The sequence below is a fragment of the Azolla caroliniana genome, unplaced genomic scaffold (genome assembly GCF_043228905.1).
Source record: "Azolla caroliniana isolate FFs.n. ecotype wild unplaced genomic scaffold, voAzoCaro1.0.p SCAF_6, whole genome shotgun sequence".
Classification (NCBI taxonomy): domain Eukaryota; kingdom Viridiplantae; phylum Streptophyta; class Polypodiopsida; order Salviniales; family Salviniaceae; genus Azolla; species Azolla caroliniana.
This window is the reverse complement of record NW_028230441.1, coordinates 16,667,813-16,739,901: the sequence shown is the minus strand read 5'-3', so window position 1 is coordinate 16,739,901 and position 72,089 is coordinate 16,667,813. Positions and strand designations below refer to the sequence as shown.

Genomic DNA, 72,089 nt, shown 5'->3' with positions numbered 1-72,089 from the left:
TCGGTTTTTCGGTTCTCCGGTGCCGCTACTGGTTTGTCATTCCTTGCTACCTCCCGCCGCTCCTCTCTACGGAAGAATCCACGCCTTTGGTTCCGTCGGAAATTCCGGTTCCCTGGCCGCCTTTCTTCTCTGCGTCGCTCGTATTCCGGGGATTCGTCTCGGTCGTACCGGTCCCGGGGGTAGCTATCCCTACGGTTCTCCTCTCGGTCATAGCTGTCGCGTCTTCTATCGGGGTATCTGTCGCCACGTTCTCGTCGGTAGCGGTCGTCCCTCCGGAATCGATCCTCTTCCGGGTCCCGATTGCGCGGTTCTATGTGTCGGACCGGTGCCGCTTGTCGAGTTAACAGGTTATACTCGCATCGGTTCGTTGTGTGGGCGCGAGAATTGCATATCATGCACTGTGCACGCAGGGTGCAGTCGACGGTCGAGTGCCCCGAATTTAGGCATGTTGTGCATTGTAGGGCTTGTCGGAACCGGAGGTCCTCCTCCTTCGGAAGCGCCTGGTGTAACGCCCCCATCGGCAAGAAGGGGCTCGTCTTGTCCATTTCCAGGACCCGATCAATGACTTGGTCCATTGTGCTGGTGCTGAAATCGAGGATTCCACACATCGCTCGAAGTGGCTCTTTCAACGCAGCCAAAAAGACTGCTTTGGCCTCCTCTTCGGGTGGTGCTCTTGCTAATTGACTGTGCAAGGTCTGGAAACGAATGATAAATTGTGGGACCGTCTCGTTTTCTCCCTGCCGGGTGGTGTAGAATTGTCCGACCAATTCCCTTTGTTCCACTCGTCTATGAAACAGGCGTAAAAACTGGGTTTTCAATGCCTCGAACGTGGCGAAGCTGCCTGGTAAGTGCTTTGCGTGCCACCGGGCCGCCGGTCCTTCTAATGTCATGCCGAATTCGGCGACTTTGGATCGGTCGGCCTCGGGCTCCGTCAGTCTCTGGGACACGTGGTTGGCTTCCCATGTTTGTAGGAATGCATACACATGTGCCTCTGCGTCGGGCTCATCCCGATACTTTGGGTACGGATACGGCATCGTGTCGTCCCACTGATTCTCCTGCGCTGGTTCCTCCGAAGTCGGTATCCGCTCCTGCGGTTCCCCCGCAGGTGGTGTTGGTATCCGCTCTTGCGGTTCCTCCGCGGGTGGTGTTGATAACCGCTCCTGCGGTTCCTCCGCGGGTGGTGTTGGTATCCGCTCCTGCGGTTCCTCCGCGGGTGGTGTTGATAACCGCTCCTCCCTCCTCGGCGATTGCCGGTCACCGAACTCCAGAGTTATTTCCTCCTCTGGCTCCGATGTTGCTGAGTAATCCGACTCAAAGGGGTTGTTCTCGTGGCTGCTTTTATAACGGGATCCCACGCTTTCCCCGCTATCCGAATCCGCCTCTAATGTTGCAAATGCCACTGCGTCCCCGTCGCCGCCAGCGAGAGTCTGTAGTAGTGTCTCCGCTTCTTGGAGGTTGGTTATGCTACTGCCTTTGTCGGAAGCTTGTAGAACCTGGAACTGCAGTGCTTCTTCTGCGATTTGCCGAAGCGTTTTTGAGAATGACCGATCGCGCCGGATCTCGTCGACGGCTTGCTGCAGGGCTTCCCGTCGTCGCTGTCGTTCGGCGTGGCATCTCCCTCTTTCGGTGAGGTGGTCGTTGTTTTGTCTAGACATCCATCCCCCGGTTGTCCTCTGCACTCTGTAGGAATCGTGGTCGCCAAAATAGTGTTGTATGTATGGCTGGACTAGCCGCAACACAGGTGTCTATCCGACACTTCTCCAAAGGGGTGGTAGGGATAGGATGTTAATACACGCGTATGATAATTACACTTAAGCACAGACGAAGATAAGATCAATAAGCATAAGCAAGACTATATTAATTCTTCGTAACTTCATTACAAAACATCGGATCCTTTTATAGGCATCCGGCCAGATTACAATCGGTGCTCTTAGGCAACCGTTAACCGAAACCGAATCGGTTCGGATCCGGATCGGTTACAACTACCAGATCCGTCCCTCCTAATAATTCTATTTATCTATTTATCCGCTTCGACTCCGATTCATCTTTGCTTTCCCATTTGCCTTCTTCTGACCGGCCAACATCCTTTATTGAATTACATGACCTTTTCGTTCCTAGAATTGGCTCTTCACAATTGAGCTATATCTTTCGTTGAATTACATGACCTTCTATGTATTCTTTTGTCATGTTCTTCAATCCTTTATATATATTAATTCTAAATGATTTCCTCATGTGCACTCCTCGCATCACAACACAATCACAAATTTTACCATCTTTGCCCCTATGTCACACTCGTTTCCCCTCTAAGTCATACCCATGAGTGAAGGGAAACCTGACATTTCCCCAAATACCTTCACACGTTTACACAAATACACAGACATTTCAAGCACATACACAAAATCACTAATACAAACACAAATGATGTATATGTATAAGCATACATATAATTCAAGCCGATGGTTCCTGATTGCACTTTACATGCGCGACGTGCGCATAACTTCCTGAAAATGGTAGACATCACCTTCGCATCTTGTTAGTGTAAAGAAAACTAGGGAATATAAGGATGTCTATGTAATGTTCAATCACAATCTTTGAATAAAAAACATAGAGTGAGGAGGGGTATATCATAGAAATTGAAATGCCTATGGATTGGTGCAATTATTTGGTCATAGGGGCAAATAGTTAGCTAACCCAATATATTGAGCGGCAAGCTCAACTAGATCCAGATCGGCTGAATAAGCCTGAGCTGGATCGGTGAGCCGGTGAGCAAGTGAGTCGATGAGCTAGGGAGCCAGTTAGTCGGATCAAGCAGTAACTGGAAGCCTATTAGCAACCTAGACTACTAGGTAGTCAATGTCTCGTAGTTAGTGTCAGACACTCGTGTGAGCATTGAAGTACATTGTACCTGTGTCAGTCCTCTTAGGACTTGTATAAATAGTGTTGTTGAGCACATTGTATGTACAGAGAACTATTATTGTTTTGATAATAGATTTAAGTTTTTCTGCACTCTCTCTATCTCTCCTGCGTATTAATCTCTCTCTCTCTCTATTGCTATCTGGCTGGGTCGGTTGTCTAACGCTTCCGCACCTTCATTTTTTCACGGTATCAAAGCGCGAGGGTTGAGAACCTCTGCAGCCGACATCAGCATCTGAAGACAAACCCTAAGAGTTGGTAAGAACAAAAAGAGAAGTGATGGACAGAGGAATGGCTACCTCGCTCCCGGTGGAGAAGCTCGACAGATCCAACTATGCATCTTGGTCATACAAGATGCAACAGTACCTGCTTGGGCATGCTTACTAGAGCTATGTCGACGGAGCTAACAACACAGCACCTGATGTGGCACACAAGGACTTCCTAGTGTGGGAACAAGCGGCAAGCAGAGTGATGTACTTCTTTGCGTCCAGTGTCGGAGACCAGCTACTGAGCCATGTCTGAGATGCCAAGACGCCAAAAGAAGCTTGGGGAAACCTGAAGAAGGTTTTCGCGGCAAGCACTACGGCCCGATAGGAGTTGAGCAATGTCCGACAGAAGGACATGTCGGTAGCCGATTACACGGCCCGAATGAAAGAGATCTGTGACTCACTTGCCTCTATCAACGTCACTATAGAGGAAGATGAGATGGTGCAGATCTGTCTTGGGGGCCTAGCGTCTAAGTTCAGAGCATTCCGAATGGCGGTATGTACAAGGGAGAGTACGTCGTCATTTTTCGACTTACAGTTGATGCTCCTTGTAGAGGAGAACCATGCCGGTGTGTCAACAAGTGCACCCACCGACAGCCGGATGTTGTACACGGAGGCGGATCAGCCCCGTGGGCGTGGTGGACGAGGCGGGTCGGCTCGCAATGGTAGCGGCCAGCAAGAGCAGGACTGAAGGCACAGAGAACGTGCCGACAGCAGTTCCAGACCCTCCACAAGCAGGGGGAGTCAAGGTGGCGCCGGAGGCCGGCAAGCAAAGGCCGACACGGAATGCTGGTACTATGGTAAAAAGGGCCACAGAGAAAGCGAGTGCTGGAAGAAGCGCACCGATTCGGACAGATCCGAATCCGGCAAGGCCGGTAGAGAGAACCGACAATACTCGCACTACGCAGAAGGATCGGGAGGATCCAAAACCGGAAAAGCCGGTAAGGGCCAGCCATGGTGATGAAACACGAGGCTAAGTCGATTAAGAAGACCACTTCCAAATCGGAGGAAGTGTGGTACGTTGGTCTAGTGCGTCGAATCACATGACGAGCCACAAAGAGTGGTTCTCTTTCTTGGGAGTTGTCGAAACCAGAGACGACACTCCTCACCCAATCGTGCATGTTGGAGAAGTCCCTTTGAGCCACGTCAGACAAAGGGGGAAGTTGATGAACGTATTACACGTTGTCGTGAAGATTTTCGGCAATGGTGTGAAAATCACATAAAACGTACAAAATCGAGTATGAATCATATAAAGCAATAATAGTGAATATACTAATTCTAAGTAAGTTTAATATCTTAGTATAAAAAACGAAGATCTTGAAGAGGTGCACTTTACACGAGAAACGGACAACTAAATGTCAAGATATGAGGGTATAAAGTTTGTGAAAGGAAAAGAGAAAACTGTGAGATATCCCATGTTGAGCAGTAAGCTCAACCGGAGCCGGATCGGCTGAATAAGCCTGAGGCGGTAAGCGAGATGAATCGGTATGCCGGTGAGCAACCAAGCCGGTAAGCAGTAAGGACCGGTGAGCTTGGGAGCCGGTATGCCGGATCCAATCCGTAACCGGAAGCCTAGTATAGGTTAGACTACTAGGCAGTTATAGTCTCGTGGTACTTCTAACAGTCCCGTGTGGAGTTGTATAAATAGCATTGATGAGCGCGTTGTAGATACAGAGCACAGAGTATTCATATAATTTTGAAATATAGTGTGTTTTGCTCTCTCTTTGTCTCTCTCCCGCGTACTCTCTCTCTCTCTCTCTATGTATTGTTCTTTCTAACGCTTCCGCAAGCAATCTTTCACATGGTATCAGAGCGCATGGGTTGAGAACCTCTACTGCAGACATCTACGCTTGTGAAGGAAACCCTAACAGATCGAAAAACAAACACAAAAGGAGAAATGGACAGAGGTATGGCTACGTCGCTCCCGGTGGAGAAGCTCGACAGAACCAACTATGCATCTTGGTCATACAAGATGCACCAGTACCTGCTTGGGCATGACTACTGGAGTTATGTCGACGGAGTGAACGACTCCGCACCGGAGACGACACACAAGGACTTCCCAGTGTGGGAACAGGCGGCAAGCAGGGTGATGTACTACTTCGCGTCCAGTGTCGGTGACCAGCTGCTCAGCCATATCCGTGACGCCAAGACACCGAAGGATGCTTGGGGAAACCTGAAAAAGGTTTTCACCGCAAGCACCACTGCCCGGAAGCTGCAACTCAGACAGGAGTTGAGCAATGTTCGACAGAAGAACATGTCGGTGGCAGATTACACAGACCGGATCAAAGGGATCTGTGACTCGCTTGCCTCGATTAACGTCACCGTAGAGGAGGACGAGATGGTGCAGGTTTGTCTTGGAGGCCTGGCGTCCAAGTTCGGAGCTTTCCGAACTGTGGTTTGTACAAGGGAGAATACGCCCTCATTTTTCGACTTACAGTCGATGCTCCTTGTAGAGGAGAACCACACCAGTGCATCTACCAGTGCATCCCCAGACAGCCAAATGTTGTACACGGGAGCGGATCAGTCCCGCGGGCGTGGTGGACGAGGCAGGTCGGCACGCAATGGAGGCGGCCGGCAAGAGCAAGAATGAAGGCACAGTGAGCGTGCCGACAGCAGTTCCGGGACCTCCACAAGTAGGGGGAGTCAAGGTGGTGCCGGAGGCCGGCAAGACAAATCCACTACGGAATGCTGGTACTATGGCAAAAAGGGCCACAGGGAAAGCGAGTGCTGGAGAAAGCGTGCCAATTCGGAAAGGAAGGCCGGCAAAGCTCGCACAATGCAAACGGATCGGGAGGACCCAAGAACGGTAAGGGGCCAGCCTTGGTGATGAAGCACAAGGCAAACTCGATGAACAAGACCACCTCCAAATCGGAGGAAGTGTGGTATGTTGACTCCGGCGCATCAAACCACATGACGAGCCACTAGGAGTGGTTCTCCTTTTTGGAGAAGTCGGATCAACCGGGAGTTGTCGAAACCGGAGACGACACTCCCCACCCGATCGTGCACGTCGGAGAAGTCCCTTTGAGCCATGTCGGACAGAGGGGGAAGCTGATGAATGTATTACATGTTCCGACGATCACGAAGAACCTGGTGTCGATCGGACAGATCGTCGACCAAGGGATGCAGGTGCGGTTTACGCACCTCGGGTGCTTCATTGAGGATGAGAGCGAAGTTATTGCGCAAGGGCGCAGAGATGGGAGGATGTTTATCCTCAACACCAATGATGTCGGCACTGCACTGTTCGCCAAAGTACAGAAGGTCGAGTCGGATATCGACCTGTGGCACAAGCGGATCGGCCACGTCAACTACCGGAGGCTTCAAGACCTGCAAACGGAACAAGTCGTTTTCGGTTTGCCGAAGTTTAGTGGCCGGAGAGCCCAGATTTGTGAAGCATGCCAACTCGGGAATCAACACCGGCTTCCATTCCCCACCGAAAGAAATCGAAGCCGTAACAAGCTCGATCTTATCCATTCGGATGTGTGGGGACCGGCACAAAATGTTAGCATTGGCAGGAGTCGATATTTCGTCTCCTTCATCGACGACTACATGCGGCATACGTGGATCTACCTCATTGAGCGGAAGAGCGAAGTCTTTGAGTGTTTCCGGAGCCTCCAGAAGATGGTGGAACGGGAATCGGAGAGGAAGATCAAATGCCTTCGGTCGGATGGCGGAAAGGAGTACTTTTCCGGCCAATTCAACAGCTATCTGCAACAAAAAGGAATTCGTCAAGAATTCAGCTGTAGATACACACCGCAATAGAACAGTGTGGCCGAAAGGAAGAATCGGTTGCTGATTGACGCGGCTAGGGCAATGCTGGAGGAAAAGAGCATGCCCAAGCTCTACTAGGCGGAGGCGGTCCAAACAGTCGTTTACATCCAGAACCGGATCGGGGACAAGGTGTCAGCTCACGAGCTGTATTTTGGGCGCAAGCCGAATTTGAGACACCTCCGGATATTCGGCAGCATAGCCTATGTACATGTGTCGGATGGGAAGCGGAGAAAGCTGGATGCAAAATCGGAAAAATGCATCCTAGTCGGCTATGCTCAAGAGCAAAAGGGGTATAAGTGTTATAACCCCCGGACGAAGTAGGTTCGAGTCAGCCGAGATGTCGAGTTTGATGAATCGGCATCGTGGTATTCCTTACCGACTCCGACTTCCGATCCCGACCCGATGTCGGAGGATGGGGCTAGTGAGCCCGAACCGGCCCAGGCAGAGAAAGATGAAATTGGGACTCAAGATGGGAGTTCGGAATCGTTCCGGTTAAGCGGACCAAATGAGAGACTGGATCAGTCCAACCAGTCGGATGATGAGACGGCGAGTAGTGGAGACTCTGTCGTGCTCTCCCCGCGCAAGGAACCGAGGAGACGGTTCACACGCAAAGAGAAAGGGAAGCAGAAGATGCCGGAATTCGAGACCGGCAATGATGAGTCGGATCGGTGCGTATCTGACCTCGGCAAGGACATAGGCAGATCTTCGGGAACGAAGACCGAACCAGCCAAGAAGGGTCTCATACCGGGTAACGGTGAGTTACACCGGTCCACCCACCAGAAGGATCCCGTTAAACGGTATGGGTATAACGAGTACATGGCGCATCATTATGCGTACATGACCAAGGTTGCGGAAGTGCATGAGCCGGAGAGCTACGCAGAAGCGGCAAAGGACGCAAATTGGCGTGCCGCTATGGAGGAAGAAATGTTGGCACTGGATGCCAACGGAACTTGGGACCTGGTTGACCCTCCCCATCACTGTAAACCGATCGGATGCAAGTGGGTGTACAAGGTAAAGTACAATGTCGACGGTACAGTTAACCGGTACAAGGCCCGATTAGTGGCGAAGGAATATGCGCAGACCCACGGAATCGACTACGACGAGACCTTCGCTCCTGTAGCGAAGATGACAACAGTTCGTGTGGTACTGGCGGTTGATGCAGCAAGGGGGTGGCATCTTCATCAGATGGATGTGAAGAATGCCTTCCTTCAAGGAGATCTTGAAGAAGAAGTCATTATGACTCAGCCCCCCGGATTTCAATCAGAGGTGAACAAGTCAGCGGTATGCCGGCTGAGGAAGTCGTTGTACGGCTTGAAGCAAGCCCCCATGCTTGGAATGCTAAGGTCACGCACCGGTTGCGAAAGATGGGGTTTGTTGCCTCTAAGTCGGACTCTTCCCTGTTCATCCGTCAAGGCTCAAACGGTCCGGTATGTATCTTACTCTATGTTGATGATTTAGTCATCACCGGCCCAGGCCTTCCGGAAATCAACCGCGTCAAGTCCCAGTTGTCGAACGCATTCGATATGAAGGACTTGGGGGACCTTCATTATTTTTTGGGGATCGAGGTGATTCGCACTCCCGACGGTATATTGCTTTCTCAACGCCATTATGTGTTGAATATACAGTACAAGTTCGGCATGACGGAATGCCGACCTATCTCCACACCCCTGGACCGGAATCAAAAGATCCGTCCCAACTCTGGACCAGCCTCCAATGAGAAACGGTTCTGACAAATAGTCGGAAGCCTGATCTACTTGACCATCACCCAACCCGACATCAGCTATCTGGTCAGAGTGGTAAGCCAATTCATGCAGAAGCCGACCGTGGAGCACCTTCAGTGCGCGCAACGAATACTGAGGTATGTAAGCGGCACTAAGGACCGGGGGCTCTTATACCGACAAGGTATAACCGAAGAGCTTGTCGGCTACACGGATGCCGACTGGGCTGGCGATGCAACGGATCGTCGCTCAACTTCCAGCTTTTTGTTTTCTCTTGGGAGCGCGGCTGTTGCGTGGAGTAGCAAAAAGCAGCCAACAGTGGCTCTATCCAGCACTGAGGCTGAATACCGGGGCACGACCATTGCCACCTGCGAAGCCATTTGGCTTCGGCGACTACTGCAAGACCTGCAGATCGAAGCACCAACCCTGATCCTGATCTACTGCGATAACCTCAGCAGCATGCAGCTCGCCAAGAACCCTGTGTTCCATGCTCGCACAAAGCACATAGAAGTGCATTATCACTTCGTGCGTGAGCGGGTCCTGAGCGGTGAAGTTGAACTACGGTATGTTCACACGGATCGGCAAGTTGCCGACATCTTCACCAAGCCGCTCGGGTCAGACAAGTTGCGGCACTTTACCAAAATGCTTGGTGTTCGGTATCTCGACGTGCCGCACTTGAGGGGGAGACGCAAGGGCAAAGACACTACCAAAGCCACTACCGAAACGGGCAAAGGCAAAAAAATTGTTGAACCCGTAGGTAAGAGAAGAACCGGTAGAGGTGGAGACAAGAAGAAAAATGAAGTCGAGTCGACGAAGGAAGTCGGCACATCCGAACAAGTCGGTGAACCAGCTGAAGATGCTAAGGGAAGCACGGAGAAGGCCAAGACCCGGACGTGGTCCGATGTGGTGAGAGGCGTGAAGCCGAAAATCGAATCGGAGGATACCGATTCGGACAAGAGCTGGAACAAGTCGGAGACAACCGATTCGGATCAACAGACGGATCCGGATGAGTCGGATCAACGAGAGGCCAAGGAGACACAGACGCAACGGAAGTCGATGCCATCACAGAGGAACCGACGGATCGGCAAGCGCCGGAGTCATAGCAGCGAAGGAGCTGAGATGGGCCTATTGAGCAGACATGCTGAAGGTCGAGGCGCGCCGAACCAAAGGGGTCGCGGCAAACGGGACCGGACTAGACAAGGAGCGCGAGCAAGGCGAAGCGACGCCAGGAGAAGTCGGTTGGAAGAACCGGTTGCCACAGAGGTTGACACTATGACCCTACCTCAGGTTGACCTTGAGGGGGAGTGTTGAGCGGCAAGCTCAATCGGAGCTGGATCGGCTGAATAAGCCTGAGCCGGTAAGCGAGATGAATCGGTATGCCGGTGAGCAACCGAGCCGGTAAGCAGTAAGGACCGGTGAGCTGGGGAGCCGGTATGCCGGATCCAATCCGTAACCGGAAGCCTAATATAGGTTAGACTACTAGGCAGTTATAGTCTCGTAGTTAGTGTCAGATGCTCGTGTGAGCATTGAAGTACATCGTACTTCTAACAGTCCCGTGTGGACTTGTATAAATTGCACTGATGAGCGCGTTGTAGATACGGAGCACAGAGTATTCATATAATTTTGAAATATAGTGTGTTTTGCTCTCTCTCTCTGTCTCTCTCCCGCGTACTCTCTCTCTCTCTCTGTATTGTTCTTTCTAACGCTTCCGCAAGCAATCTTTCACATCCCACATAGGCACGACAAATACGGCTCTTATCATATATAAGGTAGAGCAAAAGCTATTATCTTTGTGTCTATGTGTGGAGCATAGAGATTTCAAGGTAACTTGAACTAAGAGTGGAGGTGGCCTAGCTACTTATTATCTTATCACCGGAGGCACACCGGCAACCGGTGATCCGACGGAGACGGAGCAAGCGAGCCGGTGGAACCGACATACGGCAGCCACCGGTAACCATGACATCAAGGAGGGCAAGTGAGGATTCGAACCTTGCACCTCCTAGTTAAGAGTCAATAGGCTTACCACTAAGCCATGACATTTAGTTGAATTTATATTTCTATCATTTTACTTTTACATATAAATTCTCATACATGAGAGCTAAAATGAGTGACATGGTTATCATGCACCACATGTAATACATGAGCGCCAAATGGCAAACGTGCATTTTATGCATGTCTTGAACCCTCAAATGCATGAGGGCATCTATAAAAGAGGGAATGAAAAAGATCAATGGGGATTTTGGGGATAAAAAAGAAAGCTTTGTACTTTAAATCAAAATTAATATTAAGAAGAAAATTCGTTATCCTTTTGATGATATACCTTGTTCTTGAAATCTAAAGTCAAGAGTTCTTAATCTCTCTCTCAATCTAAAATCAAGCGTTCTATCTTATCTCAATCTCTCTCTCTTTCAATCTATCTTAATTCCTTTCCCGCTAAAGCTTGTGCAAACTTCGAGTCCTTCTAGTCCAGAACCTTGGCGGTTCCGCCTTGCGATCCACGCCAAGTGACGGATCTTCACGACAACGTTCCGACTATCACGAAGAACCTCGTGTCAGTCGGTCAGATCATTGAACAAGGGATGCATGTGAGGTTTACGCACCTTGGGTGCTTCATCGAGGAAGAGGGTCAGATTATTGCGCAAAGGCGTAGAGATGGGAGTGTTAACTCTTAGGGCCGAACAATGGCCTAACACAGGGTGTCTACGGAAGACACTTCACCAAAGGGTGTTACGGCAACAGGATTAGACTCAACGATTAATCCGACTTAATTAAGTTGCTTAGCATGATCGTCTTTCATAATCACACGCGTAAGATATAACAATTAAGGCAGAACGGCAATTAACACACAGAGATAACAACACTAAGCTTTATTAATTAACCGTTATTCATTACATTGTATCCGGGCCTTTAAATAGGTTTCCGGTCTGTATTACAAAACGGTGTCATCCGCACCTGTTCGGGATCGGTCCGGATCCGGAACGGCATACCGATTCCGGTCCGTCCGTCCACACTCATAGCTTAATTACAACCACATTCCTACTACTTAAATAACTCCCCTTTTCCCACACTGGACTCCTTTGCCGGCCGGTAACACATGGCACGCCCGTGGGACAGTACCTTGTACGTTTAATCCCCAACCGACCCTTGCTATTCTTCGTCCAAAATATCCAGAATGCTTTGTTCGAGAGTCTCCAATGGTTCATCTGGAATTGGTTGTTGTTGTTGTTGTTGCTGCTGTGTTGATGCCTGTTGCGACGGGTCCGTTGATGGTTGCTCCTCCGTTTGTTGCTCTGACACCGGCGTCTCCGTCGTTGCTCCCTTCGTCGTAGTGGTCTCCGGTTGACTGGTCCCGGGTTGGCCCTCAACCGGTGACGGTTCCTCATCACTAAGGTTAACCGTTGCCGCTTCCCGTGCTTTTTCTTCCCAAACCGGGGACCGCTCGTAGCTTTCAAACTGGATTTGAGCGTCCAGCCTATCATCGTCTAGCTGAGCTACGAGTTGCCTGACCTGCGCCAGTTGTTCATCCGCCAGGACTTGGAAGTCGTCGGCCAGCTCGTCCCGTATGGCGGTGAAGTCCTCGGAAGTCAACGTATAACAATCATCTCCTTCCTTCCGCCGGTTTGCCACGTCTACCCATAGCAATTAGAGTTCTGCCGCGTTAGCCATGCCCGGAGGATGGACTGAATCCGGCCCGTTCCCAATTGCGATTTGCTTTCCGCCGCTTGCCGTTCCTCCTTCAGTTGCTTGATGATTTTGACGTTGTCCTCCGCCTGCTCCTTGTAATGCGTCAATTGCCTTTGATATGTGCTTTGTAATTTCTGCAATACCGTTGACGCTCTCTCCTTTTCTTCCTGCTGTTGCCTCTAGAGCTCCATCCGGACCTTCTCTGCCTCGTCCAAGCGTCTTATATTTTCCGCACGTTCGTCGGCGATCGCCGTCGCGGCCCGATCAACTTCCTGCTGGAGCTCGGCCATCCGTTCCTTATGCTCCGTTTCCAGCCGTTTGTAGTCCCGGTGCATGTGCTCAAATTCATCTGTCTTTTGCTTGAGCCGTGCGTTGATCTGTCGACGGGCCCGGTCCTCGCGGTCCTTCTGTTGGCGGAGCTCTTCCTTTAGCCGTTCAATTTCCATTTCCGCCGTCTTCCGCAGCTTGTCCTTTTCCTGCAGCACTTTGTCTTTAGCCGGTCGTACGCTTGATGGCCTTTCCGGAGGCTCTCCTCTGCCCGGCGGAGGTTCTCAGCAGTCTTCTTTAATTCAGCTTCGGCCGTTGTCTTCAATTCCCATTCACGGCTCCTTAGCGCTTCTTGTGCGGCAAGTTCATCTCTCAATTCCGCAAGCTCCTGGGCTTGCGCCGCATCTCTCGCCGGAACGGTTTCCGTTGCCTGGGTCTTATTGGTATGTATAGGTCGATCCGTTTCTTTATTCTGTACACTTACCGAAGTCACCGGTGATTGGATCTGTGTTGTCGTTAAGGCCATTTTGGCCATCTCTGTCGTGACCTGATCCAAGTCTTTTTCAAGGCACCGGATTCTGGACCGGGCCGTCTCTAGTTGTTCGGTTGTGACGAGCAATCGTTCGCTTTGCGCTCTTTCTTCCGCCTCAATATACCCCACTGCTCCGGCTATCCGTTCGCCTATCCACCAGAGCCACAGGCTACCGGTGCATTGTTGTGCTTGCACGGAGGTTTGACAGATGGGCTCACTTGTAGATGGGTGGTCCCGCCTGGTTGCGCCGAGTTGCAATTCCGTTTCTGCCCGTGGACCACCCTGTTGTCCTGGTTCCCCTTGCGCTTCTTCTTGGTTGGCCGAAGGAGGCTGCATTGACCTTTCCGGCTCTGGCGGGATGGGACTTGCCGGTGTTGCCGGTGGTGCCGGGGCTTCTGATTCCGGTGCCATGTGCACCGGTTCCGGTTCCTTCCTTGGCGTGGGAGTCTCAGTATGGGGAGCCGGTGTTCCCTCCGTCTGAGGGTCCGAACGTTTCCCGGCTACCTCAACGGTCCTTGCCGACGACCGTCGCTGGAGGTGCTCTGTAGGATCCTCCTCTATTTCCTCTTCCTAAGTCCCGGCATTGAGTTTTGCCGCCAAGGGGTCCGCTTCTCTATTCACCGATCGGCGGAGTGTAACCTTTACGGGTCGTGCCGGTGGTTCCTCCTACGCATCTGTTGGTCGCTTCCGGCTGCCGCTCTCCTTTCCCGCCTGTTCTGCGTCCGCCGCCTTCCCCTTAGTGACCTTAGAGGCCAACAGCTGTTGTCTTTTGGAAGCCGTCTTTGGGGTGTCGTCCGCCACTCTTCCTCGCTTCTTGGGCTGGACGGGCTGGACGGGTGGCACAAGCAAGGTGAGCCACTGCATTACGGCGTGCCATATCCTCCGTCCGTCTCGGCCTTCTTTGCCGTCTTTGCCTCTGACGATCTCGATCGCCGCACACAACCCATCTGCGATCAATACCGGCCAATCCACCTTGATCCCTTCATAGGTGGCGATGATCATCCCTGCCCGGTTCTGCAGCATGACAGGGGGTCTAGGGTACACATGACCGTATTCATGGAGCACACGAGCAATCTCGCGGAATAGCATATCTCCGCCGCCCTGTGTCCGGTAGCCCTTGCTGGCTAGGGAGTACTCACCAAAATACCTGATGAGTTGCTCCGGGGTTGGATTGTCAATCGTGAGTATGCCTCCCTCCGGAAGGCCTGTTAACGCTCGAATCGCCTCTGCTGTTATGACCTCTGTGTCGATTTCTTTGATCACCTTGTCGGCTTCTTTGTGTGGCGGTACTTCCATCATCATCAAGAAGCCCTCGAGCCCGTGTTGCTTTAGCCATGTCTTGGCGGCTTCCGACAACGTTTGCGGGTCCATGTCTGTGTCGAGGTCGGATTGCGGTGGTGAGGTTGGATGTTGATGAGAGTGAGATTGAGAGAGAGAGAGTTCAGAAGGCAGGGGTTCTCTGTGCGTAGGTTCTTGTCTGATGATCTTGCAGCGCCTTGGTGCTTCTGTGCTCTTGGGTTCGTGAAAGTAAAGGGTCTCCACGCGCAGTGGTTTTTCTCTGTGCATTCTGGCGCCTTTTTCGAGTGTGTGCACGTCGTGTACTAAAATAGCATTATGTCCTGTGGTGGCGCTTTAAATGCCCACTACGTACCTTTTCGCTCCTCGCTCTTTTATCCATTCATTCCTCGCTTTTGCATGATTACTTCGTTGTTTTTTTTTTTTTTTTTTTTTATTATTATTATTAGTGTGACGTTACTTGTCCGTTGGTCCTCTCGGACCCTTACCGGCCTCATTCTCCCCAGTTAACGGCTCGCCGTCTTGGTGGTTGTCATTTCCCTCACTAGTGTCGGTCCTTTGCTCAAATGGGTTCTTAGGCATCGGTCCTCTATATGGCTTCAATCGGAATTCGTTGACCCATTTGCCTAGCACTTCGTCGGCAAGTGTCCCTAACTGGTAGGACCCATTATACTCATGTGTTAGCCAATACGGTCCGGTCCATCTAAACCGTAGTTTACCCGGCATATCTTGCCCATCCGGGTCTGAAATACTAACACCGGTTTGCCGATTGCGAACATTTTTTCGTTTCCTTTCCTGTGCCGGTCGACAAATGCTTTCCGTCGCCGTTGTTCCAATTCTAAGTGCAGGATGCTTGCCAGTCGTTGTTCCTCGAGTTCACACAGCGTTGTTAACCGTATTGCCTCCGACTCCTTCTCGTTCAGCCGTTCCCGTAGCTAGATCCGTAAGCTGGGTACTTGGAATTCCACCGGCATTACCGCCTCTAGTCCGAACGCTAACCGGAACGGTGTTGTTCGGATGCTCGTTTTGTATGTCGTCTGGTATGCCCAAAGCGCGCTATGTAACTTGGTATCCCAATCCGTTCGGTTTTCGTTGATGATCTTCCGAAGGATATTCTGGAGCGTTTTGTTCGTCGATTCCGCTAAACCGTTCGCTTGCGGATAGTAAGGTGTGCTCCGTTTATGGACAACGGCATAGAATGTTGTCAGGCTTTCAACTACTTGGCCGAGAAAGTGCCCCCCTTGGTCGTTTATTAATTCGATTGGGCATCCGTAACGGCACCAGATGTATTCGTATAGAAATTTCGCCGTTGACGCAGCGGTGTTGTCTATTAATGCTTTGGCCTCCACCCATTTCGTGTAGTAATCCGTCGCTTGTTTCCAGATGGTCTCCTGCGTCTCCCATTCCTTGGCCATGCCCTTCGACCTTGTGGTCACCTGCTGCAGATCTGCCACCTCGGGGACTACCATATTTACCGCCGGTCATTTTTCATAGCTCTTCACCGGGCATTGATTACTATAATGGCCTTCCTGTTGGCAGTAGTGGCAGTAGGCTTTCCGGGTATTGCTGGATTCGGCATTGTCTGTTGTACCCGAGGCAGGTCCTGTGGTACGCGCGAGGTTTTGGGCCGGTTGGCTGCTTGAAGCTCCTTGTTTCGGATCCCGTGGGTAGCCGCCTTTTTTGAAATGTCGTTTTTTGTTATAGCTCTTCTTATTGCGGTACTCTTGACGAGGTTGCCCATTATATCTACTGTATTCCTCCCGTTGCTGACGATACCCGGGGGAGTGCTCCCGGTCGTAATGTTCGTATCGTTTATTGTACTCTTGGTACCGATCATGCCGTTCATAGTTATCCCGCCGATCGCCGTACTGGACATCCTGTGCCGGTCGGTCGCGGTCCATTTGCCACCAGCGTTCCTCTTCTTCATCCTGGCTACTGCGTGGCTCAATTTGTCGGACCGGCGGTGCTTGCCGGTTCAATAGATTATACTCGCACCTATCCGTCGTATGGCCCTTGGATTGACAGATTACACATTGCGTCCTCATAGTGCATTCTAGAGCCGAGTGTCCGGAATTCAAGCAGGTTGTGCATTGTATTTCTTGCCGAAACCGGAGGTCTTCATCGGACGGTAACGCCCGTTGGAGTGCTCCCAGTGTGAGCCAGGAGCTTGTCTTTTCCATCTCTCTCACCCGGTCAATGACCTGGTCGATGGTACTTGTGCGGAAGTCAATTACCGTGCAAACCGTGCGTAGGGGTTCCCGGAGCGCGTTTAGGAATATAGTCCGTAATTCCTCCTCCGGGGGTGCGCGGGCAAGCTGACTATGCATCCGTTGAAACCGGATGACAAACTAGGGAATGCTCTCCCCTGCTTCCTGTCAGATGGTATAAAATAAGCCTACCATTACGGTCTAGTCCACCTCCTTTTGGAAAAAATGCAAGAATTTAGCTTTTAAATCTGCAAAGGTGTTGATAGTAGACGAGTCCTGCGTCCGGCGCCATCTTGCTGCCGGTCCCTCCAATGTGACGCCAAATTCCGCTATCTTAGAGTGTTCTTCTTCATCCGGGGTCAATCGCTGGGACACATGGTTGGCTTCCCATGTCTGTTCAAAGGCGTGCACATGAGCTTCCGCGTCCGGATCATCTCTATACTTGGAGTACTGGAACGGCATGTCGTCGTCCAGTATCGGTGCGCGGGCTGGCAGTGTTGGTGCTCGTTCCGGAATTTTCTCCGGCGTCAGTGGTTTTTCCTCTTCTTTTGGTGACGGAGGCCTCTCCTCTTCGACTTCCGGTGTCGGAGGTCGCTCTTCCTCTGCTGGTTCCGGGGGTTCCAGCGTTAGCACTTCCGGTTCCGGTGTTAGTAAGGTATCCGATCCTTCGTCCTCCGGTCCGCCTGGGGTTTCGTTGCTGCTACGGTAGTTTGTGTGCACGTTGTATTCCCCTTCGAAGTCCGATTAATACGCTGAAAAGGCTTTTGCTTCGCCTTCTCCGCTTGCCAACGCCTGGAGAAGGGATTCGATTTCCCGGAGGCTGCTTAGGCTGCTGCCGTCGTCCGGGTGCGATGTTTGCTGTAACCAGAGGGAGTCCTCTGCTACTCTCCGGATTACGTTGGAAAACGAGCGATCCGCTCTAATTTCCTGCGCCGCTTGCTGGAAAGCCTCACGTCTCCTTTGTCTTTCGGCAAGGTGTCGAGTTCGATCTGTAACCAGGTCGTGCGTTGATCTAGACATCCATCTGTGCCGTCGTTCGCTGCAAAAACAGGAATCGTGGTCGCCAAAAACTATGTTAACTCTTAGGGCCGGACAATGGCCTAACACAGGGTGTCTACGGAAGACACTTCACCAAAGGGTGTTACGGCAACAGGATTAGACTCAACGATTAATCCGACTTAATTAAGTTGCTTAGCATGATCGTCTTTCATAATCACACACGTAAGATATAACAATTAAGGCAGAACGGCAATTAACACACAGAGATAACAACACTAAGCTTTATTAATTAACCGCTATTCATTACATTGTATCCGGGCCTTTAAATAGGTTTCCGGTCTGTATTACAAAACGGTGCCATCCGCACTTGTTCGGGATCGGTCCGGATCCGGAACGGCATACCGATTCCGGTCCGTCCATCCACACTCATAGCTTAATTACAACCACATTCCTACTACTTAAATAACTCCCCTTTTCCCACTCTGAACTCCTTTGTCGGCCGGTAACAGGGAGGATGTTCATCCTCGACACCAATGACGTTGGCACCGCTTTGTTCGCCAAAGGACAGAAGATTGAATCGGACATCGATCTCTGGCACAAGCAGATCGGCCACGTCAATTACCAGAGGCTTCAAGACTTGCAAACAAAACAAGTTGTTTTCAGTTTGCCAAAGTTTAGTGGCCGGAAGGCCCAAGTATGTGAAGCCTGCCAACTCGGGAAGCAACACCGGCTTCCATTCCCCACCGAACGAAACCGGAGCTACAACAAGCTCAATCTAATCCATTTGGATGTATGGGGACCGACACAGAACGTTAGTCTTGGCGGGAGTAGATACTTCGTCTCCTTCATCGATGACTATACGCGGCACACATGGATCTACCTCATTGAGCGGAAGAGCGAAGTCTTCGAGTGTTTCCGGAACCTACAAAGCTTGGTTGAACGGGAAACGGAGAGGAAGATCAAGTGCCTACGGTCGGATGGCGAGAAAGAATAATTTTCCGGCCAATTCAATAGTTATCTGCAGCAAAAAGGAATTCGGAGAGAGTTCAGCTGCAGATACACACCGGAGCAAAATGATGTGGCCAAAAGGAAGAACTGGTCGATTGTCAACGCGACAAGGGCAATGCTGGAGGAAAAGAGCATGCCCCATTTCTCCCGGGCCGAGGCAATCCGAACGGCCGTCTACATCCAAAACCGAATCGGTGACAAGGTGTCCGCGCATGAGCTGTATTTCGAGCGTAAACCGAATTTGAGACATCTTTGGATATTTGGTAGTATTGCATATGTACATGTGCCGGATGCGAAGCGGAGGAAGTTGGATGCAAAGTCAGAGAAATGCATCTTGGTCGGTTACTCGCATGAGCAAAAGGGGTATAAGTGTTATAACCCCCAGACGAAGCAGGTCCGAGTTAGCCGGGATGTTGAATTTGATGAGATGGCATCATGGTATGCCTTATCGGCTCCGACTTCCGACCCTGGCCCGATACCGAAGGATGAGGCTAGTGATCCTAAACCGGTTTAGTTAGAAGATGAAGACTTTGAGACTCTAGATGTGAGTCCGGAATCATTTCGGTTGAGCGGGCTGAACAAGCGACTGGGTCAGACAGACTAGTCGGAAGATGAACCAGTGAGTAGTGGAGACTCTGTCGTATTCCCCCGCGCAAGGAACCGAGGAGACGGTTCACGCGCAAAGAGAAGGGGAAGAAGAAGATGTTGGGATACGAAACCGGCAACGTTGAGTCGGATCGGAGCGAATCCGACTCCGGAAAGGATGAAGGCGGACCTTCGGGAGCGAAGTCCGACCTGACCAAGAAGGGCCCCAAACCGGGTAATACGAAGTTACGCCGGTCTTCCCGCCTGAAGAACCCCGTTATGCAATGAGTACATGGTGCATCATTATGCGTACATGACCAAGGTGGTGGAAGTGTGTGAGCCGGAGAGCTACGCAGAAGCAGCAAAGGACGCAAATTGGCGTGCCGCTATGAAGGAAGAAATGCGGGCACTTGATGCCAACGACACATGGGACCTAGTTGACCCTCCCCGACATTGTAAACCGATCGGATGTAAGTGGGTGTACAAGGTAAAGTACAATGCCGACAATTCGGTTAACCAGTACAAGGCCCGGTTAGTGGCGAAGGGATACGCGCAAACCCACGGAATCGACTACGACGAGACCTTTGCTCCGTTAGCGAAGATGGCGACGGTTCGTGTGGTGTTGGCGGTTGTTGCGACAAGGGGGTGGCATCTTCACTAGATGGACGTGAAGAATGCATTTCTTCAAGGCGATCTTGAAGAAGAGGTCTTTATGACCCAACCCCTCGGTTTCCAGTCGGAGATGAACAAGTCGGCGGTATGCCGGCTGAAGAAGTCACTTTATGGCCTAAAGCAAGCCCCCTGAGCTTGGAATGCGAAGATCACGCACCAGTTGCGTAAGATGGGGTTTGAGGCCTCCAAGTCCGGCTCTTCGTTGTTCATCCGGCAAGGTCCGGACGGTCCGGTTTGCATCTTGCTGTATGTTGATGATCTAGTCATCACCGGACCCGGACTCGATGAAATCAGCCGAGTCAAGTCCCAGCTGTCGAACGCATTTGAGATGAAGGACCTAGGGGACCTTCACTATTTCCTTGGGATCGAGGTGATCCGAACCCCCGACGGCATATTGCTCTCACAAAGACACTATGTGTTGAATATGTCGTACAAGTTCAGCATGATGTAATGTTGACCGATCTCCACACCCTTGGACCGGAACTAGAAGCTCCGTCCCAACTCCGGACTGGCCTACGATGAGAAGTGGTTCCGACAAATCGTCGGAAGCCTTATATATTTGACAATCACCCGACCCGACATCAGTTATCCGGTCGGCATGATCAACCAATACATGTAGAAGCCGACCATGGAGCACCTTCTGTGCGTGCATTGAATTTTGTGATATGTGAGCGGCATGAAGAACCGGGGATTGTTATACAGGCATGGTATAACCGAAGAGCTAGTCGGCTACACTGATGCCGACTGGGCCGGCGATGCATCAGATCGCCGATCCACCTCCGGTTATATGTTTTCCCTTGGTAGCGCGACTGTTGTGTGGAGCAACAAAAAGCAGCCAACAGTGGCCCTTTCGAGCACTGAGGCTGAATACCGGGGCGCTACCGTTGCCACCTGTGAAGCCATTTGGCTTCGGCGACTGCTGCAAGACCTGCGGATCGAGGTGCCGACCCCGATCCTGATCTACTACGACAACATAAGCAGCATGCAGCTCGCCAAGAACCCCGTATTCCATGCTCACACAAAGCACATAGAAGTGCACCACCACTTAGTGCGTGAGCGTGTCCTGAGCGGTGAAGTCGAACTTCAGTATGTTCATATGGATCGGCAAGTTGCCGACATCTTCACCAAACCGCTCGGATCGGACAAGTTGCAGCACTTCACCGAAATGCTTGGTGTTCAACATCTCGACGTGCCACACTTGAGGGGGAGAACAGGCAAAGGCAAAGAAACTGTCGATTGCGCCGGTGAGGGAAGAACCAACAAAGGGGGAGACAAGAAGAAGAAGGCCAAGACCCAGACATGGTCCGATGTGGTGAAGGGTCTGGAACTGGAAGACAAATCGGGAGCGACTGATTCGGACAAGAGTTGGAACGAATTGGAGATAGCCGATTCGGTTCAACAGAAGGATTCAGAAGAACTGGATCAATTCAAGGCCAAGAGGACGGGAAGGCAACGAAAGTCGACGCCAACACGAAGGAATCCGCGAATCGGCAAGCGCCGAAGTCATAGCAGCGAGGGAGCTGAATTGGGCCTATTGAGCAGACAAGCCGACCGAGGAGATCAAGGTGTGCAAAATCAGAAGGGTCACGGCAAACGGGACCAAACCAGACAAGGAGTGTGAGCAAGGCGGAGTGACGCCAGAAGGAGCCGGGTGGAAGGAATGGCTGCCATGGAGACTGACACTACGATCCGACCTCAAGTTGAGCTTGAGGGGGAGTGTTGAGCGGCAAGCTCAACCGGATCCAGATCGGCTGAATAAGCCTGAGCCGGATCGGCATCTGGAAAGATGAGCCGGATTGGTGAGTCGGTGAGCTGGGGAGCTGGTTAGCCGGATCAAGCAGTAACCGGAAGCCTAGTAGCAGCCTAGACTACTAGGTAGTTAATGTCTCGTAGTTAGTGCTAAACGCTCGTGTGAGCATTGAAGTACACTGTACCTCTGTCAGTCCTCTTAGGACTTGTATAAATAGTGTTGTTGAGCACGTTGTATGTACATAGAACTATTATTGTTTTTATAATAGATTTAAGTTGTTCTGCTCTGTCTTTGTCTCTCCTGCATATTAATCTCTCTCTCTCTCTCTCTCTCTCTCTCTCTCTCTATTGCTATCCGGCTGGGCCGGTTGTCTAACGCTTCCACACCTTTGTTTTTTCACAATAGGATCTGGTTGAGCTCATCTTGGATCTTGTGTTTTTTGAGATCCGCAAAACTTGTTCAACAATAACGTCTAGCATTGATAGAGTTGTGTAGTCCTAGAGTTTGGATCTCCACAAGATAACTACTCTTGCATATGCAAACATACAATCAATGTTGACTTCCAATTGTTTGGTTTGTCTGCATAATAGGATTTGGTGGAGACATGAATATTGATTTATCTTGTCAATCCAAATGTGAGCTTCTTGTCCGCTATCCCTTTGAGACATCCTAGGATGTGCTTAATTTCTTCTCAATGCTTCTTCCCTCGTTTTGATATGTAATGGCTGGTGAATCCTATGACATGCTAGATTTCATCGGGTCACCACCATCGTGTATATGAGTCTTCTTATTACCAATGCATGGGGCATTTTATTTCATCTACTCTCTCTCTCTTGGTAAAAGCACACAATTATATTAATTGTATGTAAAATCCACTTAGTTATAACACTTCTTAGTCTCCTCTACCTATCATATGCCTATATAGGGAGAGGGACGTCTTGTAATGCTATTAAAAAACCTGAATATGCATTTGAGGAAATGATCCCCACATGCTCTGACATCCAAAAATTCCACATGAGAATACCTTTCAGCTTCTTTATATAGGCTTTCACCCCATGTCTATTATCAAACATGAAATCATTACGCATATTCCAATTGTGCTGTAGACCCCAATAACGTAAATATTGGAACAATATCTCCATCTCATCATTTGAACCATTTTGAACATATTGAGAAAAAAACCCATTGTTGAGGTCTCAAACAACAATGAGTTAAAACTTGCCAATTGTCTGATAAGTACTTCCAAATGGTACACGCTATAGGACATATAATGAACCTATGTGTACTATCCTCCAATGGAATGGTGCAAAAGAAACAAGTGGCAGACTTTAGTCCTCGTCTCTTTAAGGCTGAACCTAATGGGAGCTCACCAATCATGACTCTCCATATGAATACCTTTGCACGAAATGGTAGATGGGAATGCCAACCACGTTGTAATTTTTTCCACCACCTTGCATCTGACTTACATACATTCCACAACTTCGCTACATTAGGAGATAGCGAAGATAATGATGCCATCGCATGATGATACAATATACTTGTAGTGACTTGTAACAAGTGTGTACCATCTTGTAACCGCCAATCCACCCAATGTGCAAAATTTGTTTTCAATGGCAAAGATCCTTGCAACAATGGTATATCTTGTAATCTCTCTCTCCCTCTCCCTCCCCCTCTCCCTCTCTCCCTATGTTTTGGAAGTGTGCTCGCTTGTTAGAAGGATGGACGTCATGAGGAGTGTGCTCACTTGTTAGAAGGATAGACATCTTGAGTGAATTGGTGCTTGTTTTGTTGCATACATATTGAAATTCTTTAGCACTGTCCTAACATATTCGATATGAGAGTTGAAGGATCCATTTTTATACATCTTTCTCTATCATCATGTCAAATATTTGTTGAGATTCCTTGAGCTCCTTGAGATTCTTTTGTGAAGTTTCTTCTCTAGCTCTGCAATCACATCATTATTCTTTCCTACAATGAGCATGCCATCCACATATAGATTGCGGTATATAGGTGACCTATTGTTATGGTACTTTTGTACATATATGGATTGGAGTTGGATCAATGGTATATAAGGAAGTGCTTTTGATAGTCAAATTTCTTGTATCACTCTTCTTAGAGCTTGCTTTAGAACCCATCGACTCTTCTTGAGTCAACACATGAGTTGTTGATCATCCTCCCCGTCACCATGAAGCTCGATGATTGACTCATGTAAATATCTTAGTATAGATCTCCATGTAAAATTTTTGCCTTTACGTCCATATGCTCTAACTCAAAGGTCTTTGGTAGATATAACTTGTAGGAGTTGCAATAGTGTTAAGAAATGAGAGGATGTCAAGATCATAGATGTCAAGGTATTTGTCTATGAAGTTTGACTTGACTTGGACCATTCTAGGTTCATCAATACATGAGGCAAATCTTACTTCTGACATGACTACTCAACCATCTGATTTATCTAGCATTTCCACCAAACCTTCATCAATGCACTCCTAATATCAGTGTATCAAAAGGAGATGATTCATCCATCGTGAACTTCTAGTTAGTGAAGTTGATTTTGTCCGACCACTCGATTGGGAGGCAACTACCAATTTTACATATTCATCATCTTGTGACAAATTTGAGTTGATCTTTCTCTCAATGGGCTTCTTAAGGTTCTTCATTCAAAACACATGACACGCGATGGGCATCTTCGACATGTGAGGGCTGCAAGGCAAGCTCTCTACAGTAGCAATGCGAGTGTGCCGATTCGTACACCAACGAGGGTCCATGCTCTGAAGAAGAGTATTAACGTATGTATTATGTTCATGCTCTGGGTTCGGACCGGACCAGACCTGATTGGATCAGATACATACATACTTACCCCCCCCACTCGAGTGAGATACATACATACTTACCCCCCCACTCGAGTCCCTCACGCACTGCAGTGCTGTGTTGTAATTTGTATCTATTGTATTGTAATTTGTATTTGGGAATCTATATGTACATACATACGTGGTACCAATAACCAAACGGAGACCGGAGAAGAGGACTCTGTTCTCTGTCTGTCTGTTCTGTCTGTCTGTGTAGGAGGAAGAGGAGGAAGGGAAAGGACGATGAAGTCCCCTGCCGCCCCTGGAATGAACTCCTCCTGAGAGCCCCGTGTGTGTGTGTGTGTGTGTGTGTGTATTTGCTTTTATGAGGGCGACATTGAAGCTCGCTACGCGAAGCGTAGGGCTTGGAATCGCACGTGAAGCAGCAGCAGGATACAAAAACTCTCCCCCTCATCTTCATCTTCATCTCCACCTCCACATCTATCTCCATTTCCATCTTCTTCCTCTTCGTTCTTCACACAGATTGACACGGCTATCTTCCTTTTGCAGTAGCATTATCAGTAACAGTAACAGTAACAGCGTAAAGAACATCAGTAACGAAGACTCGTCATCTTCATCTTCATCTTCTAGTTCTGAGGACATGAAACCAAGAGGTGTTCCTTCTTCTTCTTCTTCTTCTTCTTCTTTGCGACATGGCAAAAGGCCTGTCTCTGAGGCTAACCGCATCTCGATGGTTGAACGTTTGGAGCAATTTCGTGCTGGAAACGATCAAAGTAATTTCCTTTCTCCTTCATGCTCTCCTTTTTTGGCAATGCATCCGAAGAAACTGCATTTAATTTGTCTAAATTCATTTCTACGATGTTCTCAGTTGATTTCTTAAAAATATTTTTCGAGCTTGTTTTCTGATAAGTTTCCAGTTAAAATTTGGCTTAACTTCATTTCTACTATTATTTGAGTAAAATTGGGTTTTTTAAAAAATATTTTTTCAGCTTGTTTTCTAATAAGTTTTCAATTAAAATTCAGCTTAACTTCATTTCTACTATTATTTGAGTAAAATTTGGCGTAAACACTTTAATCCGTTTGTACTATGTGCAAAGATTTTTAAGTGCAGCAGAATGATTGAGAGCACATGTATGTATATGCAACGCAGACTATTTATGCATGACCAAAGCAAATATCTATTTTGTTCATACCAGATATTTATAGATGTTACACTGGTTACTGTACAGTGCACAAAATTCATGGCAGTGCATTCTTGAGAGCGTATTTAGTGCTACAGTCAATGCAGACTTGCATAGTACTCTGTGTAAATATTCTCTGTAAAGATACTCTTAGAGTATTACAAGATTTCTGTTATCCTACATCAGTTCTACCACATAATTGTAAATGTTTGCCTTATCCATACCCCCCCCCCCTGTTTTAAAGCATAATTGTCATAGAAAAAGAGAAAACCTAGCTTGCTTCTGCATTTCCCCTGAAGCTCAATTTGGTAAATACCAAAAACAGATCCAAGAAGATGCCCCTATGAGGGTCTTGAGCAGTATCTGCTTCCATGAGCATTCTGGGCTAAGAATGTACTTGGCTTCAAATTGCGGAGATGATTTGGATATCTGCTTCATGGGGATATGCAGATTTGATACCTCTTTTGATTAAGCAGAGCTAATATCCAATTTGGATGGCTTGGGGTTGCAGCTCCAGGCAATTATATGGGATTAATATGGCAAATGTGATCCTGCACTGAGCAGATTTTATTAACCAACTGACCCCTCGATTCTCAGTCCACTTTTGAATTCCACAGATTTTTCTGCTCTTTGTGCCTTAATGAAGGTATCTGCGATCTATTTTGATTAAGCAGAGTTAATATCCACTTCGGGTGGTTTGGGGTTTAAAGGGAGATAATAAAGATGAAAGAGAGTGCAGGACTAGAGCTGTCACCCTCCAACACCTCCTCTCAGCTCCAGAATGGCGCTCCAACATTGAGTCGATCAAAGAGTTGATCAATGGCTTGCCTTGGAAGTGGCTTAATAAATAAATCAGCCACATTTTCTTGAGTAGGACAATACGCCAAGTTGATGATTTGTGATTTCACTAATTCACGAACAAAATGGTAGTGCACTTCAATATGTTTTGTTCTACCATGAAATGCTGAGCTATGTGCCAAGGCACGAGCACTTTGGTTGTTAGTGAAAACTGCAATAGGAGAGTCTTGTTAGGTGTAAAGGCCCGTAGTTCACAAATTAGGTAATTATTTGTATATGTGAACACATTGTTCACTTGGATAGGACACCTCCTTTTGTAATGTGAACACTCCTCTTTCTTTGTAGGGTTAACTAATATAATAACCTTTTTTTCTTGTGTACCAATCAATGCGGTTGGGTACACCCAAAAATCTGTGTCTCTACTCTTTGTTTGCTGAACATTATCCCTCAATAGCTGCTCCCTGAAAATCATCCCTCTTTTCCTTTTAACTGGTATCGGAGCCAAATCTTTTTCCTCTGCTTTGCTGTTTTTTTTTAGATTCAGAATCAGCAGAAAACACAGTTATTTTTTCAATTCTTTCAGACCCTTTCCTATTGGTATTCTGCTCAATTTCTGAAGAAATCTGTCATAAATCTTGGGAGCAGTTTTCGAATTGTGGAAAGAGTGTATGCTGGGCATCTTCTTTCTGAGAGATTGTGAAGATGCTCTCGTGGAAAAGAAACCAGAGAGCATGGAAAATGATGTTTGGAACACTTTGAATAAAAAAGCCATTACATATATTAAAATGGTTGTTTCTGATGAGATTCTTGTAGATATAAAGGGCTTAACTACTGGCCATCAAGTTCGGGAGAAACTTAAGACAACTTACAAGAATACTACTCTTGTGAATCAGGTATGTTTGATGAGAAAACTTGTCAGTATGAGGCTTGATGAGTCGAAAGGTGCGACAGAGCATCTATCGTTATTCACAGGTACTCTCTCCCAACTACAAGATTCAAGATTACCAGCTTTTGATGACAAGCTCAAAGCTATCTTCCTACTTATGACTTTACTTGATTCTTGGGAAACATTAGTTGTTTCACTATCTAATAGCCCCAACTTGACCTTCGATGGTGTGCGGGGCTCTATTCTCAATGAAGAGATTAGAAGACAACCTAGCGGAGAAGGTAGTGGTTCAGCATACAATATTAGGGGGAGATATGATAACAGGAACACAAATGTAGGACAATGAAATAGAAGTAAGAGTAGAGGGAAAGGAAAGCAACAAGATATCACATGCTATCAGTGTGGCCGAAAAGGTCATAAGAAACCTATTTGTAGATATTGGAAGATGGAACTAGAAAGGAAGAAGAATGTAGGACAGAAGAAAAATAAAGACGATAAATTTAATACAACAGAGAAAGCTAATATGGCTTCAAATTTTATCATTGAAGACCTATCTGGTGAAGATGGAGATGTACTTTGTATTACAGGTGATGCCTTCATAGCTCATGTTCAAGACATGCAAATCACCAAAACAGATGTTATTGATGCTTTATTGTCAATCGATGATGGATTGACATAGACATGGATAGTAAACTCTGGGGCTTGTTTTCATGTTACTCCATGTTTGGAGTGCTTTACCACATCTGATGCAGGCAGTTATGGAAAAGTTTATCTTGGTAACAATAGTGACTGCAATATTGATGGTATTGGAACCATACACTTGTCTTTGGATAATGGTCAAGAGCTCGTGCTCAAAGATGTTAGGTATGTACCTGGCATTAAGAAAAGTTTGCTATCTGTAGGACAGATGGATTTGCATGGTTACACCACATTATTCGGTGGTGGATTGTGGAAACTAAAGAAAGGATCTATGGTTATTGTGAAAGGTTGCAAAAAGGGCGCTCTCTACAGTTTGCAATGTAAAGCTTTACCTAAAAGGTTTCTTGCTATTGCTGAATTTGACTCTTGTTTAGAGCTTTGGCTTAAGAGATTAGGACATATGAGCCAAAAGGACTTGAAGTCCTTTCTGCTCTAAAAAGATTTGATGTTAAAGGATCAAAGCTGGTTTTTTTGTAATGATTGTCTATTCGGCAAACAAGTGTGAAATTCTTATTATTCTGGTGTCTTTCGTTAACCAAATGTGCTACATTTGGTGCATTCTGGTGTATGTAGCATGTCTGTAAAATCTTTGGGTGGTGCTGCATATTTTATTTCCTTTATCGATGATTATTTTAGGAAGATTTGGGTGTACTTGATGGAAAAAAAGGGTGATGCATTTGATGCATTTAAATCTTTTCATGCATTTGTGACTACCCAAAAAGGGACAAAACTGAAATGTCTTAGAACAGATAATGGGGGTGAGTTTACATAAAATTTAAGTCCTTTTGTGACTTACATGGTATTAAAAGAGAGCTTACAGCTCCATATAACCCTTCATCAAATGCGGTGGCAGAAAGGTATAATAGGACCTTGTTTGAGCGAGTACGGTGCATGCTGTCCATAGTGAATCTCCCTCATGAATTTTGGGGAGAAGCATTAAAAATCGTGGTTCATATATGTAATTGTTCTCCCAACAAGTCCTTAATGAATGGAATCCCTGAGGAGGTTTGGTCTGGCAAACCGGCCTCATATGACCATTTACGAATTTTTGGTTATGATCCATTTGTACACATTAGAAGTGAGCTGAGAAACAAGCTCGATGCTAAGTCCACCATGGGCATTTTTATGGGCTATGGTGAGGAAGGTGAAATGGGCTATAGGATTTGGTTACCTCAGTCTAGAAAAATTGTACGTAGCTGGGATGTTGTTTTTAATGAAGAAAAATTGCTGAAAAATGCTTGTTCCTGTGTTGGGAACTCTAAGAGCGTTACATTTCAGCAATTACAGCCATCCACAAAATCTGAAACTAAACCTCATGATGCTATACCAAAGGTTGAGTATGATGATCAAGTGGTTCTCTTTGAGCCAGAAGAAGTTGGACAGCAAAGAAATGATCATGAAGGTGTTGGCCAACAAGATGAAGGTACTGAAGAACAAAATATAGATGTTGAACAACATGCTAGACATGGTTTGCAACAGCCGAAAAGTGCTGAAACTGATTTTCCTCCAAACTTAGAACCAATCCTAGAAAATATTGATCATTGGGTACGTAGGTCTAATTGTTTAAGGCGGCAAGTATATAGATATGATCCCTCTTTGCATTATGTCATGCTGTTAGATGAGGGTGAACCTCTTACTTATAAGGAGGCAATGTCATGTGAACTTAGTAGTAAGTGGGAGCTTGCAATGCAAGAAGAAATAAAATCTTTGTATGCAAATGATACTTGAGATCTTGTGTCCTTACCTAAAGGAAGGAAAGCTCTTCCAAATAAGTGGGTTTATAAGGTAAAGGGAATTGAAGGGAAACCAAAATACAAGGCAAAATTAGTTGCCAAGGGTTATGCACAGAAGGAAGGTATTGACTTCCAAGAGGTCTTCTCTCATGTTGTGAAGATGACCACACTTCACGTGCTATTTGCTCTCACTGCAATGCTTAATTTGGAGTTGTACCAAATGGATGTAAAGTACGTTTTTTTGCATGGTGATATTGATGAAGAGATTTACATGAAACAACCTGAGGGTTTTGTAGTCCCTAACAAGGAGCATTTGGTATGCAAACTAAATCGTAGCCTATATGGCCTAAAACAAGCACCACAACAGTGGTATAAGAAGTTTGATACTTTTATGCTTTCTCAAGGCTTTGATCGTAGCTATGTAGATCATTGTTATACACGAAAAAAAGTTATCGATGACAATCCCATTATACTTGTTCTATATGTGGATGATATGTTGATACCTGGGAAAAGAAAGACTAGTCTTGATGCTCTAAAAGATCAACTGAAATCGTTCTTCTCTATGAAAGATTTGGGAAATGCAGAGCATATTTTGGGCATGTGAATCAGTAGAAACAGAAAGGACAAATTGTTGTTTTTCTCACAAGAAAAGTACATTGAAAAAGTGCTTAACAGATTTAATATGGCAGAAGCAAAGCCCCTTGGAGTTCCTTTGCCTTCATATCTTAAACTTAGCAAGGCTGATTGTCCAAAGGATGAGATGGAAGTCAATGCTATGAAGGGAATTCCTTATGCATCAGCATGTGGTTCTCTAATGTATGCTATGGTAGCTACTCGTCCAGATATTGCTTATTTAGTGGGAGTTGTCAGTCGCTATATGTCTAATCCCAGCAAAACACATTGGGAGGCTGTCAAGTGTGTTTTCAGGTATCTTAAAGGTACACAGAGAAAATATTTATGCTATGGAAAGGGTGCATTAAGTTTGTAGGGATATTGTGATGCAGACATGGCAGGTCACTTGGATAGACGTAAATCTACTAGCGGGTATATATTTACAGTTGCTGGTGGAGCAGTGTCTTGGTGCTCCAAATTGCAAAAGATTGTAGCATTGAGTACTACTGAAGCTGAATATAATTCAGCCACAGAAGCTTCAAAGGAAGCTATATGGCTCAACAGACTTGCTGAAGTTCTTGGCATGTTTGTTAGTACTCCTGTGTTAGGATGTGATAGCCAGAGTGCTGTGTATCTGGTTAAGAATGCCTTGTTTCATTCGCGCACCAAACGCATTGATGTGCGGTGTCACTTTATCATACAAGTTTTGGAGGATGGTCTAGTCACATTGACCAAGATCAAAACACAGGATAATCCTGCAGATAGTAAAGCTCAACATGAGCATTGCATACAGTTAGTGGGAGTTACTTGAATGTTCACATCGGACCTTTAAGTGGGAGGTTGTTAGGTGTAAAGGCCCGTAGTTCACAAATTAGGTAATTATTCGTATATGTGAACACATTGTTCACCTAGACAAGGCACCTCCTTTTGTAATGTGAACACATAGGGTTAACTAATATAATAATATTATTTTTTTGTGTACCAATCAAGGCGGTTGGGTACACCCAAAAATCTGTGTCTCTACTCTCTGTTTGCTGAACATTATCCCTCAATAGCTGCTCCCTAAAAATCATCCCTCTTTTCCTTTTAAGTCTTGCACAACACCAATGTGACAAAATAATTGCATTAACCGTAGCAACTCACAACAAGTATCCAAGTAGGCTCGATATTTAGCTTCCGTTGATGAGGTTGAAACTGAGTTTTGCTTCTTTGATTTTCAAGAAATCAAGCCTGAACCTAACATAAAACAATAGCCAAATGTGGACCTTTTAGAATCACAATCACTTGCCCAATCAACATCTGAGTAGCCAACAAGCTCAATGCTGCCTCTAAAAGACAGACTGTAGTCGAATGTGTTGGCCAAATACCTAAGAACTTGAATAGCTGTTTGCCAATGACTTTGTCTTGGAGCACTTGATAATTGTTCGCTATAGGACAAATCAGCCTTGGTGTAAGTTAAGTGAAGAAGAGATCCAATTAACCTTTTATATTTTATATTAACCTTTTGAGTTCAGATCCATTGGACAAGAGAGTGGCTTGCTATTTGAAATTCCATAGGTCTCAAGGAGCTGCCTGAGATACTTATGTTGGCTGAGGAAGATACCACCATGTGATTGATAGACTTCCATATCTATGAAGTAATGGAGAAGTCCTAGATCAGTTATTTCGAATGTGGTTTTTGAGGTCAGTGCAGAACTCGTTGATTTTAGAAGCAAGGGACCCTATAATTAGGTCATCAATATATAATACGATCAAGCATAGCAAATGATCTTGGGAAAAGACATAGAGATTGTTGTCAGCATAACAGTGCTAAACCCAAGAAAGAAAGATATATTAATGTCTTTTAAGAGGCCAAAATGGCCTATAAGACCAAACAAGAGGTTACATCTTCGGTGTTGTCTTGTCTTTGACAAAGAAGGTATCAATTTTGTCATGCCAAGCTTTGGGAGCTTGCTCTAAGCCATACAAGGCTTTGTGTAAGTTGTAGACCATGTTTTTCCGCTCTGAAATCTTGAAACCTGGAGACTGTTCAACATAACCGGCCTCTTTCAAGCTACCATTAAGGAAGGCTGACTTGACATCCATTTGGAAGACGGGTCATTTGTTGTGAGCAGCAAGTGCAAGCACATATCGAATAGAGTTGTACCTTGCTATTGGAGCAAAGGTTTCCTCGTAATCCACTCCTTCCACTTGTCTTTTTGCAACTAAATGTGCTTTATGCTTATCTAAAGTACCATCAGCATAGTACTTGATCTTGAAAATCCATTTCAATCCAATGACTTGTCTATGTTGAGGCCGAGGGATCAACTTCCATGTATGATCCCGCTCAATGGAATTAAGTTCAACTTCCATTGTTGCTTTCCACTTCGGAAGAACAAGAGCCCATTTTGCTGTAGTGGGTTCTTGTGATTGCACAACAATGCACAATAAAGCAAAGTTGCATGAGTGAAAAGCTTGTTGTGACCTGCGTGTTCTTTTCATGTTGGTCGGAGAACCAGATGTATACTCATGAAGTTCAGCATCAGAGATGGGAATCACAAATGGTGGCTTGAAGCCACTTGGGAAGTGGTGGAAGCTGATGTGTAGAGGGAGGGGAAACGATTGGAGTTGAGGAAGGTTTGAATTGTTGGCGGAGTTAGAGGTTGAATAGGAGTGGGAGGAGATGGGGGGCTTGAAGGTGAGACATCTTCGTCTGAAATAGGAGATTCTGGAGCAGCTGGGATTTTAACTGTGAACTTAGGTTAAAGCCTAGAGTCATCCAGCTTAGACTCCACAAAATTAACATCCCTAGAGATGACTAGGGACTTTGATTCTAAATCCCATAACCTCTAGGCTTTAGATTGTGTGCTATAACCAAGAAACTTGCATTTCTTGGTTTTGGACTCAAATTTAGTACCTTTATGATCTGCAATGTGAACATAAGCATCACAACCAAAGACTTTAAAATGAGAAATTGAGGGCTTTACACCTGTAAATGCTTCTGCAGGGGTCATTGCAGCAACTGCTTCTGTTGGGCAGCAGTTGATGATGTAGACTGCTGTGTGGACAACTTCACCCCAAAATGAGGGTGGAAGATCAGATTGAGATAGCATTGTACGAGCGATCTCTTGGACTGTCCGGTTTTTCCTTTCCACAACACCATTTTGTTGAGGAGTATTGGGTGTAGAATTGGCGAGCCATGCCTTGTTGAGAGCAGAAACGGTGGAAAGCTTGGCAGGTAAACTTTCCAACATTGTTGGACCTGATCTTTGGAACTTTCTTTGATGTCTCGTTCTTGACAAGAGCTACCCATTCTTGAAATTTGGTGAAGGCTTGAGATTTCTCTACAAGAAAATAAACCCAAACCTTACAGGAGAAATCATCAATGATAAGGATGAAGTAGCGTGCACCACCAAGAGTAGTGGTTTTTATGGGACCACAAAGATCCATGTGCACTAACTCCAAGATAGATGTTGCACTGTGAGTGGCTCGATGAGGGAAAGGCTCTTGATGTTCCTTTCCATGAAGACAAGCAACACATGGGGTATTGGGAGTTTTAAAAATAGGAAGACCCTCAAGTAGCTGTGAAGAGGAGATCTTTTGAAGAGAATCGTAGTGGAGATGACCAAACCTAGCATGCCACAATGTGGGATCTTCTTGTGCAACCATGGAGATTGTGGGAACTTTCAGGCGGTATAAACCCCCTTCTTGTATGCCACCAATTACAATTTGTAGGCTGTTGGTGTCAATGACTTCCAAAACTGAGCTATTAAAGTAGACTCCATAACCTTGCTTAGTGATTCGGTAGACCGAAAGTAAGTTGGCAGAGATGTGAGGCACATGTAGTACATCCTGAAGAACGGCAGGTTCATCATTTGAAGAAGTGTTAAGAAGCACATTACCCACACACGAAGCCTCAATGCTTGAGGCATCTCCTATGGAGATTTGGGAGGAGCTAGGCGTCACATCATGCAAAATGGATTTGTCATAAGTCATGTGTGCAGTGGCAACATTGTCTCCTAACCACTCATCAATGGTTGAGGTAGTTGGTCCAGCCAATTGTGAAGAATGTTCCTCAATACCAAGGAAAACTGTTTCTTTGGCCGAATGGGCTGAGTTTGATTTTGGCATAGGTTGACTTTCGGTAGAAGAAGATTTTTTGGCATTGTCCCTTTTCTTTTTCCAATAGTCGGGCTGAATGTGACCTTTGTAGCCGCAATAATGACAAGTGAGCTCCTTGTAGATTGAGTTGTTTGGTGGTGTTGGTTTGGGTTTGTTGGAGTTGCCATTTTGTTTCCACTTGCCTTTACTTTTTGCATGAAGAAGCGTGTCATTAGAAGTTTGAGCAGTTTTCTTCCTTGTTTTCCTGTCTTGTACCATGCCAAGAAATGTGTTCATATCCAGTGTGTTGGGAAGAAGAGAAATTGTGTCACAAAAGGCTGTGAATGATTCAGGCAACTTGATCATCGATGCACAAACTCAACTTCTGTTGACTTGCTTCCCAAGGAAACTAGCTCCTTTTGGAGAGTAACAAATTTTGTGATTTGATCCATGATGTTTGGAGTGTCATGAATCTTGAGATTTGCTAGTTGGCTTTCAATAGCTATCATTTGAGCATGAATAGCTCTATAATACCGGTATTTGATGGCTGCCGATAGTTCATTGGCTGTCTCTTCATTTGGGAAATTAGGAAATGTGGGTGAAATGTTCTTACAAAATTAGGAAATTAGGAAAAGTTCTTACAAAATTAGGAAATGTGGGTGAAATGGTTGTTTGGTAGCTAAGTGAGTCTTGTACTACCAAACAGGTACAATAAACGAGGAATATGAGGGAATATCTTGGAAAAGTGGAAGAGAGAGAAGGCATTTAAAGCATTACAGATTCTAGAGAGAGAAGAATCTAGGAAGAGAGAGAATGTAAAAGACAGATAATAAAAGTGAAAGAGAGTGCAGGTCTGGAGCTGCCACCCTCTGACACAGTTCTACTTCATTGGATCCATGTCTTGCTGCATAATTGTTTCCTATTCTGGTTTTCTGTTTGCTTCTTCAAAGCTGGCAGGCTTAGCATAGTTTGTGAAATTGGCCATGTATGTGCAATGCTTTGCCAAATCCTTGATCTGCATTCACATACCCTGGGAACTAGGCATTTCCTATGGCTTCAGCATTGCAATTGTATGTAAATGAACCAGTGCTCCATGCATGCTTTTTGCTTTAGACTGCCCTACAGACTCTTCTTGGGTTTATGTTGGGTTTATGCAGTGTTTCTGAAATATTTATTCCATACTGCTTTTTTCATCCCCTTGGATCTACTGATATAGGGTAGACTCACGCCCATCATGAAATGAGCTCTCTTACTCACTTCATACACATGGGATTGACCAAGATGGAGACAAGGGGCAAAAAGGGTTGGGTCAACTTAGCAAAAGACACAAGGTTAAGGTAAAGTCCCTAGTTCTCTTCAAGCTCTTCAATGCAGAACGAAAAAATTGGAGCAAGAGCAAAGGAAAGTGTGATGCTACACACTACCATTGTGGTAGGAATCCAAAGGGGGAAGGTTAGAGAGTTATGTGCTGCAATTTGCTGCATTCAACCTGATTCCTCGAGGCGTGTACGTCTTGGAGAATTACCATATTTACCATTATTTGATGATATCATGAATTTGTTATCATGAGAAATATAATATAGCACAAAGGTCAATGTCACATGCTGCGAGATATCTTAAGAGTATTTAGTTCTTTTTCTGTTTGAAAGTAAAGGATATCCTTCAAAAAGTTTGGTCACATGCTGGAGAGAGACTTCACACAATTTCTTTTTCATGTTTATCCTGTAGTAGGTAATTGATGATTGTTATTACCCTTTGGGCATTTATGACTTGTTAACTAAAAGTGGCAAAATCCATTAGACTTATTACTCTTTGTTTATTTATTACAGAGATTACTTTTGAACCTGGGTTGACCAATCATGAAAGAGCTGTGATTCATGAGGTTTGCAAGAAAATGGGCATGAAGTCTAAAAGTTTTGGGTATGTGCATTTATTCAAGCTACTATCAGCTGTATTCACCAACAAAAGAGAAACATATGTCAAATAAATTTCTTTCAATTGTGCGTTGTGGTAATCCCATGGAACATCATTAGCTTTCACCTCTCTTTATGTCCATTTGAGGGAAAAGATGTTGGACATAAAGGTAAAGATGGATGTTTGAGGGAGCAGCTATTGAGGGATGATGTTCAGCAAACAGGACTGTAGTAGAGATGAGATTAGTGACACACAGATTTTTGGTGTACCCAACCGCCTTGATTGGTACACAAGAAAAAAGGTTATTATATTAGTTAACCCTAAAAACAAGAGATGTGTTCGCATTAAAAAAGGAGGTGTCCTGTCCAGGTGAACAATGTGTATGCATGTACGAATAGTTACCTAATTTGTGAACTAGGGCCTTTACACCTAACAGCCTCCCACTTAAAGGTTCAATGTGAACATTCAAGTAACTCCCACTAACTGTATGCAATGCTCATGTTGAACTTTGCCAAGACTTTTAGTGAGAATACCTGCAGGATTATCCTGCCTTTTGATCCTGGTCAATGTGGCTAGACCATCCTCCAAAACTTGTTTGATAAAGTGATGTCACACATCAATGTGTTTGGTGCGCGATTGAAACATGGCATTCTTAGCCAGATACACAGCACTCTGGCTACCACATCCTAACACAGGAGTACTAACAGACATGCCAAGATCTCCAGCAAGTCTGCTGAGCCATATAGCTTCCTTTGAAGCTTCTATAGCTGAAATATATTCAGCTTCAGTAAAGTACTCAGTGCTACAATCTTTTGCAATTTGGAGCACCACGGCACTGCTCCACCAACAATTGTATATATATACTTGCTAGTGTAAGGGTTAGGACTGATGTCAATAGGGCTAAGGAATACTCAGGATTCACCCTAGTATAGGCCCTTTAGATGCAATAGTGGAGCTATGGTATAAAAGATAGATAGATAGATAGATAGAGAGAGAGCAATAGTTGGAGCTCACCTTTTGAAGTGAGATCCAAAAGTTTTTAACTTATGTTTTATATGGCCCATTTAGGGTTTGCCAAGTTCACACTGAACTTGGCCCAAAAATAACAAAAAAGGTGATGAGTGACTTTTGGCCTTTATAAATAGGCCTATATACATGTACACACTATAAGGGGGTCATTTAGGGCCTTTACCCCAACAACCTCCCACTTAAAGGCATAAATGACGCCTTTAAGCTACGTGACTCCCACCATTTGTATACATATCTGATGTTGTGCTTTGGGTAAGCACTTGGTCAGTACATCTGCAGGGTTCTGTGATGTGTGGACCTTTATCAATGTGATAAGGCCATCCTCAAGCACTTCTCGAATGAAGTGATATCGCACATCAATATGTTTTGTACGTGCATGAAACATAGCATTCTTTGCCAAACAGATGGCACTCTGGCTATCACAACCAAGAATGGGTGCCTTTTCAGGCAAACCAAACTCACTGCATAGATGTGCCAACCATATTGCTTTCTTGGAAGCCTTGGTGGCTGAGATATATTCTGCCTCAGTAGTGGACAAAGCAATAACCTTTTGCAGCCTACTACACCATGATATAGCACAACCTGCAAGTGTGAATACATAGTCACTTGTGGATTTCCGTGTATCCACATCACCTGCCATGTCAGCGTCACAGAAACCCTTCAGCTCTAATGGGCCTTTTCCATAACAGAGGCATTTATTTTTAGTCCCTTTTAAGTACCTCATAATGGACTTTACTGCATTCCAATATGCCTTAACCGGATTAGCCATGAATCGCCTTACAACTCCCATTGCATAGGCAATATCAGGTCTAGTAGCAACCATAGCATACATAAGTGAACCACAAGCTGAAGTGTAAGGTACACCTTGCATGTCACTGATTGCTTCTTGTGTCTTAGGACAATCTTCCTTAGAGACTTTATCATATGGCTGTAATGGCACTCCTAGAGGCTTTGCGTCAGCCATACAAAATCTGTCCAGCACCTTGTCAATGTATTTTTCTTGAGATAAATACAATGTGTGTTGCTCCCTTTGTCCCCTAATTCTTACTCCAAGTACATGTTCAGCTTCCCCAAGGTCTTTCATTGAAAATGCAGATTTCGGCTGCTTTTTAAGGACATCAACAGTGCTCCTTTTCTTGGCAGCAATGAGCATATCATCAACATATAGTACAAGAATGATTGGGCTGCCACTTTCATCTCTTTTAGTATACAAACAGTGATCAGCATGGGTTCTTTTGTACCCATGTTTGACCATAAAAGCGTCAAACTTTTTGTACCATTGTCTAGAAGCTTGTTTCAGCCCATACAAGCTTCTATTGAGCTTACATACCAAATGTTCGTTTCCAGGAATAACAAAGCCCTCAGGCTGTTTCATGTAAAGCTCTTCGTCAATGTCACCATGCAAAAAAGCTGTATGTACATCCATTTGGTCTAATTCCAAATCAAGTGCAGCCACTATAGCAAATAGCACTCACAAACTGGTCATTTTAACCACAGGAGAAAACACTTCTTGAAAATCTATGCCCTTTGTTTGAGCATATCCTTTTGCAACCAGCCTTGCTTTATACTTGGGTTTGTCATCAACGGTCTTGATTTTATATACCCATTTGTTAGGAATAGCTTTCCTTCATTTGGGCAGTTCAACCAAGTCCCAAGTATTATTTGAATGCAAAGCGTTAATCTCTTCTTGCATAGCAAGCTCCCACTTATTGCTTTGCTCACATGCCTTTGCCTCTTTATATGTAAGAGGTTCTCCCTTATCGGTCAACATTATGTAGTGCAACGAGGGGTCAAATCTACTCATATTTCGTCTTATACGAGTAGAACATCTCACCCAATGATCCATATTGTCAGGTAATGGATCAACATCAGGTGGCATGTCTAAATCATCATTGTTAGGCTGCTGTTCATTATTTTCAGCACCATTTTCAGCATTATTATTTGGCTGCATATTCCTTTCAGGATCCTCACCTTGCTGTCCAACATCTTCTGGCTCCAAAACCACTGGATGATCAATATTTTCAGTCCTTTGTGGTGGATCCTGATGGTCAAAACTGGGTCTAACAAGTGGCTGGTCATGCTGAAATCTAACCCTTTTATGGTCATCTTTTGAGGCACAATTGTTTTGAAGCAGCCTTGCCGCATTGAAAACAACATCTCGGCTGCGTATAACCTTCTTGAGCTGGGGTATCCAAATCCTATAACCCATTTCGCCTTCTTCACCATATCCCATGAAGAGGCCCTTAATGGACTTGGCATCAAGTTTGTTTCTCACCTCAGGCCTTATATGTACAAAAGCCTCGCAGCCAAAGACACGTAAGTGATCATATGAAGCAGGTTTGCCAGACCAAACCTCTTCAGGGATGTCACCCTTTAAAGACGTGTGAGGGGATCTATTGCATACATGTACTGCAGTTTTCAATGCCTCTCCCCAAAAGCCATGAGGGAGATTAGCGGTGGACAGCATGCATCTCACTCTCTCACAAAGCGTCATGTTATATCGTTCAGGCACACCATTAGAAGAGGGGCTGTATGGAACAGTAATCTCCCTCTTAATACCTAAAATTTCACAAAATTTCTTGAATTCAGCACTTGTATATTCACCACCATTGTCCGTATGCAAAGTACGCAAACATTTTAGTTTTTTGCTTGTTTGAGTGGTCACAAATGCATAAAAACGCTTAAATGCAGCTAAGGCTTCATCCTTAGATTTAAGCAATTGAACCCAAATTTTTCTAGAGAAATCATCAACAAATGAGATAAAATACATTGCACCCCCCATAGATTTGGTGGGCATGCTACACACATCAGAATGAACAAGATCAAGTACACAAGACTTACGAGACACACCAGAGTAAAAGGAATGCTTCACTTGCTTTCCATATTGGCATTCATTACAAAAATCAAGCTTCGTGCCTTTAACATCAAGCTTCTTTAGATTACAAAGCCTAGTGAGACCCTTTTGACTCATATGGCCAAGTCTCTTATGCCACAACTCCATATGGGAGTGAACTTCAGCCAAAGCAATAAATTTGCCCGATATAACATTTCCATGTAAGCAATAAAGTGTTCCCTTTTTTGTGCCTTTCACAATCAGCCTTGAACCTTTTGTCATTTTCCATGATCCTCTCTCAAAGAGAATGCTATAACCATGCATATCCGTTTGCCCCACAGAAAGCAAGCTCTTCTTGATCCCTGGTACATAACGGACATTATGCAAAACCAGCTCATTAGTGCCATTTGTAGAAAAACGCATAGTGCCAATACCCTCAATGGAACATGCATGATTGTTTCCAAGGTATACATGGCCATGGTTGCCTGCAGTAAAAGTAGAAAAACACTCCTTGATAGGAGTCACATGAAATGAAGCACCAGAGTCAACTATCCATGTTTGGGCTAATGCATCATTGACAGTTAGCAAAGCATCAATAAGATCATTCTTAGTGATGCACATGTCCTCTGAAGGAATATTTAGAGAGGCATCATATGCATAAGTATCATTTGTTGAAAAACTAGCACATAAAATGTCCTCAACATCTGACAGCTCCTCTATGACTACATTAGAGGCCAAATTGGCCTTCTCTTCGTCCTTTTGGGTGTCATGTGCATTAGTCTTGTCCTTTCTCTTATCTCCAGAATTCCTTTTTCTTTCAAGTTCTGCTTTGTAATAGCGGCAATCAGGTTTCTTGTCGCCTTTCCTGCCACACCGATAGCATGTTACATCATTGCTTTTAACTTTGTTGCTATTTCCCCTTTCTTGGCTTTTACTTTTGTTCCTATGTGCATAGTTATTTCTTTTATTTGTCCTACCTCTAACCATGTTGGCTGAGTTGCCACCTTCTCCACTTGCTTTTCTCTTGATCTCTTCATTGAGTATGGAGCCCCTAACACCATCAAAGGTCAAGTTGGGGCTATTAGATAATGAGACTACCAATATCTCCCATGAGTCAGGTAGTGTCATTAACAAGAAAATGGCTTTGAGCTTATCATCAAAAGGAGTCATTCCTGAGTCTTGCAGCTGTGATAAGGTACCTGTAAATAAGGACAAGTGTTCAGCTCCACTCTTGGACTCATCCAATTGCATGCCAACAAGCTTTTGCATTAGGTGTACTTGATTAACAGGTGTACTGTTTTCATATGTAGCCTTCAGCTTTGCCCATATTTCAGAAGCAGATTCCAACCCTTTGAGATCTACCAAGATCTCATCAGAAACAACCATCTTGATATATATGACAGCCTTTTTGTTTAAAATCTGCCATGCATCTTCTGACATGTTCTCTGGTTTTTCTGCTTCCAACGCCCTCTCACAATCCTTCAAAATAATAATTCCTTGCATTCTTTCGTTCCACAAGTCGAAACCTGTTCCCTCAAATCGTCGAATCTCAAAAAGATTCTTCACTTCTGAGGAGGATGACGCCATAGCTCACAATAAAGAGGTCTGAACACCTGTTCTTTGCTGTACAGCAACTGTGCAGAAGTTCAGAAACCCTAAATTCGCTCTGATACCAGTTGTAAGGGTTCGGACTGATGTCAATAGGGCTAAGGAATACTCAGGATTCACCCTAGTATAGGCCCTTTAAATGCAATAGTGGAGCTATGGTAGAAAAGATAGAGAGAGAAAGAAAGAAAGAAAGATATATTAACGTCTTTTAAGAGGCCAAAATGGCCTATAAGACCAAATAAGAGATTACATCTTAAGTGTTGTCTCGTCTTTGAGAACAAATCAAAATAAAATAAATATTACATAGTAAATATAAAAGTAAATAACATGTGAGATCCTCAAGTTAGGTATATTGTAGCTTTTTTCTTCGGAAGATCTCTAGCATAGGTCGATCCACAGAGAGAGAGAGAGAGAGAGAGAGAGAGAGAGAGAGAGAGAGAGAGAGAGAGAGTTGGAGGAGCTCACCTTTTGAAGTGAGATCCAAAAGTTTTTAACTTATGTTTTATATGGCCCATTTAGGGTTTGCCAAGTTCACATTGAACTTGGCCCAAAAATAACAAAAAAGGTGATGAGTGATTTTTGGCCTTTATAAATAGGCCTATATACATGTACCATAGTTCTAGCCATACGTCCCATTCGTGTCATACTCAAACGCCAATATTCGTATCATACTCATACATGAAAAGGCTTCGAGTATGATTGAAATCCATACGCGGTACATAGATATATACATATGGTGTACATATAGTGTGTGTGTGTGTGTGTGACATGTGTGTGTGAGAGAGAGAGAGAGAGAGAGAGAGAGAGAGAGAGAGAGAGAGAGAGAGAGAGAGAGATTTACCAAAAAAGAGAGAGAAAGAGAGAGCGTGTGTGGTCTAGAGAGAGAAGCCCTGTTTTGCATGTGTGAGGAGACAGTGGTTTGAGTGTATGCCTAGACTCTAGAGAGAGAGAGAGGAGCTATGGGGTTTGTCTGTGTGAGGGAATGTGAATATTAGATATCTAGATTTTGTAGAGATAGAAGATCTGTCAGTTCTCTTGTGAGAGAGAGAGGGTGTGTGTGTGTGTCAAACGTCACTTCTATTTGCAAAGAACGATGAATATCAGAAATAAAAAACCCCTAAAAAAAAAAAAAGCCAAACGAATATCGCGTATCATACGCGTACGTTTGCAAACGTTCGCGTACGTCCAGTAAACTGGACGTACACGAATATTAGGAACTATGACATGTACACACTATAAGGGGGTAATTTAGGGCCTTTACCCCAACAGCTAGTAGACTTGCATGTATCCAAGTCACCTGCCATGTTTGCATCACAATATCCCTGCAAACTTAATGCACCCTTCCCATAGCATAAACATTTTCTCTGTGTACCTTTAAGATACCTGAAAATACACTTGACAGCCTCCCAATGTGCTTTGCCGGGATTAGACATATAGCAACTGACAAGTCCCGCTACCTAAGCAATATCTGGACGAGTAGCTACCATAGCATACATTAGAGAACGACATGCTGATGCATAAGGTATTTCCTTCATCGCATTGCCTTCCATCTCATCCTTTGGACAATCAGCTTTGCTAAGTTTAAGATATGAAGGCAAAGGAACTCCAAGGGACTTTGCTTCTGCCATATTAAATCTGTTCAGCACGTTTCCAATGTACTTTTCTTGTGACAAAAACAACAATTTGTCCTTCCTGTTTCTACTGATTCTCATGCCCAATGTACTTTTCTTGGAAGTCAATACCTTCCTTCTATGCATAACACCCTTGGCAACTAATCTTGCCTTGTATTTTGGTTTCCATTCAATTTTCTTTACTTTATAAACCCATTTATTCAAAAGAGCTTTCCTTCCTTCAGGTAAGGAGACAAGATCCCAAGTATCATTTGCATACAAAGATTTTATTTCTTCTTGCAATGCAAGCTCCCACTTAGTGCTAAGTTCACATGACATTGCCGCCATAAAAGTAAGAGTTCACCCTCATCTGACAGCATGACATAATGCAAAGAGGGGTCATATTTATATACCTGCCTCCTTAAACGATTAGACCTATTGACCGAGTGATCAGTATTTTCTAGGATTGGTTCTAAATCTAGAGGAAAATCAGTTTCAGCACTTTCTGGCTGTTGCAAACCATGTCTAGCATGTTGTTCAGCATCTATATTTTGTTCTTCAGTACCTTCATCTTGTTGTCCAATACCTTCATGAGCATCTCTTTGCTGTCCAACTTCTTCTGGCTCAGGGATAACTGGTTGATCATCATATTCAACCTTTGCTATAACATCATGAGGTTTATTTCTAAATTTTGTGGATGGCTGTAATTGCTGAAATGTAACGCTCTTAGAGTTCCCAACACAGGAACAAGCATTTTTCAGCAATTTTTCTTCATTAAAAACAACATCCCGTCTATGTACAATTTTTCTAGACTGAGGTAACCAAATCTTATAGCCCATTTCACCTTCCTCACCATAGCCCATAAAAATGCCCATGGTGGACTTAGCATCGAGCTTGTTTCTCAGCTCACTTCTAATGTGTACAAATGGATCACAATCAAAAATTCGTAAATGGTCATATGAGGCCGGTTTGCCAGACCAAACCTCCTCGGGGATTCCATTCTTTAAGGACTTGTTGGGAGAACAATTACATATATGAACCACGGTTTTTAATGCTTCTCCCCAAAATTCATGAGGGAGATTCGCTGTGGACAGCATGCACCGTACTCACTCAAACAAGGTCCTATTATACCTTTCTGCCACCACATTTGATGAAGGGTTATATGGAGCTGTAAGCTCTCTTTTAATACCATGTAAGTCACAAAAGGACTTAAATTTTATGTAAACTCACCCCCATTATCTGTTCTAAGACATTTCAGTTTTGTCCCTTTTTGGGTAGTCACAAATGCATGAAAAGATTTAAATGCATCACCTTTTCTTTTCATCAAGTACACCGAAATCTTCCTAGAATAATCATCGGTAAAGGAAATAAAATATGCATCACCGCCCAAAGATTTTACAAGCACATTTTGCACCTTTTGACTCATCAACCCTCATACTGATAAGTTTTCTCATCAAATGCACATGATCCACACTCCCAATGGTATATTGTTATCTGGTGTACAAATTCGGCTTGACGTATTGTCGATCTGTTTCCACTCCTCTCAACAGAAACCTGAAGCTTCGTCCTAACTCGGGTGCGGCCTGCGATGAGAAACGGTTCCGACAAATCGTCGGGAGCCTCATATATCTAACGATCAGCTGACCTGATCTCAGTTATTCGTTCGGTATGATAAGTCAGTTCATGCAAAGACTGATTGTCGCGCATCTTCAGTGCGCGACTTGAATATTGTGATATGTGAGCGGCACGAAGGATCGGGAACTGTTGTACCAACACGGTATAGCCAAACAGCAAGTCGGCTATACTGATGTCGACTATGCAGGATTCCGATCTACCGCGACAATATCAGTAGTATGCAGCTGGCCAAGAACCCTGTTTTTCATGCTCTGACGAAGCACATAGAAGTGCATTATCATTTTGTGTGTGAGAGGGTCCTGAGTGGTGAAGTCGAACTCCGGTATGTTCAAACCCGGCAGGTGGCCGGCATCTTCACCACGGCGCTCGGATCGGACAATTTGCTGCACTTTTCGGAGATGCTTGGGTTACATACAACATCTCGACGTGCCTCACTTGAGGGGGAGAACAGGTAAAAAAACAGGGGAAGAGCAACAAGAGGAAGTTGAAGAAGATGCTGAATCGACTGAAGAAGTCGACTCATCCGGAAAAGCCAGAGCAAGTGGCAAAGTCAAGGACAGAGCTGACCAGAAGAAAAAGGACAAGACCAAGACATGGTCGGATGTGGTGAATTGCCTGAAGAAAGAAGATGAATTGGAGACAGCCAATTCAGACAAGGGTAGGAACGAATCGGAGACAGCCGATTCGGTCAGGTGGGTTGATTCGGATGGGTCGACCTTCATGAAGGCCAAGCGGACAGGGAGGCAGCCAAAGCCGACACCAAACCGAAGGAGTAGACGGGTCGAGGGGTGCCAATATTGCGACAACGAGGGAGTTGAGAAGGGTTTGACGAGCAGACAAGCCGATTGAGGAGGTCGAAGAGTGCGGAACTGGACGAGTCCAGGAGCGCGAGCAAGGCATGAAGACGCTAGGAGGAGCCGGAGACAAGGACTGGTGAATGTTGACACAACAGACCGACCTCAAGTTGAGCTTGAGGGGGAGTGTTGAGTGAGCAAGCTCAACACGGACCGGATCGGGTGAAGACCGATCAGCTAGGTCCGGATCAAATCGGGAACCGGATCGGTGAGCAGATCCAGGGGGAGCCGGTAGGCTGTTAGAGGCCTAAGATCCTAGATTACTAGGAAGTTATATTCGTAGGAGTTAGTGTCAGTAGCTGATTTATGAGCATTGAAGTACTTGTTAGTACTTCTCACCGTCCTTTATGGACTTGTATAAAAGTGCTCACTGAGCACATTTGTATGTACAGAGTGTTATTTTGAAATAGAGTTTTCTGTGTTTTGCTCTCTCTCTTTCTCTCCTGCGTTCTCTGTGTGTTCTCCATTGATTCTTTGTATTTTCTGTTGCTATCCGGCTGAGCCGGTTGTGTCTGTCTTAGCTTTCTGCACACTGATCTTCACATATTGTGTAGTGACGCTCAAAGCTTGCAAATACAAAAATGACAGTAGGTTTTATGGCTCAAGCATTTGTGAATGGGGATATAAAATGTCTTGGTACATAATGGGTTAAAGTAGTGGAGTAGTGGAGAGCAAAGAACAAAGTGGTAAATGTTGTAATGAAGTGGTGGTGGGTTTAGAAAGTCAAATTTAAAAAAGCTGGGATAAAGTAAATCCAGAGAGAGAGAAGCATGTAGAGAGAATATAGAAGGGAGAGATTAGTTCTGGGGCTGTCACTAACAATAGGCAATGGTTAGGTTCGAGAGTGTCCAAACCGAACCATTCAAAAATTTTGAAACCTGAACTGAACCGAGCCAAACCACGAAACTGTTAAAACCGTTACGTAAATTTTTTTAAACCGAACTGTTACGTAAAAGTCCAAACCATTAAACTGCTAAAACTGCAGTTTCGTGGTTTAATTTCGGTTTTCGACTTAGATCAAAATTCAAAATTTCAATTTTAAAAATTTAAATTTTTTCCGGAAATGTGAGAATTAAGCTTGACAATGAAAAGGTTGTTTAAAAAAACATTAAAATTTTTTAAAAACTTTTAAAAAAAATTAAAAACCAGTAAACTGTTAAAACCGAACCGAACCGGGATCGTTCACTCCCCAAACGGAACCGAACAGAACCATTTTTACTGTTAAGCCATTAAGCCGCTAAGCCGCGGTTTCGAGGTTCGGTTCGGTTCAAACCAAACTGTTGCCAATTGTTAGCTGTCACTTTCCAGTACATTTCTATATCATTTCTCATACAATTGACCTCATGAGTAGTCAAATGGTGTAAGAGATCAAGGCAAGATTGGAACATGGAAATATAGGAAGTGCTTTGGATATTGATTTAATATATGTGCTTCCAAGACCTCAAATTCTACCCTGAACTGTAGAGATGGAGTGTTAATGTATCATGATTTTTTGTAGGTTTTCTTTCTATTTCATCCTCAAAATTTCATTTTTATTTTTCTATGTTCCAGTAATCTTATAATGTAGGGACATGTAGACAGTCATGTTTGTAAAAGTATGCCATTATTCTCGATAGGAATGGAGCTTATTGTATAGTATTTTTGTGTACTATAGAAAAGGTGATGGACGTCGCATTACTGTATTCAAACATCAGGGAGAGGTGTTGAAGGATCAGAGTATTTTAGACTCTCTTGTGTTCTCAGCAGAAGCACGTGCTGCAATTCGGCAACTTTTTTATTCTTATCCTCCTACTGAAAATGAAGCATCCTGGAAATTTGATAATATCCCTGCATCTGAGGGCAGAGGTAATAAATCTCAAAAGTCCAAGCGCGCTGCCAAAAATGCATCCAAGTCTTTGATTGGAGAAGTCGATATCCAAAAGCAAGTTGAAATGCTTGCTGCACGATTTCGCAGCATGCCATCTATGCAACAGGTTCTTGATTATCTTCTCTATTAGTAGTCTACTAGAGGTTCATGATATTTATGTTTTTCCCTTACGTGTTCAGATTTCACAAGAAAGAGCTAAGCTTCCTATCGCAAAGTTTAAGGATGAAATTACAAAAACCATAGAGAAAAACCAGGTGACATGAGGAATGCAATATGGGATATTGTTTATCTTGGTTTTCCCCCAAGGTCTTAGTTTTATGTATTCTCTTTACATAGTCCTGCTGGAGATTCTAAGATGTTCTCTTTTCAGGTTGTTTTGATTGCTGGGGAGACTGGATGTGGGAAGACAACACAGGTTAATACATCTAGCAAAGATTGTGGGCTCAAAAAGTATTTAAAATGTTCATAATAGTCCCAAAAAATGCCCTGAGGAAACGGCCATTGTATTATAGACGTTTTAATTTTATGAACTTCTCTATTGTTGCACTGTATGATGATTAATGTCATAGGATTGGAAGCTTAATAACTTTCATCTTCCAAATAAGTGTCAATTTTGACTTCTAAACCCCTACATAGGTCCAAAGTCAACTTGTTGATTTGATACATCTTCAAAGTGATCTTTATTCATTTGGTGGACACAATTTTAGCTCCAAGGCCTTTACCAATGCATTCCAAGTTGATTTTCCTAAGAGGTCATTCCTACGTTACATCAACTGTAGCGCCTCATGAGAGTATCTATTATAAAGCTCATTGATATTTACACTTTTAAACTTGGCAGGCCATTTGGCCTCTTAAAGGAATGTTGTTAGACATGTAATTCGGATGAATAGTTGAGAAAGTTGTGATAGTAGAATATAGAGGACATAGTTATAAATACAAGAAAAGGGTAGTTCCTAGGTTACCTCTATGGTAGCTCCTTGTGAACATATCTAATATGAAGCTCATTGATATTTGCCCTTCTGGCACTTGTCTGATCGACCATTTTGCTTCTAAAGGGATTCTGTTAGACATTTAATTCAGATAAATCGTTGAGGACATTCTGATAATACAATATAAGAACTATTTATTGGAAATGTATTCTTAAATTTATAATTGTTATTATAGGTTCCCCAGTTTATCCTTGACCATATGTGGAGTTCAGGTAGGCCATGCAGGATATTGTGTACACAACCTCGGAGAATATCTGCTTCCTCTGGTTAGTAAAAACTAGTGTTTAAAATTGTCAACTGACATCTGTTTTGGGATCTGTGAGTTCATTTATAATGGGAAATTTTGCTAGTGGCTGAACGGATTGCATGTGAGCGTGGAGAACCCATTGGGGAGACTGTTGGCTACCAGGTGTTTTTTTAAAAATGGAGATTCTTTTGTTGGGTTTTATGGGTATGAATAGACAATTTACTAGCTGTTATGATTGTGGCATTCAGATTAAGCTAGAATCAAAAGGTGGCATGCATTCTTCTCTAATGTTCTGCACTACTGGAGTACTCTTGAGAAAGATAGTGAATGCAGATCCAAAAGATGTGATAAACTACTTGAATGCCACTCACATAATTGTGGTATGCTTTTCAATACGTTTGGTTTCTGTAGATTCCATTATGTTGAGTGTGTTTCAAGGAGTGCTTCATGTACTTCTGCTATCTAATTGCTCATCTAAATAAAAATATGGAAAAGTAAAGCATGAAAGACAGAGGAAACTTTCGGCACATATTATAATTCAGCAATCAGAAAGTAACTGTTCATCAATGAGTGACCACAAAGAACAAAAGAAATTTGAAATGGGAAACTGTTAGTTTTGGCAATTTGATTTAATCATGAAGTCCAATTTTTAGATGTCTAAGGATAAATTATCGCAATGGGACTATTTTATCATGTTAGTCAATTCCAACTTGTAGATGTCTTAAGGATAAATGATAGCTATGGAGCTCATGAATTTTTCTCATCATGCTAGTCAATTCCAAGTTTTAGATGTCTTAAGGGATGAATTATCTCAACGAGACTCTTGAAATTCCTTTATGATGCTAGATTATTCCAAGTTGTAGATGTCTAAGGATATATTATCACAACGGGACTTATAAATTTCTTGTCTAATGGATGAAATAAACTGACGGAACACATGAATTTATCTAATAATGGTAGTCAATTCCAGCCCTTAGATGTCTAAGTGATAAATTTCCACTATAGGAGTCATGAATATGTTTGATCATGGTAGTCAATTCCAATTTTTAGATGCATACGAGATAAATCATCACAAGATTACTCATGAATTTCATTTAATGGTAGTCAATTCCAGCCCTTAGATGTCTAAGTGATAAATTTTCACTACAGGAGTCATGAATATGTTTGATCATGGTAGTCAATTCCAATTTTTAGATGCGTACGAGATAAATCATCACAAGATTACTCATGAATTTCATTTATCCTGCTTGCAAATGGTAACAGCATCTGCCACATCCAATCTGAATTATGGAGGTTCATAACACCCTATAGATATATCTTGCTGTATTTAATATATATATACATATATACACCATAAAGACGTCCTCAAATGATGGTCTTTCCAGAAGTGGGTATCTTACCATGATGAAATGTTATGAACTCTTATAATTATTGATAAGGTAAGATTCAAGCAGGGTCACAACAATTGTTCAATATTCTCTTCCCTCAGATGGTCATACTACAGGAACAACATCCTCATACACAGAAATTAGGACCTTCTTTCATGTAAATTTGCGTATATTCCTTGTAAAGCAATTAGAACAACTTAGAGTAAATTTCTGGAAAACAAGGTAAAAAATCATTCAGGGAAAAGTCTAATGGAAAAACCAATGAAGTTTATTACTGTGAATATACTTTACTTCGTACCTGTTCCATGGCCCACATTGTAACTAGAACAGCTCCTTCCAGGATGAAATACATGAACGAGATCGTGATGCTGATTTCATGCTAATAGCCTTGAGGTGAGAAGCTTGTTTTCTTTGTTATATAAAATGCTGATAATTATTATTGAAAATCTGATCACATCTTGCAGGGATCTTCTTTCAAAAAAACCAGATTTGCGGCTGGTTAGTTTCTAATTGTTTTTTTCCTTTAGGTAGTTATATCTAAAGGGATTCAAATATCTGAAATTGTCAGAGATCTGTAAACAGATATTAATGAGTGCTACTCTTGATGCTGAACTATTTTCAAGCTACTTTAATAACTGTCCTGTGATCAAGGTTCCTGGGTTCACATATCCTGTAAGTTCACTAATCTCCCTCATGAGGTTTTTTCCCATTTATTAATCAGTGAATCACCATTTGTCCTTAAAACCAGGTGCAAACATTCTATTTGGAAGATGTTATTGTCGCTACAGAAGTTGGTGAAGATCCTGCACTTCTTTCTCCTGGATCTACAGAGATGGATAATAGCTCTCCTCTTAACGAAGAGGATGCAGCAGCTATGGACGAGGCAATTGGCCTAGCATGGCTAGAAGATGACTTTGAGTTATTTACAGAGATGCTATCCAGGAATATGAGTGCTAGTCTTTACAATTATCAGCAGACTTTAACGGGAACTTCAGCTTTGATGGTTTGTGCTGGAAAAGGCAAAGCTGATGAGGTTTTGTTATTGCTTTCAAGGGGTGCAGACATCAATTTGGCTTCCAATGATGGTAAAACTGCCTTGGATTGGGCTGAAGAGAATGGACAGCTGGACATCAAAGAGATACTTTTGAAATGTAGAGATAAAAAGGATGACCCAAGTTTTGGTATTAAAAAGTTGGAGTTACTTGAAAAATATCTCAGTAATATTGATCAAGAAGAGATTGACATTAATCTAATTGAGCGTCTGATACGAAAAATATGTACCAGTACTACTGCTGGTATTCCTCCAGATCCAGAGGGATCCATTCTTATATTTTTACCTGGGTGGGAAGAGATAACACGCACACGAGAGTGCTTGGAAGCATCACCATTTTTTGGTGATAGAACAAAGTTTTCTCTTTTACCTTTGCATTCTATGATCCCCTCGATAGAGCAGAAGAAAGTATTCCAGAGTCCAAAACCTGGTGTAAGAAAGATTATTCTTGCAACAAACATAGCAGAAACAGCAATCACGATAAATGATGTAGTTTTTGTTATTGATTGTGGCCGTGTTAAAGAGAAAAGTTATGACCCGTACAATAATGTCTCAACTCTCCAAACAGCATGGATTTCGAAAGCGAGTGCCAGGCAACGGGAAGGTCGGGCCGGTCGATGTCAGCCTGGTGTATGCTACCATTTATACTCCAAAACTCGAGCAAATGCATTGCCAGATTTCCAACTGCCTGAAATAAAAAGAACCACTCTTGAGGAGCTTTGTTTGCAGGTAGGATGAGATTGTTTTGTTCATATAATCTGGCAAATCACTCCAAAATACCTCAGAGCTTTTGTTTCTTTTCCCAAATTTTCGTTAATTTTGGTTATTTTCCAAAACCCTAAGTTGACCAATCATGTCTGTTCTCTCAAAAATAATATGTTCAATTCATTCCCAATTTCTCAATTCATGTGCTATTTGAGTAATTATTTAGTCAAAATTCATTCCCTTTCTCGTGTTGGGGGGTTGGTCATTGTTTAACCAAAATTTATGCGCATTTGAGGAAAGAAAGAAAAGCTCATTATTCTCTTTATTATAAATATTTGTTTTACTCAATCTTTTTGAGTCGCTTGAACTTCCTTTGATTAGGTAAAGTTACTAGATTCGAACTGCAGTATCATGAGCTTTTTAAGCAAGGCTGTTGATCCTCCAAATGAATTATCAGTTACTAATGCAATACGTCTTCTCCAAGATATTGGTGCATTGACATCTGATGAGAAGTTGACTGAGTTAGGAAAGCAGCTTGGAGCGTTGCCTGTCCATCCATCAACCAGCAAAATGCTACTGCTTGGCATCTTATTAAATTGTCTTAATCCAGCTTTGACAATTGCTTGTGCAGCAGGTTTTCGTGACCCCTTTGTTTTGCCAACAAACGCAGAGCAAAGGAAATTAGCATTTGCAGCTAAAAGAGAGTTATCTTCTGCTTATGGAGGTTACAGTGATCAATTAGCAATAGTTGCTGCATATGATCGTTGGGAAAAGGCTCAATCACGAGGAGCTGCAGAAAAGTTCTGTGCGCAAAATTTTCTTTCAATGGGGACAATGAATATGCTTTCTGCCATGCGAGAACAATTGTGGAGGGAACTTTCTATGAAAGGCTTCATTCCTCATGCTTGCAACCTGAATGCTAATGATGTAGGTATTGTTCGTGCATTGCTAGTTGCTGGATCTTATCCCATGGTTGGTATGCTGTTGCCAGCCCTCCCGACTGGGAAAAAGGCAGTTGTTCAAACTGCTCAGGGTATGAAAGTCAGGATCCATCCTCATTCTCTAAATTTCAAGCTTGTCCATGCAAGCAACCAGAAGCAAGAAGCTGTCAACAAGCCTTTGTTAGTGTTTGATGAAGTAACTCGTGGTGAAGCTTGGATGTATATTAGGAATTGCACTGTGGTGAAGCCCCATCCTCTTGTACTATTAGCCTCTGAAATGGCTGTTGCTCCCTGCAGTACAGAAGACAGTGATTCGGATGATAATGATTTATCAGGTGAGAGTAGTGATGAGGAAGATATGCCAAATGAAGCCAAGGGCGAGAAAATCATGTCAAATCCAGATAGCCCTGTATTAGTGGTGATCGATCGATGGTTAAAGTTTCAAACTTCTGCCGCAGAGGCTGCTCAGATTTTTTGCTTAAGGGAGAGACTCTCAGCAGCTATTGCATTCACGGTAGTCACTAAAGTTCTCCCAAACATTTTAGCAAGCATTCTTATTGATGTCATGATTTTTGAGCTGATGTCTAACATAGTCTAGCATTGTATTTCAGCTCAAGAACCCCGATCAATTATTGCCTCCAGTTCTTGGCAATTCGGTGTTTGTTGTTGCATGTTTGCTCTCATATGATGGGAAGGTAGACATTAATTTTCCCCAGCAGACGTCAACTACGTGGCAGGGGTCTGGTAACCATCAAGAAAGAATGACCATCACAAGGGTACAACAACATAAAATTAGTAAGGATAACGAATATAAAGGAAGTTCAAGTCGCATGAGTATTCCTGTAGGCAGATTTCAACATCATTCGGGATCACCAAAACTACCAAATTCCAGCTCAAGTTTCATCAAACGGCCACGAGAGAATAATTTTTGCTGAGAGAATGTGGTTGCCTGAAGGCGAATCATGATTATTGTTGATGGATATCCTATTGCCACTTAGAGGTATAAAATGAACTGAAATTGAATCTTGCCAATTACTTTTCTCAAACATCTCTTCGAATCTGAAATTGAGGTTGTTCAATGTAGTGGCTCAACTGGATCATGGAGCTGGATTGCCCTCATTTTTTGTCTACTCAAAAGTGTTTCTAAAATCTGTTACCCTAAGTCAAGAAAGTGACATGGAATTTTGACTTTTTCTCATTGTTACTTGAAGGTTATCTAAAGCAATAAGGCTTCATGTGATTTCACAAGAGAAACTCTACAGAGTATGCGGCACATGATTCACTCCGATACATTTGGTTATCTTGGTGTCAGTTGCAACTTCAACATATGTATTGTTGAGTTTGGAATTAATCAACATGTACATCCTTCTTATTGATTATCTGTATGATGATGCCTCATGTCTTATCATTTTTTTTTTGGTGAATAAGACTTGTATGGATTGGGAGCCAGAGAATTGTTCGTAACTTTCACTTTGTCCTGAATACTGACCAATCTGTACTATGCTTTATCTGATTCTAATGTAGCATGAGAATCTTGATGTCAATAATTTGACCATGCCCATTTTTTTCGTTGTGCATTCTTAATGAAGTATTTTGAAAAGAGCAGAGTATCTTTTGCTCATATTTATTATCATTTCTTTAGTACATCAAAGGCATAAAAATGACTCATCTGACTGAAGCAAAATAATCAAACGCAACGATGGTGATACCTCAACCAGTGATAAGTGGCTGGACATATGCTGGTCTTAGAAATTTTAGTAAATTCGTAGTTTGTCAGTGATTTCTTCTACATTCTGCATTTCTTAATTATATAAATTACAGTAAATAGTATTTGGATTGCTGTTAAATTATTGTTCAGCGTCTGTACCATTGCTTCAACTCTTCCTCTTTTGAAACCAAAACTATCCCTTCCCTAAATTATATCAATTATAGTATGTAGGTAGTAATTGAATTGCTGTTAAACTATTGTATGGTGTTCATGTATCATTGCCTCAACCCTTTCTCTTTTAAAACCAAGACCATTGCTTATTGTGTACAATAAATCACACTGATTACCTAGTCCGCATTGCTCTGGGTTTATCGACATTTCATTTCAGAAATGGTTTCTTGAACACAGATCTCTCAGTGAATTTCATTGGTACAGTCTTGGAGAGGTTTCTATAGTAGATTTCATTTTATACAACTTTGGCATTTACCACCATTAATAACACACAAAGATCAAATGTTGATGGTAGTGATGAAATACTTGTGCCTTTCAATACAGAGTTGGCATTTACTATGATTAGAAACACATAGGTTGCCTTGTGCATCTATATTTGTTGCCTTATACCAATAAACATAAACAAACAGTTATTCAAAACCCTGATATTGTTTTTTCATGCTTCATCAATATTAGTGGTTGTAGATGATTACTCTTAGATGATGCAAAAGCTTTCAGCTACTTTCATGTTTCATCAATATTAGTGGTTGTAGATGATTACTCTTAGATAATGCAAAAGCTTTCAGCTACTACATGCATCTGCATTCAAACATATTACAATAACGAACCCTCAAGGCCTTTACTACAGTAGTGCACCTTAAGACATTAGAATCTTGTTAGGCATAAATACCACAGTCAAGACCCTTAATACAATATTATACCGTAAGTAATTATGTTATTCAATCAGGCAAAATACTAACTCTACATCAACGTTTTATCGGCAACTTGTAATAGGGTAACGATTTAGTATGGAGGTGGGTTTTTTAAAAGTGGGTTTGCAAGTCTAGCTCTCAACCGTTCAAATGCTTCCCTGCATGCCACACTATGTGTTAAAAATAAGACGCAAGCAAATGCAATTGCTAACACAATCAAGTAGTAGCATTGGTAGATATACTAACTTCTTGTCATTATCTTGTGTTGAATTGATTATGTTGGTTAGATAATCAAAATATTGATTGTCGAAACATTGTGGCCTACACAAGAGAGCAATACATCAAATTTTGAGCTCCCAAGGATTTCGTTCATCACTAATTGTTTTGATAAAGGTTGCTGACCTATATTGATTAGCCACATCTCCAAATCTAGATGAGTCCCCGGCAACAGCTTTAAGTAATACGCTAGTGAGTTCCTCTAAAGGTAGCTGCAGCAATGATAGAAAAAGACAACCAAGATATTTTGATATCACTACAAACACATTACCTATCTATACTAGAAAAAAGTACACGATATTTGATATAACTAACAATGCATCGATCTTCTTAATTTGCTAGTTATCTTATGTAGAGAAAAATTATGTCGTAGGAATATCAATCAAAGTATGCCATAATTGTATCTTCCAAACTAAAAACTAAACCATCTCAATCTAAAGTTTACATCAGCAAGTTTTAGCAGTCTCAATTTGTTAAGATGAGATGAATATCATGTCAATTGACCTTTTTCACATGCTCTATGGTGTGCGAAATGATCCAACCCCTTCTTTCGTCATGTTTCTTTTAACATTTTCTGGTCTTCCTTTGTGTGAAATACTAATTTAGCATTACTAGCTGACTATGCTTTAAGTACATCACAACTATATTTGAGTTTGCTGTATACTAAATTTATAATGATCCCTGTTTCCAAAAAATGTTTCCGTGGTTACTAACATGTCAGTTGGTCTTCGGAGTTGCCAATGTATTTAAGAGATGTACAAAAATATTTGCATAGTTCTCTATCATATTCTACTTGGCTGATTAGTAAAAAAAAAATTACCCCGAAGTTTAGTTTTATACGGTCCTTTCATAAGCTTAAAAGACCTCAAATAAGCATAAAAACAAAGACACATAATTTCCTTTCAACCTTCATTCGCATGGTGGTTTAAAGCTATAAAATTGAGAGAAGCAAAGTTCAATCCTCACAATATGCTCAGTCTGGTCTTTTAGATGTCGTTCGGAAGCTAATAATCTAATCAAACACCCTTTGAAAACCTTCGGCATATGCTTATAGGACTTTGCTAGTATATCTCTATTACAAGATCGTGGTTCCCTTTAAACTATAATTTTCCAACCAATGGAGTTCTATAAATCAACACCTTTATTCTGGAACACTGATGGGGATGTGAATCTCTCTAACCTAGATTTTGCGGTGATCTGAACACTTAAGAAACTGAGCATGTTTTCTTTCACATGCATGAAATAGGTAGAAATTATGGCAGAAATAAGCATAACCACAAATGGCTTTTATTTACCTTGGTTGATTCTTGCAATTTGGCACTGTCATCATCGTCATCACATTTTTCCTGCATCCAACCTTCAGGAATCTCCCAACTCGTCTTGTTCGTTTCAGTGTTCCAATAATACGGCTGAATGAAACAAGGAGAAAAAAATAAGTAAAGATAGAGAGAGAGAAAAACAAATGATAAACAAAATATGGAGAAAAAAGTTGATGCTGGCATAGATTCTGCGGGTCAACCTTTGTAATTTTTCCTGGTACAGGAGAGTATAAATACAGAAGAACAAGGATACACCTGTGCAGATTTGGGATCAATCACTTGCTTCCAATGAGAAGAAGAAGAAGATGCTGCAGAAAGTGACGTCACGTGACAACTCCTCCCAGTGACGTGAGGACCCCTCAGAGACACAACTGCCAATGTAGGTAATCCATCGAAAGCGACAGTCACCATTGCTCTGTCTCTCTCTCTCTCTCTCTCTCTCTCTCTCTCTCTCTCTCACACACACACACACAGAGGAGCGTGTTTGTATGTTTGTTTATATTCGTCTTAAGAAGCAAACAAAGCTTTGAGAGAGTTGTGGTTTTGAGCCACATATGTATGTAAACTTAGTTTTGAGAGACAAGAGGTTTTGCTTGCGCAACCAAATGGTATAAATAGAATAGGGGTTGGGCTGGTGAGGGAATCTCGGTCACGACGGACGGTGCAGGTCATGTTTCGATAATCCTATCAAATTTGAACCATCGGATCATTATCCGAAAAAAGCACGCTGCGCCCATTTCTAACATGGCTCTGTCCTTGCATACGTTGCAGCTAACAATCATATCTAAGTAACCAAACCTTGCCCCTACGCCTATCAAGTCTGTCCTGGGTTTGTTCTTGCCTCTGTCATGTCTAACATTGTCCAATGTTTCTGACCCATCTGAATTTTTTATAACCCATCCCCCCACCCTTACAACTTGGCCGAAATTTGTAACCTGGCTAGGACATCTAACCCGGCTAACCTGACCCAATTTTGTAACTCGTCTACCTAATTCTAACATGGCTCGCCTACCTGCATCTAACCCATCCCAAATTTTTGAGAGGACTAGTATCTTCAAAGATCACAAATATTCAGTCACCAAAAACTTCAAAGATCGTGAGAGACTAATAATCCAAATTTTCAGATTGAAACGATTTTATAATTTCAACCACCAAAAATATTTTCAACCCAAAAAATTAGCAAAATATGTCACATAATCAGAGACCTAAAACCTCAAAGGTCAAGCATTTGCAAAGACCAAAAACTTCAAAGATCAAGCATTCCAAAGGACAAAAGCTCCAAATATTACATATAGTCAAATTGTCAGATTTTGAGAGACCAATAACCTAGATTTAGAGATATAAAAAGTTTAGTCATACATATTTAGAGATCAAAGTCTCCGTGTTTTAGATAAAAAGAACTTCAATCACCAAAAACTTCAAAAATCATCGAACTTAAACAAAAAGTTTGAGGTCATTGCTCTTGTCTATTGGATGGCAAAATACAACGACAAATTTTGTAGCAATCAACATTAGTCCCTTGAAGTCAATATCAAGTCATCACAATGTAAACATCAAACCTTTGTGGTCTCACATATTGGCAACCACCTCTTAGCACGACGAACAACTCTCTATTGTCTTCAGGTGTGTGTTTTGGTCTTGTTTTGGGAGTTGTCCATAAGTTTTTACGAAATTTCGAGCATGACTCCTCTTTTTTGAGGAATTTGTTGCATCCGACTTACTGAACCTCTTTCTAGCATTTTGGTTGTTGCTAGTGGCACGAAAACCCATTAACCTACAGGTTAGAGCCAACATTTGTTGCATACAATCCTCAACGTCAACAATGTTCACTGATCTACATCCTTGTTCAAATAATGATCTTGCGTCATCTAAGATTGATTTATCATATTTTGATAGTACACTTCTAATGTTTACCTTCGATATCATAAAGAACACAAAAGAAACAAGTTCTAATGAACTAGCCTTAGAATTATGAAATGACTTTTCGCATGCTCATCCTGACAACATGCCTTGCACACCCAATATCAAATAAGTCATCCATGCAACAACTTATTATTGTTAGGGCTTTATTCTAATGTAAGCAAAAGATAAGGAAATATAAGATAGGAAAATAGAGAAGAGATATGTTATTCGTGGGATTGTATGTGTATGACTGTATAAGTGATGGTACGTGGATAGATAAGTGTAAAGTCTTTGTATGAAAAATCATGTTGTAAGTGTGTGCAAGTGTGCACATGAGCAAGTGTGACTATATTAATATGTGTAAACACATGCACATTTATGTCAATGTGTGCAAAATGGAATAGTGTTGTAAAGTGGGCCTAGGTTGTTAGAAGGTTATGTAACTAACCTACAAGCCTCATTGGATGTTCTTAGATTGTGATCCTCATGTAATGTACCTATATAACCCCACCGTAGAGGACATGAATGATAACAGTATTTTTTGCCTCTCAATAATTGTGTGTGTGTGTGTGTGTGTGTCTCTCTCTCTCTCTCTCTCTCTCTCTCTCTCTCTCTCTCTCTCTTCCTCATGTTCAACCCCTTGATAGGGGGGTGGAGCCATTCCACCCATCAACAAGAGAGAAAGAAGGGTGCCAATCCACCCGACCACCCCCGATCAAAGGGATCGAGATGGACTAGAGCCTCTATCAGCGTCCCATACCACCGTCGTGGCATCGACCTGTACCTAGTACTGATGCGCTCGCTACAAGAGTTGATCACCACAAGGTCGGAGTCTCGACGTAGTCGACAATGTATCAAAATGGTAGTTAGGCCTTATATTTATGGTCAGACTCTTGCAATGAAAAGTTAGGGAAGTTAGTTTTAAGCGTATTTTCTCATTCCCATGTAGCATCTCTATAGACTTATCCATCCATTTAATTTTAAATTCTCGGAATATTTTAGAATGCAAATGTTTCGTTTTAACATTGAAAATTCTCTCTGGTACATGTGGTTTAGAAGCTAAATCTTTAGAAGTAACTAGAGTTTCAGTTGTAACTATACTATCGCCAGAACCAAGCAATTCTTTTAGACGACTTCCATGAAAAACTGGATGGATTTCGACACCATCAGGAAATACTCGAGGTGGAAAGGGCAACGATGAACGAGAAACATTTGCCAAAGTCATATTGGGTTGAAGCAGTGAATATGGCCGTTTATCTGATGAATCGTTGCACAACATCAGGAGTGCACGAAGTTGCCCCCTGTGAAAAGTTCTATGGGAAGAAACTGGAGCTATGGATATTTGGTTCAATTACATATGTACATATTCCCGACAACCTATAGCAGAAGCTCGATCTCAAGTCAAAGAAATGTATACTCGTAGGGTACTCACTCGAGCAAAAAGGGTATAACTGCTTCAACCCTTCCACCAAGAAGGTATGAGTGAGTAAGGATGTAGTATTCGACGAGTCAACATACTGGTATATAGTCGAATCATCTCCATCCGACACAATGGAAACCGAGTTCGACACAGATGTGGAGGAGGATGATCAACCGAGGTTCACATTAGAGGAAATTCTAATCTCAACCAGGTTGAGTGGACCACAAGAGCCTCCAAACGAGCAAAGCACGTCGCGACTGAGTCTGAAACAGGACAAAGGAAAGGCCAAAATGCTTGAGTACGAAGACTCAGTTGGAAATGAATCTACTCACTTATCCAATAGTGAGTTTGGTAGATTGGATGTGCCCATCATGAGGCCAACAAGAGAACCACATCGATCCACCCGAGAAAAGAACGTAGTTAGCCGATTCGGCTACAACGACTACATGGCATATCAATTAGCATTCATGATGAGGGTGTCGACAGTCCGAGAACCAGAAAACTATTCCGAAGCCCCCAACGACCCTAGATGGGTCAAAGCGATGGATGAGGAGATGTAAGCACTCTCCAAGAACGAGACATGGGATCTCGTCCCTTCATCAAACCACCAAAAGGCAATTGGATGCCGGTGGATCTTCAAGATAAAGCATAATGCCGACGGCATTTTCCATCGGTACAAGGCTTGGCTTGTGGCAAAGGGGTTTGTGCAAACGCATGGTGTCGACTATGAAGAGACTTTGGCCCGATAGGAAAGATGACTACAATTTGAACCGTGATTGCGCTTGCAACAACAAAAGGGTGGCACATCCACCAAATGGACATAAAGAACACCTTTCTACAAGGATAGTTAGACGAAGAGGTGTACATGGTACAACCACCTGGATTCGTGTCAACTACACATCCAATTGCTGTCTACCGACTCAAAAAGCCTCTCTATGGCTTGAAGCAAGCACCGCGAACATGGCATTCGAAGATAACGCAATATCTTCATTAAATCGGCTTCAACATGTCCAAGTCTGACAACTCTCTGTTCATCCGGAGCGACGCCAGAGGACAGGTATTTATCATCATTTATGTGGATGATTTGGTCATAGGAGGAGAGCATTTAGCGGATATTGAGGACATCAAGAAGCTCCTCTCTAGCCAATTCGAAATGACGGATATGAAGGAGCTCCATTACTTTCTAGGAATAGAAGTAATTCGGACTCCAAACGGCATCATGCTTTCTCAAAAGCACTATACCCTTAATCTTCTTTACAAGTTTGGGATGACACAGTGTAAGCCCGTCACTACTCCTCTTGATTGAAATGTAAAGCCAGATGTTGACTCAGGCACTAGAGAGTGTGAGCCGATGCATTATCGTCAACTAGTCGGAAGCCTCATCTACCTCACAATTACCCGACCCGACGTGAGTTACCCGGTCGACCTCCTTAGCCAGTTTATGCAAACTCTGCGAGACATCCATCTCAATTGTGTTAAGAGAGTGCTAAGGTATGTGAATGGAACCATGGATTTTAGCATCCTTTACAAATCGGCCACACTGATACACGACTCGAAGGTTATACTGATGCCGATTGGGTCGGCTACTGAGCCGACCGACGATCGACATCCGGATTTGTCTTTCTCTCAGTAGTGGCGCCATATCATGGAGTAGTAAGAAACAACCGACAATCACACTGTCAAGCACCGAAGCCGAATAAAGGGGTGCGGCCGTAGCCGCATGCGAAGCTGTTTCGTTCAAGAGAATCTTGAAGGATCCGGGTGTTCCCGTCAAGGATCCGATTCTCCTCTATTACGACAACATGAGCAGTATTCACCTTGCTCGGAACCCAGTCTTCCATGCTCGAACTAAGCACATCGAATTGCAATATCACTTCATCCGAGAGCGTGTTCTGGATGGGGATGTCGACCTACAATACATCAGCACAAACATGGAGACGACCGACATCTTCACCAAAGCTCTGGGAGTTGACAAGTTGCAGCAGTTCACAACCGACTTGGGTCTTTCGACCATCGACCAACCGAGCTTGAGGGGGAGTAAGGAGCAGTAGTAGTATACCAGGGTAGGAGTATACCAACCATTCGAAGCTGAAAACAATCCGAACCAACCATCCGACAATCCGACGACCGAAAGTTGTGTTTGAAGGGGCGTGTTGAGAATCAAACTCAACTTGCCGTGAGTGGGAACACACTCCAGGATACTCAAGTATGAGAACACCCCACTTCCTTGTATAGTAACTAGTGTGTCATAGAAGTTAATGTCCTATTACACATATTCTTTAAGTAGTTAAGACATGACCTCTTTCCCAAGAGGCGGTAATAGTGAGAGAACTTAGAGAGAAAGTGACTATATAAGCACCTCCTCCCTCTCTTTGTAATTGTTGGTCATTCTTGCTTCCTTGTAATACAGTTTTCTGATTTTTCTGTAATGGTGAGCTGAACTCTAATATCTCATGAAGACCGTAATAAAGTGATACACCAAGAAATATGGCAAATTTACACTCGATATAAATGGATCACCCCACGAGAGCCACTCCCATCTAAAATGTTGTACTATAAGAAACACTTCTTGCACTTCTCTCAGTTAGGTTTTATTGTTACTCCTAAGGGCCGGACAATAGCCTAACACAAGGTGTCTACGGAAGACACTTCACCAAAGGGTGCTACGGCGAGGTAACTTAGACTAACGATTGATCAAGCCTTTATCGGCTACTTAAGAAACATAGCATGAATCTTAACACACACGTAAGATAGAAAGTGATAGCATAGAACGGTAATCAATACACAGAGATAAGACAATAGAGCTTTATTAATTATCCGTCGTGATTTACAATGTAACCAGACCCTTTTATAGATCATCGGCTCTGCATACAAAACAGTGCCAACCGGCACACTGATATGAACCGGTCCGGATCCGGATCGGCATACTGATTCCGGTCCGTCCGTTCACTTCTCAAAATATACTTAATTACTAATTATTCTAATAACAGCTTCCGATAATTCCTGCCCTTTCACATTCTGGATTGTCCTCCACTCCTTGCCGGCTGGCTAACATTTATTACACGACCAAGATATCTAGATACATTCTTATCAAATGCACTAAGGGTGGCCATTGAACAACTTAGGATATCATCTCACCAACTTGAGATTGAGAATGGTCGGGCTAATAGAGTCCCTAGAGAGGAAAAACTATGTAGGTTGTGCCACATAGAGATAGAGGATGAGTATCACTTCACATGCAAGTGCCCAACTTATGCCGAGATACAAGTGGAATACCAAGACATATTAGTACCCTCTCCAAAGTATTAGATACCCCGGATGTAAAGAGACTAGGTAGGTATATCTTAGAGCTAAAACAACATAGGGAGAACAAATTACAAAGTGTTAACCATAACCCTTTTCCTATTCATCAACTTGTAACTAGTGTAATTTTTCAGGAACAAGGGGAGACGATGAATGTGGATACACTTACGCCACTCGGCCTCTCTCTTGAGGAAGCCGAAATGCAAAGAACAATCAAACGCCCTCGGATGTTGGGCTTCAAAACAAGTCAACACGAAGTAGAAAGGATTAAGAAGATAAGGGAACGTGAGCTACGTCGACTAGAAGCTATGGTTGGGGTACCTTTTACATTGGGGCCACGGGCCACATCCACATCGAAACCCTTTGACCTCCCGCTTCTCTTCGAGAGACTTGGATGGAAATGAAATTAGGCCTCGTATAACATTATTTTCATTGTAGAACATGTTTGTTATTTTACTAGAACTATTTAACTTAAAACTCTATTTCTATTTTTATTTTTTACTTTCAATGAATGGGTAAATATCCCATTTTTTTGTTGTAAACCATTTGTCTCTAGAAGACATTAATATACCTTTCTTTCTTTCTTTCTTTCTCTCTCTCTCTACACACACACACACACACAATTCTTTCGCTGCACAGAATCCACCCGATTCTTTACACTCATGAACTGGTTGACCACTTGGATTGCATATCCGATATCTGGCCAGGTACACACCGTTGTGTACATCAAGCTTCCGATGGCGGAGGCATTATGGTACCTTCATCATCTCTGACTTCTCCATCTTTGTCTTCGGACTTTGTTTTCTAGATAGCTTGCAATTTGTCGAAAGTGTCGATCCGACTGGCTTCACATCCGTCATGCTGAACCATTGGAGCACCTTCATCACGTACTTCTCCTATGATAGCCACAATAGCTTCTTCGTCTGGTCCTAGACTATGTGCATCCCCAATATCCATCACACCATACTTAAATCTTTCACTGAGAAAGTCTGGTTCAAGGCTTTCTTTATATTCCCGATTTTGGTTCGGTCCGGTCTGACGGTCAACATGTCATCCACATATAGCAGAAGTATCAGGAAGTCTCCTCTATCAAACTTCTTCACAAATACAAAATGGTCGGCCTGCATCTTGTGGTATCCTTGGTTAGTCATGAAGGAGTCGAACTTCCGGTAACATCGTCGGGGAGCTTGCTTTAGTCTGTATAAGCTCTTCTTCAACCGGCATACCAGGTGCTCCTTCCCTTTCTTGACAAATCCCTCTGGTTGTTGCATGTAGATCTCTTCTTCGAGGTCACCATGCGGGAACGCCGTCTTGACATCTAATTGCTCGACCTCGAGGTCCATGCTTGTTGCTATGCTCAACACCGTCCGGATGGATGTCATCTTTACTATCAAGGAAAAGATCTCATCGAAGTCCACTCCTTTCTTATGTTGGAAGCCCTTCACCACAATGCAGGCTTTGTACCTTGGTGGATTTCCGGCGTCTCCCGGTTTTAGCTTGTACACCCACTTGTTTCGGAGTGCTCTCTTTCCTTTCGGCAGCTCCGTCAATTCATATGTGTGGTTCTCATGTAGGGAATCCATCTCATCCTGCATGGCACTTAACCACTTGTGGGTTGTGGGTGTCTTTCTTTGCTTCTTCGAAGCTTTCTGGCTCCTCCTTGTGGGTCAATAGCATATGCTCTGCATACGAAAATCTCCGAGGAGCCTGCTCTCTCTCAAAGGGTATCTTCTTCCTTGGTTCACATCCACCAGTTCCTCTGTCTGTTCTTCATCCGAATCTGATTCGGGGTCTTGTCCAGTTCCAGTCTCCAAATCTTCTTCTTCTTCGATCAGTTCAATCTCTTGTCCGAATCTGGCTGGTTCATCATGGTCTTTGGCTGGCATCTGGCTTCCAACTGGATATATCCTTGCATCTTCTGACTGATCTCTATTGGTCGACCCAGAGTTCATGATCTTCTTTTCCGACTCCCATTCGGCAATGGTCTTGTCTTCCATGAAGACTATGTCACGACTCTAGAAGACCTTCTTGTCGTCCAAGTCCCATACTTGATATCCGAACTCATCATCTCCGTATCCAAGGAATATGCATGGGCGGGACTTCGGATCCAACTTTGCTCTCTTCTACTTTTAAACATGCACGTAAGCGAGACAACCGAACACCTTCAGATGCTGGTAAGACACATCTTTACCGGTCCATACTCTTTGTGGCGTGTCTCCGTCCAAGGGTGCTAAGGGTGATTTGTTAATCACATAGGTCGTCGTCATCAACGCCTTAGGCCAAAATGTCTTGGACAACTTAGCATGTGCAAGCATGCTCCGAACTCTCTCCAGTATGGTTCATTTCATTCTTTTTGCCAATCTGTTTAGCTCCGCTGTCTTCGGCATGTTGAATTTGAGTTGGCCCCCTTTCGACCGTCAGTACTCCTTGAAGTAAACCCTGTATTCTCCTCCGTTGTCCATTCTAACTACATTCAGCTTCCGGCCGGTTTCCCTTTCCACTCTCGCGTGGAATTCCTTGAAGACAGATAATACTCGGTCCTTCGTGTTCAGCGGTGAGACCCACAACTTTCGGCTATGGTCGTTTATTAATGTCACGAAATACTGCGATCCGGCATGTGACTTCGTGTCTACTTGGCATACATCGGTATGCACAAGTTCTAGTGGTGCATTCCGTCTTGATGGTGGTTTCAACCGGAAAGAGGTTCGGTTCTGCTTGTCAGCCAAGCAATCGGTGCACTTCTCAAGATGCACGTCTTTCACCTCCAAAATGAGGTTATCTTCGTAGGTGGCACATGTGGCACAACCTCTTGTGCCACAGCTCACCGGCATTTTCAGATGCCATGTTGACTTCCTCCCGGCATATCCAGGCAGGCATCAGGCTTCCTTTGTTGAACTTCATGACTCCGTTCCGTGTAGCCTTCATTATCTAGACAACCGGTTGATGTTAGGTTTAATCGAACCTCCAGAACATGTCAGACATCCTTCAACAACAACTTGCACCCGGTTGATGTCATCAACAACACCTCTCCTCTGCCGACAATTCGGCATGCACCTTTATTTCCCATCTGGACAGAACCGTGATCTCCGACATTGTACGATGAGAAGCACTTCTGGTCAGGAGTCAGGTGGAACGACGCTCCGGAATCGACCACCCTGGTCGTTTCGTCGCTGACAAGATGCATCTCACTCTCCCCGGTGATTAACATCAGTTCTTCTTCACTTGTCACGATTGCCGACGTTCCTTTCCGATCCGAACTCCTCCGGTCCAGATCCTTCTTTGAGTTGGCATTTTTGGTTCCTTTCTACTTCCGGATGTGTCGGCAATTCTTCTGGAAGTGCCCCGACTTTCCGCAATAAAAGCAACTGGGCCTCCCCCTTGACTTCGACCTTGTCCCCGACTTGTCTCGGTTTTGGGGACTCCTATTCCAGCCTCTTCCCCAGTTATGGTTATCTTCCGTGAACAAGGCCTTCGGATCAGTTTTGGACTCCCGGTCCTTCCGACGAGCTTCTTCATCCAGCAAGCTAGATTTTACCCTTCCTAGGGACAATTATTTTCCTTCCGGCCCGGCATTGCCCAAGGTGACAACTAGCATCTCCCAACTGTCCGGGAGGCGATCCGAGCAAGAGCAACACAAGTACCTTGTCGGCAAGAGGTACTTCCAATGAGGTTGTTTGATTTATGAGCCCTGGAGTGCATTCATGTGCTCCGCCATGCTGGATCCATCTTGGTATTGGAGTCTCACTAACTTTCAGAATACCGACACCCGATTTACGACGTTTTTACTCTCTAGCATGGTACCAATTTTCTCCCAGAGCACATGAGCCTTACTTTCTTCATTGAAGTTGTTGTACAAGCTCATGTTGATGAAGCATCTAAGTTATGCCACCATCTTCATATGCATCACCTCCCACGTCGTGGCATCGATCTTGTCCGGTTTCTTGTCCCCAAACTATATCGGCAACCAAAGATCTTTGACCATGAGCATGTCCCTTATCTTCGACTTCCACATTGGGTAGTTGGAGCCGGTGAGCTTGAACATGCTTCCGAATGACTCTTCCATTTTCTTCAAGACGTAGAACCTTTGCTTTGATACTAGTTTGTGCGGAATAGCACTTGGCCACAACCGAGTCTTAATCACTCTATGGAAGAAAGCAAAAAATAGAAATAAGACAGACACAAGATGTTAACGTGGAAAACCCTAATAGGGAAAAACCATGGGAGCCCACAGACTCCAACTATCACTATGAGAGGAAGGATACAATGCGAGACTCAGAGGCAATGACCTCGAGCTCTATATCTTTGCCAACCGGCGGTTACAACAGAAATTACTTTCTGTTCCTATCTCGCTCTCTCTGCCTCTCTCTGTACAACAAAGCTTAGGATAACAACAACTACATATTAAAAGTGATTGCCCTAAGTCATATTTATACTGATATGACTTTACGATTATTTACAAATATGGCTATGACAGACACACTAGAAACATACTTACAAATATGTCCCTGAATCCGGCTCGCCCCAGAACCATCCGGAGGGATCGAATTCCCAACATATGTGTCATGAAAATTTTGATCTACGCAAAGGCAACAAGAATCAATGGGAACATACAAGAGTTTCTTAAAGAATAGTAATCCGTCATGACATTTGAATTATCGATAGTCCGTACCTCGTTGTTGGGACTGTGAACAGGTTGCCCGTGATCAATTTGCGCTGGACTGGCTTGAGCGAAAGCGTCTGTCTTCAAGTCTTCACGTATGGTCTCGATAATGCGGGAATCCAATGGAGTGTAAAAAACGCATGTTGCATTGCGGTCGTGCTGGTCCTAGGATGACTTGCTTTTGATTATCGAATGCTGGATCACCGGGATATGAGCGCCGCGATAATGCATCTGCCTTCCCTTGCTGCCTTCCAGGACAATATGTAACTTTGAAGTCAAAATAAGTGAGGAATTGGGCCCACCGAGCTTGTCGTCGATTTAATACACAAGCATTTTGGAAATAGGCAAGGTTTTTGTGATCACTAAATACGGTGACATGATGAGAAGATCCCTCTAAAAAATGCCTTCATTGTGCAAAAGAATCCACTATTGCCAATAGCTCCTTGTCATGTATCTCGTAGTTGATTTCCGTGGTGTCAAACTTGCGCGAATGGAAAGCCACAAGATGTAGTTTTTCATCATCACCTTGTTGTGACAGAATGCTACCAAGAGCGAAATCATACAAGAGTTTCTTAAAGTATAGTAATCCATCATGACATTCAAATTATCGATAGTCTGTACCTGGTTGTTGCGACTGTGAACAGGTTTCCCACAAGAGATCAATTTGCACTGAATGGCTTGAGCAAAAGTGTCTGTCTTCAAGTCTTCACGTATGGTCTCGATAATGCGGGAATCCAATGGAGTGTCAAAAACGCACGTTGCTTGCACTCGTGTTGGTCCCAGGATGACTTGCTTTTGATTATCGAATGTTGGATTACTGGGACGAGGTGCTAGATACGAGCGTTGCAATAATGCATCTGCCTTCCCTTGCTGCCTTCCAGAACGATATGTAATTGTGAAGTCGAAACGAGTGAGGAATTGGGCCCACCGATCTTGTCGTCGATTTAATACACGAGGATTGTGGAAATAGGAAAGGTTTTTGTGATCACTGAATACAGTGACTTGATGAGAAGATCCCTCTAAAAAATGCCTCCATTGTGCAAAAGAGTCCATCATTGTCAATAGCTCCTTGTCATGTATCTCGTAATTGATTTCAATGGTGTCAAACTTGCGAGAGTGGAAAGCCACAGGATGTAGTTTTTCATCATAGTCTTGTTGTGATAAAATGCTACCAAGGGCGAAATCATACAAGAGTTTCTTAAAGAATAGTAATCCATCATGACATTTGAATTGTCGATAGTTCGTACCTAGTTGTTGCGACTGTGAACAGGTTGCCCGCGAGGGATCAATTTGTGCTAGAATGGCTTGAGCGAAAGCGTCCATCTCCAAGTCTTCACGTATGGTCTCAATAATGTGGGAATTCAATGGAGTGTAAAATACGCACGTTGCTTGTAGTCGTGATGGTCCTAGGATGACTTGCTTTTGATTATTGAATGCTAGATCAACGGGATATGAGTGCCACGATAATGCATCTGCCTTCCAGGACGATATGTCATTTTGAAGTCGAAACGAGTGAGGAATTGGGCCCATTGAGCTTGTCGTCGATTTAATACACGAGCATTTTGGAAATAGGCAAGGTTTTTGTGATAATTGAATACGGTGACTTTGATGATCCCTCTAAAAAATGCCTTCATTGTGCAAAAGAGTCCACTATTGCCAATAGCTCCTTGTCATGTATCTTGTAGTTGATTTTGGTGGCGTCAAACTTGCGCGAGTGGAAAGCCATATGATGTAGTTTTTCATCATCGCCTTGTGCTGACAGAATGCTACCAAGGGCGAAATCTGACGTGTCTGCCTCCATGATGAACGGTTTTTTCGGATCAACATGAACTAGAATAGGAGCCGATGTAAATGCTTTCTTAAGACTTACAAAAGCCGTGTCCACTTCCTTAGACCAAACAAACAACTGCCCCTTCTTGGTGAGCTGTGTGAGAGGCAAAATAAGCTTTGAGTAGTCTTGTATAAAGTTGCGGTAGAAATTTGTGAAACCTAAAAAACATTGCACATCTCGCAACGAATGGGGAATCTGCCACTCTACCACAATTTTGACCTTAGTTGGATCCATAGAGATACCTTCCGAGGAGATGACATATCCTAGAAATTCCACTTGGTTGCACTCAAAACTACATTTTTTCAGTTTTGGATAAAGTCCATGTTCTTGAAGTCGTTTTAGTACTAATAGTACGTGAGAATCATGCTCTTCTTGAGCCTTCGAATAAACTAATAGATCATCCAAATAGATGATCAAACAGATATCCAAGAGATCTCGGAATATATCATTTGCCATGTGCTTGAAGACTGTTGGCGCATTGGTGAGACCGAATGGCATAACCGTATACTCCAAGTGCCCGTATCGGGTGCGAAAAGCGGTCTTCCATTCATCTCCCGGTCGGATCCGTATGAGGTTATATGCACCTCATAAGTCGATCTTTGTCAAGAACTTTGCACCATTAATCCGTTCTAAAGTACTCGAGATAAGGGGAAGTGCATACCTATTCCTGATGGGGAACTTATCAAGCCACGGTAATCCACGACGAGACGAAGTGATCCATCCTTTTTCTTGACAAAGAAAATGGGTGCCCCGGTGTCGCGGAAATCCGTGCATGCGTGTCGGATAGGACGGGACCACAGGGGTCTTGGACTAGGGAGTAAGAGGAGGGAGAGAAGCTTGGGAGTTCAACCGAGAAGGAAGAGAAAGATTAAGATTCAAGAGAATAAGATCTAAACAAGACAAGATACATTATGGAAAGCACCACACCAATTACAACCGTGGCGGTGTAGGTCGAATGTAAATCCTCTAGATGAAATTCTAACTAGATAGGGGAAAAGAAGAAGAAGAATGAAACCCCTAAAACAAGATCCTAAAACCCAGAATTCTGAAACCCTAATGGTGTTGGGAACTCGACGTTCCTTATGTCCGTCGCTCGGCCACAACCGAGATTCTTTACATACACAGCAAAACAGGTAATTAAAACGCAACACAAAAGAGGAGAAATGGTGCACAGGAGGTATACGTGGAAAACCCCAAAAATAGGGGAAAAACCACGGCAGCCCACAAGCTGCAAACTGTCACTATGCAGAAGTATACAACAGTGAGATCACTGAGGCAACGACCTCGTGCTCTCAGATCTTCGCCACAGGCGGCGGTTACAACAGAGGCAGGCAACGACCTCGTCTCTCTCTCTCTCTCTCTCTCTGTACAGTTACGCGCTCTGATTTCTACTTGCACCAACAAGAAGGAATAATAACAACAAGAATGACAACAACACACACGTATATCTAAAAGGTTTGCCCTAAGTCATATTTTACTAATATGACTTTTCGGCTATTTACAAATGTAGCCTTGATGGGCTCCATTCGGCTCTCCGCAGTCGGGTACTCCTCATCCGGCTCTCCGCAGTCGGGCCTACACCATCCGACTCTCCGGAGTCGGGTACTCCTCATCC

General features: G+C 43.6%; 2 protein-coding genes across 2 annotated transcripts; one reads left to right on the top strand and one right to left on the bottom strand.

Annotated features, from left to right (window-relative positions):
- Positions 1-24,800: 24,800 nt before the first annotated feature.
- Positions 24,801-54,701, top strand: LOC147863201 (DExH-box ATP-dependent RNA helicase DExH6-like). Its single transcript, XM_087321404.1, has 15 exons — positions 24,801-25,245; positions 36,291-36,381; positions 47,599-47,917; positions 47,991-48,065; positions 48,182-48,226; positions 48,976-49,066; positions 49,151-49,209; positions 49,296-49,427; positions 50,776-50,828; positions 50,900-50,933; positions 51,018-51,107; positions 51,184-52,215; positions 52,573-53,646; positions 53,744-54,132; positions 54,217-54,701. Exons 1-14 carry the CDS (start codon positions 24,837-24,839, stop codon positions 54,065-54,067), a joined length of 3,828 nt encoding a protein of 1,275 aa, XP_087177530.1. The 5' UTR covers positions 24,801-24,836; the 3' UTR covers positions 54,068-54,132; positions 54,217-54,701.
- A 918-nt stretch (positions 54,702-55,619) lies between these two features.
- LOC147863200 (uncharacterized) lies at positions 55,620-57,826 on the bottom strand. Its single transcript, XM_087320734.1, has 5 exons — positions 57,614-57,826; positions 57,335-57,448; positions 56,166-56,251; positions 56,010-56,084; positions 55,620-55,921 (listed from the first exon to the last, which is right to left on the bottom strand). Exons 1-5 carry the CDS (start codon positions 57,767-57,769, stop codon positions 55,855-55,857), a joined length of 498 nt encoding a protein of 165 aa, XP_087176860.1. The 5' UTR covers positions 57,770-57,826; the 3' UTR covers positions 55,620-55,854.
- Positions 57,827-72,089: the final 14,263 nt, after the last annotated feature.

What these genes read in the sequence shown, in the direction of transcription:
- LOC147863201 (XM_087321404.1), top strand. Translation starts at nt 24,837, where the DNA reads ATGAGGGCGACATTGAAGCTCGCTACGCGAAGCGTAGGGCTTGGAATC. An exon ending in GATGTGGGAAGACAACACAG is followed by an intron (nt 48,227 to 48,975) that starts GTTAATACATCT and finishes TTGTTATTATAG; the next exon opens with GTTCCCCAGTTTATCCTTGA. An exon ending in GAGAATATCTGCTTCCTCTG is followed by an intron (nt 49,067 to 49,150) that starts GTTAGTAAAAAC and finishes AAATTTTGCTAG; the next exon opens with TGGCTGAACGGATTGCATGT.
- LOC147863200 (XM_087320734.1), bottom strand. Translation starts at nt 57,769, where the DNA reads ATGGTGACTGTCGCTTTCGATGGATTACCTACATTGGCAGTTGTGTCT. An exon ending in TTGATCCCAAATCTGCACAG is followed by an intron (nt 57,449 to 57,613) that starts GTGTATCCTTGT and finishes TGTTTCATTCAG; the next exon opens with CCGTATTATTGGAACACTGA. An exon ending in ACACAAGATAATGACAAGAA is followed by an intron (nt 55,922 to 56,009) that starts GTTAGTATATCT and finishes TGTGGCATGCAG; the next exon opens with GGAAGCATTTGAACGGTTGA.